Source organism: Coregonus lavaretus (assembly GCF_964263955.1).
Source record: "Coregonus lavaretus genome assembly, contig: HAP1_SCAFFOLD_233, whole genome shotgun sequence".
In the NCBI taxonomy this organism is placed as follows: Eukaryota; Metazoa; Chordata; class Actinopteri; order Salmoniformes; family Salmonidae; genus Coregonus; species Coregonus lavaretus.
In genome coordinates, this window is record NW_028166362.1 from 651409 (window position 1) to 712348 (window position 60940).

The 60940-nt window shown below is 40.9% G+C and overlaps 2 protein-coding genes across 2 annotated transcripts; both read left to right on the forward strand.

Moving 5' to 3' along the window:
- Positions 1-13817: 13817 nt before the first annotated feature.
- LOC311114830 (NXPE family member 3-like) lies at positions 13818-17453 on the forward strand. Its single transcript, XM_084190061.1, has 4 exons — positions 13818-13981; positions 14446-15278; positions 15610-15677; positions 16542-17453. Exons 1-4 carry the CDS (start codon positions 13919-13921, stop codon positions 17279-17281), a joined length of 1704 nt encoding a protein of 567 aa, XP_084046187.1. The 5' UTR covers positions 13818-13918; the 3' UTR covers positions 17282-17453.
- Positions 17454-23606: 6153 nt separating this feature from the next.
- On the forward strand, positions 23607-27538 carry LOC311114828 (NLR family CARD domain-containing protein 3-like; the record flags this gene model as incomplete). The annotated part of the gene is made up of 6 exons (XM_084190060.1): positions 23607-23620; positions 23990-24156; positions 24583-25520; positions 25900-26642; positions 26936-27027; positions 27522-27538. The coding sequence occupies 6 exons, from the start codon at positions 23607-23609 to the stop codon at positions 27536-27538; spliced, it is 1971 nt and encodes a 656-aa protein (XP_084046186.1).
- Between the last annotated feature and the right edge of the window lie 33402 nt (positions 27539-60940).

The following is a 60940-nucleotide window of genomic DNA, read 5'->3' on the forward strand; positions in this document are numbered from 1 at the left end:
TCCATAGATACAGAACAAAAAGACTTAACTAGTGGGTCGCGTCTATAGATACAGAACAAAAAGACTGAACGACTGGGTCGCGTCTATAGATACAGAACAGAAAGACTGAACGACTGGGTCGCGTCCATAGATACAGAACAAAAAGACTTAACTAGTGGGTCGCGTCTATAGATACAGAACAAAAAGACTGAAGGACTGGGTCGCGTCTATAGATACAGAACAAAAAGACTGAACGACTGGGTCGCGTCCATAGATACAGAACAAAAAGACTGAACGACTGGGTCACGTCTATAGATACAGAACAAAAAGACTGAACGACTGGGTCGCGTCCATAGATACAGAACAGAAAGACTGAACGACTGGGTCGCGTCCATAGATACAGAAAAGAAAGACTGAACGACTGGGGTCACGTCCATAGATACAGAACAAAAAGACTGAACGACTGGGTCGCGGTCATAGATACAGAACAGAAAGACTGAACGACTGGGTCGCGTCTATAGATACAGAACAGAAAGACTGAACGACTGGGTCGCGTCCATAGATACAGAACAAAAAGACTTAACTAGTGGGTCGCGTCTATAGATACAGAACAAAAAGACTGAACGACTGGGTCGCGTCTATAGATACAGAACAAAAAGACTGAAGGACTGGGTCGCGTCTATAGATACAGAACAAAAAGACTGAACGACTGGGTCGCGTCCATAGATACAGAACAAAAAGACTGAACGACTGGGTCACGTCTATAGATACAGAACAAAAAGACTGAACGACTGGGTCGCGTCCATAGATACAGAACAAAAAGACTGAACGACTGGGTCACGTCTATAGATACAGAACAAAAAGACTGACCGACTGGGTCGCGTCTCTGGCAACCGAACCGATAGAACGAACGCCCAGCCGGCTTGGGTAGCAACCCTAGATTTGTGTCGGGACTATATCTTGTGGAAGGATGAAATAGTAAGAAATAAATTCATCAAAATAAAGTTTTAAATGAAAATATGTTAATCATTATTTGAATATGTTGGTAAGCCGTTGAATACAAGTGATAATACCTTCGAAGCCGGTGTTTGGAGGATATATTGGCAGTTTGCCTAATAAAACCCGTACCAATATATCTTCCAAACACCGGCTTCTCAGGCATTATCACTTAAATACAGTACAGTGGGTATACAGTTGATTTACATAAATATATCTAAGAGAGATGAACAGAGTGCTAATGCAGTATAGTGCAGTTATTTAGTGTACAGTTCAGAGATGGCTTGATGTGGTGAGCAGCATAGAGTGTATAGTCCTTTAGTCTCTATGGACCAGATGGTAGTGTACAGTTCAGAGATGGCTTGATGTGGTGTGCAGCATAGAGTGTATAGTCCTTTAGTCTCTATGGACCAGATGGTAGTGTACAGTTCAGAGATGGCTTGATGTGGTGTGCAGCGTAGAGTGTATAGTCCTTTAGTCTCTATGGGCCAGATGGCCAGTTGGTGAGGCCTACAGCATGGGGAAGGAAACTGTTCAGATGGGGGTCTATAACATCCAATTACATCAGTTTACAGCAGCTGACAGTTGCAACGTCATTGCTAATAATGCAAACTGCCTTGGTTTAGATAAAGACATGTTCTGTACAGATGTAGGATCTTAATTGAATCACCTTGTTGCAGTAGAACTAACACTTTTCGTGTATTGGAGGGTTAAAAAGGCTTCTGAAGTTTGTAATTTCCACTTTTCCACCTTTCCCTTTTGAAAAATGACCATTCATTATAATCCACATAATAATTCAAATGTCGAGTTGCTTCAGGATTATTTTCCTGCTGTAGCAAATGGGCTCAAATTAAGATCCTACATCTGTAGCAATATACCTGTCTTTAATGTACATGGCTATATTAGGAGGACATGATTCTCTTTAGACCATTGTTTCTTGACCATTTGACATATTTTATTTACTGTTGTTTAGGCTGGTTGAATGAGTTCCCTATGAGAGGCTACTTCATCTGCAAGAAAACAGGCGGCCGCACCAGTTTCCTCATATGAAATTAAAAGTAAGTGTGTAGCCTACGCAGTTACACAATGGATGTTGAAACTGTGGGACACATTTCTAGGCAACATTAGAAGCCGGATAAATGTGTTGATTTGAAGGAAAGATGGGCAGACTGGTAGGTCTGGGCTGCATACAAACTCTTATAATGTTATAAAGTTAGGTCGCCGTCAGACATTCAATAGACAGAGTCCGCTTGAGATACAGAATCATTTATGGTCCTTTATCCAGTGGTGTAGTGCTATTTATTTAGGTGAGGGAGCGCCAAAATAAATGTAAACAACGTCATCATTTGCTCAATCAAAGTTTGCACCGACAGATGTAGCCTATTGAATAGCCAGCCTAACATTACAGGGCTTGGATCCGCTGAATACACAACTAAGTAGGGACTAAATAAACATTCCTTTACAAAGCTAACAGACTGAATTTCAACATCCACCCTCCGCAAAGACAATGTATTCCTCTTTCCATTGTGTATTTCTGAGTCTGTATAGTTTCTGACACTGACTCCAACTGAGGTTCCCAATGTGAGGGGTTTGGAAATAGTATATGAGGAAAATCTGTTTCATAATCAAAATGATCTAATAACTTCAATCTTCTATGATAGAAGTGTAGATCCCTCCGGAGCTCCCCGCAGTCCACCTGTTTAGGAGTTGGTATGAAAGTCATTCCTTTTCTAGAACCTCACTCTCGGCTTGGTTGAGCCCAATGGGACATTGCTGGTCAAGGCCTCAAATCGGTCGTGAAGTAGTATGGACATATTGATGGAACAAGGTCACTAAACTGGTGGTTAGACAGGGTAGATCCAAGAGCAGGCCTCTGCTGTCATCTAGAGGGCGTTTCTCTATACTTCTTGACACATGGAGACTCAATGGAGGCACAGTGCAAATGCTCAAAGTAAGGCCCAAACAATTGTTTGTCAGGCTGGGATCTATAAAGCAGTATGTTCTTCAATTAGATGCCAACTAATATTCATACAGGGACAATAGGTGGGGCAGGAGGAAGAATGGTGTTCCTGATTTTCAGAGGAATTCCCCTTTTTTCTTTGTAGCTTCAGATTGAGATTGTTGTTATTCTCCAACATGTTTTTCTTCAGTGAGCCACTCTGGATTCTCCAAGGGGAAAACTCCCTCTATTGACCACTAGAGAGTTGGAGCTCCATGCTTTTGCTGGGAATTGTCCACTGTTGGTATACATTTATTTGGTCCCCAAAATACCAAAATAAAAAAGGTGTATTTGTCTAGTTAGCATCCATGTGGCTCATTTAAAAGTTTCTAAAAATATTTTAAAAGTACATTTCAAAAATGCGCTCCTGACGTTTCACCACAATAGGCTTCTTCAGACAATGGACAGAAAGTAGCCAAACAAAGCCAAAGGAGAGTGATGAGCAGCAGCAGCATCATCAAACCAGCGAGGCCGCCGGCAAACCCAACAGTGATGATGCTGCCGAGCTCCAGTTAGCTCCGTGTGCAGAGCCTACCCACCCTTCCACAAGCACCGCCAGGATAATGGCTCCACAGCCCCCTCCACCTCCGACTGTTCCTGACTATCTTGGAACAGAGGTGCCAGCCCAGATTAGCCTAGAATCCTACCGTAGCCGCAGGTTTTCTGTCCAAAAACCTTCATTTAATAGCAACTGGTTCATAAGAAGAGAGTGTCTGGAATACTCGCTTACTGAAGATGCTGCATTGCTGAAAGTTCTGCGTGGGGTCCATCTATTGGGAGATGGCTAACTAGTCTGTATTTTCCACTGATTCATATGGATGCCAGGTCACACATTGCCTGTAAAAGTGGGTAAAAACAGAAAAGCATATAACTGTAGCTATGTGGTCTTTACTTGGGTGTGTTTCAGCAGGGTGAGTTCAGAGAGATGCTTCCAAGTCAGTATTTTTCAGAACTCATAAAATCCTTTACACAATCTGATGGGATGAATGTTCAACCCCATTTAAATGACCATAAAGTCTATATAGCACCTTTAAGTTAAGATGTCACAGATCTGTTCATGGCAAAGCAGTTCAATTAATGATATTAATTTATTCTTAAAGAATATAACTTATAAATCATGAGCCACATCTTGAGGAGTCACCTGTGACAGTATTCATAAAGAGTAGGAGTACTGATCTGGGATCAGTTTTTCCTTTTAGATCATAATGAAACAGATTAAATGGACAGGGGGGACCTGATCCTAGATCAGCACTCCTCCTCTGGGAAACTGCATGTATGAAACCGAACACATAGTCGTAGTCTAGTTACAGCAGGTGTTTACTGCCATCTAGTTGAAGATACCAATAAAACACTTGATTATCAGGAAGGGGAGACGGTTGAGCTGAAACAGAAAGTAAACTTGTTATTTTGTACAGCAGGGGTGTCAAACGTCCGGCCCGCGGGCCGGATTAGGCCCGCAAACGGGTTTAATCCGGCCCGCGAGATGATTTTGTAAAGTATAAAAATGAGCTGCAATTTTTCAATAAAATAAACTGCTGTTCCAATTGAGTCCACTGGATGGCGCAATAGCAATTGTGTTAAGCAAGCAAACTGTTTATACCGGGGCAGAGCAAATAGGTCAAGCAAGTGCAGCCAGTCCGGATGAGCTACTTTGTTTTGCCCGCGATATTTATTACGGCTTCTACTTTTAACATTATGTGCTTTGGCACCCTCATTGCCCCAATATGTCTCTGTCAAAAAAGAGAAAAGTGGACGCAGAGTGCAGAGTGTTCAAAGAAAAATTGTCATCCTTCTATTTATTCACAGAATTGAATGGGAAAGCTGTATGTTTGGTGTGTTCACAGCATGTTGCAGTGCTGAAAGAATATAACCTTCGTCGCCACTATGTGAGTCTTCATGCCGACAAATATGACAACTTTCAAGGACAGAGGAGAAGAGAGAAGGTGAATGAACTGTTGGCGGGTCTGAAGAAACAGCAGTCTGTGTTTACTCACAGCCGAGACATCAGTGACGCTGCAGTGAAAGCTAGCTACCTCATTGCTAATGAAATCGCAGTGGCTTGAAAAATTTGAAAAACAGTGAATTTGTAAAAAGCAGTGAATTTGTAAAAACATGCATGATGAAGGCAGTGGAGATTGTGTGCCCTGAAAAGCACCAGGCTTTTGCAAATATCAGCCTGACAAGAAACACAGTTGCAGACAGGATTTCCGATCTTTCAGTGGATTTGGACAGCCAGTTGAAGCAAAAAGTGAAGTAATTTATTGCGTTTTCGGTTGCAATTGATGATAGCACGGACATTACAGATGTTGCACAACTGGCCATTTTCATCCGCAAAGTTGATGACACATTGACCGTCACCGAGGAGTTCGTGGAGTTGGTGCCGATGACAGATACAACGACAGCAGCTGATATTTTCACTGCACTTGTCAGCGCGCTGGACAGGGTCGGAGTGGACTGGTCCCGCGCTGTCAGCCTGGCTACAGATGGTGCGCCCTCAATGATTGGGAAAAAAGCAGGCGTTGTGACAAAGTTCAGAGAGAAAGTGCAATCTGCAAATGGAGGACGTGGTTTTTGGACTTTTCACTGTATTTTGCACCAGGAGGCTTTGTGTTGCAAGTCATTAACGATGGATAACGTCATGAAGGTGGTTATTATTTTTATTATATTATTATTATATTATTATATTATATTATTATTATATTATTATTATTATATTATCCAAACTGTTAATTTCATCCGATCCAGAAGCCTGAATCAACGTCAGTTTGACAGCCTTCTCAGAGAGAAAGACCACATCTATGGCCTGCCATACCACACTGAGGTAAGATGGTTAAGCCGAGGTGCTGTGCTGAGGCGTTTCTTTGATTTACGAGAAGAAATTGAACAGTTCATGGAAGAAAAGGGCAAACCAGTGTTAGAATTTCATTCCGCAGAATGGATGCAGGACCTTGCATTTATGGTGGATGTTACAGAGCACCTGAATAACTTGAACAAACAGCTGCAAGGGTGCAACAAAGTTGCCACGCAGTATTATGACAGCATACGTTCTTTCAAGTTGAAGCTGTCATTGTGGGAGACGCAACTCGCCGGTGGTGATGCAGCTCACTTCCCCTGTCTGAAAAATGTGTGCGCGACCCAACATGTGGCAGACATGAAGCGGTTCAAATATAAAATAACGGGACTGTTAAGGGAGTTTTAGCAACACTTTCAGATTTTTGGTGAACTGGAGAAAGACTTCAACGTTTTTTGTTCGCCATTAACCGTGAATCCCTCTGATCTGCCCGTCAGCATCCAACTTGAAATAATATACTTGCAGTGTGACTCGGATTTGAAGGGCAAATTTGCCGCAGCTGGCTTGGACACATTTTATCAGAACCTCTTGCCAGGTTACCCCAACTTGACAGCCCTCGCTGCAAAACTGTTGTGCATGTTTGGAACCACATATCTTTGTGAGCAAGTTCTCTGTAATGAGCATAAATAAAACAAAGCTGCGCTCAAGGCTCACGCACAAGCACTTGAATCACATCCTGAAGTTGGCTGCCACTCAGGATGTGACGCCTGATATTGATGCGCTGGTGAAAGCTAAAAGATGCCAGGTATCAGGAGTCAAATAAACTATGCAACCCCACTTAAAGTGCTGCATGAGACACCCTGATATAGTTCTGTGATCTGTGATATACTTCTGTGAATCACTGAGGCATTGTGTGTTTGTGTGTTGTTTGTCCTCAGAATTTCAAATAGCTTGAGGTGTTTTATGATTAATAGTGATGTTGTGCTTTTGGACATACTGTCCTCAGGCTCCAGCTTTATGTTTATATGTTTTTATGTTGATGTGCTATTGTTTTTAATTGTTTTTATTTTATTTGTATATTTAACCTATTCTTGACTCTGTGGTTCTTGCACTTGTTTGGGGAACAGGATTTCATTATTTGTATCTACATTTCTGCCTGAGAAATGACACCCTGATATAGTTCTGTGATCTGTGAAACAGTTCTGTGAATCACTGAGGCATTGTTTGTTTGTGTGTTCTTTTTCTTTAGAATTTTCAAATAAACTTGAGGTGTTTTATGATTAATAGTGATGTTGTGCTTGTACTATTTTGGACACACTGTCCTCAGGCTCCAGCTTTATGTTTTATGTTGATAGTATTAAAACAAGTTATATATACCATGATTTTACCGGTCCGGCCCACTTGGGAATAGATTTTCCTCCATGTGGCCCCTGAGCTAAAATGAGTTTGACACCCCTGTTGTACAGGATCCATTTTGAGACAACAGGGCAGAAAACACGATATGGAGAGAACTAAAAAAATAAAGTGAGTATTTCTAAGTATTTCTGAACAATAATCTATTCTAATGGACAGAGTAAGAGAATGAATACCTGGAATGAGATAGTACTAGTTAGTAGAACTGCTGCTTGAGTTTAGTTGCTGACAGACAGCAGTTTTCAAAGTGTTATCACATGTTATCGGTCAAACGTCTGGTAAAGATGGTGGAGGAGCTTTTAAATGATAGGGTTTTATGTTTATCTCAGGGTTTCTCAATCCTTTTGTTCTTGCCCAGCATTTACACACCTGATTCAACTAATCATCAGATATTTGAAGACAGTTTAATATTTGAGGCATACAAATGAACATTCTCAAATTTAAACCTTTTGGATTTGTAGGCCTGTTTACAATTATTATAGGCCTACAGTAATTCACATTTTGGATGGAAAAAAGCACAGCTAAACCTGGTGGACATTTAATTTAATGACCAATGGAATGCTCTAAAACATTCAAACTCTGCTCAACCGGGGAGCAGGTCAATGCAAAACTAATTTACCCAGTCACCGCTATAACTTTATTTCCTTATTTGAAATTGAAAGTGACTTTGTAGCCTACGCAGTTACAAAATGTCTGTTCAAACTGTGGCGCATATGGAACATTAGAACAGTGGTGGAAAAAGTAAAAATACCTTAATAGAAAATGACTCAAGTAAAAGTGAAAGTCACCCAGTAAAATACTACTTGAGTAAAAGTCTAAAAGTATTTGATTTTAAATATACTTAAGTATCAAAAGTAAATGTAATTGCTAAAGTAAAGTAGGAATAATTAAAATTACAATTACTTATATGAAGCAAACCAGACGGCACAATTTTCCTGTTATTTTCATTTACGGATAGCCAGGGTCACATTCCAACACTCAGACATCATTTTAAAAAAGCATTTGTGACCAGGGATGACCAGCGATGTTCTCTTGATAAGTGTGAATTGGACCATTTTCTGAATGTAACAAGTACTTTTGGGTGTCAGGGAAAATGTATGGAGTAAAAAGTACATCATTTTCTTTATGAATGTAGTGAAGTAAAAGTAAAAGTTGTTAAAAATATTAATAGTAAAGTACAGATACCCCCAAAAAACGACCTAAGTAGTACTTTAAAGTATTTTTACTTAAGTACTTTACACCACTGCATTAGAAGACGGATAAATGTGTTGATTTTGATAGAAAGACGGGCAGATTCTGCTAGGTAGGCTACAAACTATTATAAAGTTAGGTCGTCATCACAGTAGGTTTGAGCTACAGTATGATGACTTACCAACCTGATGGTCTCCGTTGGAAATGTTGTGGAAAATGTTGTACACTCAGTGTATTAAAATATGTAACATAAACAACAAATGATATGCTCAGATACACAAAATACATCTGGTTTCAGATCTAGAAGATTCTCCTCTTCAATAGTAATATCATCAATTCTGACCAGTAACTTACCTGGGGTCAAAGGTCCCTGATTTATCACTAAAATGTATAGGATGATCCATAGAGATGTCACTCTTCATGGACAGATGACTGGGTACTGGAGAGACTGATCTCAGAGTTTGGTTGGAGATTCTGGAAAACATAATAAATCACCATGAAACTACATTTTAAAATATATCAAAATTATATTTCAATAGATAAAATACATTACATAAAGCATTAAAATATATGCCATTACATAAATCAACAAACATGCAGTTCTAATTAAAAATAAAAATAGTTATATAGATATATATATATATATAGAGGTGAAAGCATTGGAAATGCTTTTGGCGGTTAATCTGCTTCTGTTTTGTGGGTGGCACTGTGTGCTGTTTTCAATGGATGGGTCCTGGCCTCTCGGGGCCTTAGGGATACGGAGGGACGTGGGTGGGATGCTGATCACTGGGATGACTGCTCAACTTGGGATGGGGAGGGGCTTTAACGGGGGAATTAGTGGAGAACAATTGAAGGGTTACTCCGTAGCAGTGCAAATATCACGGTACAGCTATATGGACACTCAATCATTACGCTATTTTTTTATTGGTAAATTTACAAACATATATAATGATAAATAGACTTGAAACTTGTATCTCATTATGGTGTATGATGAAATAAGTATAGCCAGTTATAATTGTAATGGCTTAGCTGATAATAACAAAAGAAGAACAATATTTACATGGCTCAAAGAGAAAGAATATAATATCTATTGTATACAGGAAACTCATTCAACAATTCGAGATGAAGTAGCGTGGAAAAAAGAATGGGGGGGGGGGGGAATATACTTCTCCCATGGGCAAAGAAATTCAAAAGGGGTGATGATATTAATTAATAGTAATTTCGATCCGAATGTGCAAATTGTACAAATAGATACACAAGGTAGATGGATTATTTTAAATATGTTATTGGACCATAAACAGATATGGCTCATTAACCTTTACGGACCAAATAATGATGATCCACAATTCTTTGACTATATATAATAAATTATCAAGCCTGCAAGCAACTCAAGACAATATTATTATGGTGGGGGATTATAATACTGTTTTAAATAGCTCAATGGACCGTAAAGGAAATCACACCACAAACAATCACCCACATGCTCTTAAGGAAATTGTGAATGTCATGGATACATTAGAACTAGTAGATATATGGAGGCTTAAATATACTGATCTAGTGAGATATACATGGCGGAGACTGAATCAAGCTAGTCGTCTTGACTTCTTTCTTATCTCATTCTCGTTGGCACCAAAAGTAAAAAAAGTGTTGATAGGGGACAGAATGCGGTCGGACCATCATATAATAGGCATATACATTACTCTTACTGAATTTCCACGTGGGCGAGGATATTGGAAATTTAATCAAAGCCTATTGGATGATAATTTATTTATAATTAGAACAAAGGAATTTATAACTTTATTTTTCCAACATAACATAGGTACAGCGAATCCCCTTATTGTATGGGACACCTTTAAATGTGCCTTTAGAGGCCATGCAATTCAGTACTCATCTCGAAAACAAAAGCAATTTAGGTCAAAAGAGTTTATACTAAGAAAGGAAATAGAAAGTCTAACAGAACAGATAGATGGCAATAAAAACTGTAACATAGAGGCTCAGAATAAATTAGAGGAAAAACAAAAAGAAATGGAGAAACTTATTCAAGAAAGATCAAGTGTAATATATTATAAAAATAAAGCAAACTGGATGGAATATGGGGAAAAATGCACAAAATTATTTTTTAATCTTCAACATAGGAATGCTACCAAAAAGAACTTAATGAAACTGGTTACAATTGACGCAGTCACCCATAATTCACCAAATGATATTTTGAAGGAAGAAACAAAGTACTTTAAGCATATGTTTTCTTTTCAGTCGCCTCCATCTCCTCTAACTGAAGCTAATTGTAGAGATTTTTTTTCTATTGATAATGTCAAATTAACAGCCACACAGAAAGACTCATGTGAAGGTGAAATTACAGAGGAGGAACTTCTGGATGCAATTAAAGACTTTAAGTCTGGGAAAACTCCAGGGTTGGATGGCATACCAGTCGAGGTATACCAAACCTTTTTTGATATACTAAGAGGACCGTTATTAGCATGTTTTAACCACTCCTATGTAAATGGTAGATTATCTGACACTCAAGAAGAAGGTCTGATCTCATTATTACTGAAACAGGATACAAGTGGAAAATATAAAGATCCAGTCCATTTACAAAATTGGAGGCCCCTTACACTTCAGTGTTGTGATGCAAAAATCCTAGCAAAATGTATAGCGCATAGAATTAATAAGGTATTGTCGGATATTATTCATTCTAATCAGACAGGTTTTTTACATGGAAGATACATTGGAGATAATATAAGGCAAGTATTGGAAACAATAGAACACTATGGAAAATATGGGAAACCAGGCCTGCTATTCATAGCACACTTCGAAAAGGCATTTGATAAAGTTCGACTGGGGTTTATATATAAATGCCTGGAGCATTTCAATTTTGGAGTATCTCTTATAAAATGGGTCAAAATCATGTATAGTAAAAAAAAAAAGTAAATAATGGCTATTTCTCAGAAAGTTTTAAACTGTCAAGAGGAGTGAAACAAGGTTGTCCACTATCGGCATATCTATTTATTGTGGCCATCGAGATGTTAGCTATTAAAATCAGATCCAATAATAATATCAGAGGATTAGAAATACAGGGCTTAAAAACAAAGGTGTCATTGTACGCTGATGATTCATGTTTTCTTTTAAATCCACAACTAGAATCCCTCCACAGCCTCATAGTGGATCTAGATACATTTTCTAACCTCTCTGGATTACAACCAAATTATGACAAATGTACTATATTACGTATTGGATCACTAAAAAATAAAATTTTTACATTACCATGTATTTTACCAATAAAATGGTCTGATGGTGATGTGGATATACTCGGAATACCTATCCCAAAGGAAATAAATGATCTCACTTCAATACATTTTAATAGAAAGTTAGCAAAAATAGATAAGATCTTAATACCATGGAAAGGAAAATACCTGTCAATTTGTGGAAAAATCACCCTGATTAACTCTTTAGTATTATCCCAGTTTACCTATTTGCTTATGGTCTTGCCTACGCCTAGCGAACAGTTTTTTAAATTGTATGAGAAAAAAATATTCAATTTTATTTGGAACGGCAAGCCAGACAAAATTAAAATAGCATATTTATATAATGAATATGAATTCGGAGGACAGAAATTATTAAATATTAAAGCATTAGACCTATCACTAAAAGCTTCAGTCATACAAAAGTTATACTTAAATCCGAACTGGTTCTCAAGCAAATTAGTAAGATTGTCTCACCCAATGTTCAAGAAAGGCCTTTTTCCCTTTATTCAGATTACAACCTCTCACTTTCAGTTATTTGAAAAGGAAATCATCTCCCAAATGTCACTATTTCTAAAACAAGCCATAGAAAGTTGGTTGCAATTTCAATTTAATCCTCCAGAAACAACAGAACAAATAATGCAACAAATATTGTGGTTAAATTCAGATATACTAATTGACAAAAAACCTTTATTTTTTGACAGAATGTTTAAAAAAGGTATAATCTTCGTAAATGATATCATCGGTAGGACTGGTGGAGTTATGACGCACATGCAGCTAACAAAAACATATGGAAATGTCTGCTCTACCCAAAATTACAACCAAATAATTGCAGCCTTACCGCAAAAGTGGAAGAGGAAAGTGGAAGGGGGAGAAAGTAAGGAACTTGTCTGTCGGCCTTGCATTAAAGAACATAATTGGTTAAAGAAAACTGTGATAAATAAAAAAGTATATCAGTTTCACTTAAGGACCAAAGGATTGACAGCCGTCCCATATAGATTGCAAAATAGTTGGGAAGAGATCTTTGACGTACCGATCCCATGGCATAGTGGTTATGAACTGACATGCAAAACGACACCGGATTCAAAAATTTGAATCTTTCAATTTCAATTATTATATAAAATTCTTGCTACCAATAGAATGTTATTTATATGGGGGATACAATCTTCCCAGCTCTGCAGATTTTGCTGTGAAGAGACAGAATCATTAGATCATTTGTTTTGGTTCTGTCCATTTGTAGCTTGTTTTTGGACACAGGTCCAGGAATGGCTAAAGGATTGCAATATTTACCTGGAACTAACCTTGCAGATAGCATTACTGGGTGATCTGAAAAGTCATAGTCAATCAATCAATAATATAATAATACTTTTAGCAAAAATGTTTATTTTTAATTCACAATCTGTAGAAGCAATGAGAATAGAAAGGTTCAGAACTTTTGTAAAACATCACAGTACGGTTGAAATATATATGGCAAATAGAAATCCTATATGGATGGTGTTAAGAGATAGATGGAATGTATTGAATAGAGTTGAAGGATGGGACTAATAACAAATAACAACAAATAATAACAAAGATAGCTAATAATGTAAGCATACTGTGTCCATAATAAGTATATAGGTTGTATGTTGGGAGCTTTTGGGAAAGAGCACAGTTAGAAAGTTATGGCATATAGAAGCAAACCGGATGGACATCATGAAAATGATCGGAGAGGTTGAGAGTAGAAGAAGTTCAGGAGCAAAAAAATAAATATATATATATAAAATAGAATTATTGTAAAATTAACTCTGTCCATAAGGTGTAGATAGTAGGTATAGACCGGAAGTAGAGGGCTGGGCATTGTTGTTCACTAATTTACTCCAAGTAGGGAAAGGATGGTGGGGTTGAAAAGTAATAAAGGGGAGTATATATATAAAAAAAAGATTTAAAAAAACATGGGGGATTGGAAGTGATGCAGACAATTACATTGATAGAAGATACAATCGATCTGCAATATTAAGCTGATCCATTAAAAAAAATAAAAAATAAAAATACAAAAAACAAAAAAACAAAACAAAAGGAAAACAAAAAAAAAGAACCCTTAAGAGAATGAAAACATATTTCCAGTAGTATTGTTAGTTAGTCAATACTGGGGCCCTGCACAAAAAATGTCACAGGAACTCATAAAAAGTAAAACTGTCCAAAATTAAGTTATGTATATGGCTCTAATTTTGACATTTTCCTGTCCATCATATTCAAGATTTGGAGAGCTGCCTTTCCTGTCTGTTCAAACTTTGATAATCTTTTACCTTCTGATTTACCAACAGATTGAGAATGGGAAGACTGCGGCTACAGATATTGTTTATGGTGGTAACGATCACCATTTTGTTTTTGTCAGTAAGTTCTAAAGCACTTTTTATATTCTTGATCTTATAAATGATTATAAGACATATAAATACAAGTACTGTAAGATGCTTGAAATCATTAAAAAGCTTAGGCTCCATTAAGGTCTAATCTAATTTAAAATGCCATTTTAATTTGCCTTTGTTCAGTCAGATTACTTTTTATTGCTCAGGTTTTGGTCAAAATAATGATTCATGGAATTATTAGTTATTGATCATTCAAAGAGTTACTTGTTAACTTGACAGCCTGTTCCCCAGCTTTACACTGCTACATTCAATGTTTCTCCAAGATGAAATTATACACCGGGAGGCAATTTAGCAGTGGCGGTATTTTGTCCACAAGAGGATCGTTGAGCATGCAGTTCAACATTTGCATCTTTTGGACAAACATCAAATATAGCAGAGTTCATGAGATCATATTTTAAATGTAATAAGGGCTACCATGTCTTTCTATTTCAGGTGTGTCGAGACAACCATTGCCAATTGAATATTCTTTCACATTACCTTAAAGTCAACCACACTACCTTTACCACTGACACTCCATATGTTACCACTCATACCCCATATATTACCATTCAAACTCCACATGTTGATATTTGTAATGGAATCACCAACAGGACATTTACGCCAACCAATGACTCCTTAATAAGTACAGAGGAATGGGAATCTCTGGTCACAAAGCTACAATGGTCATTACCGCCTGTTGACCTCTTATCCACAGATGAGGCCACAAACCCCACTAAGTGCTCATTCTCTGTTGTCAACCCCAATTCAAACCACACAGTTGGAGGGTTTATAGATGTCATTTTGATAGCTAGAGATACTAAAAACAGGATCAAAACCTATGGAGGGGACTTTTTTCAGGCCAAGTTGTTTAACGCAGAACTTAAGGCCAGTACTTATGGAGCTGTAACAGACCACTTTAATGGCACCTACACTGCCCGCCTGGCCCTGCTTTGGCCCGGACCTGCCAAGGTGTCCATCCGCCTAGTGCACTCCAGTGAGGCCGTGCAGGTACTGTGCAGGCAAAGGGAACAGGACCCAGATAAGGTCTACTTCCAAGGCTACTTTGAGGAGGGTGGCAAGCAGGAAACAACGATGTGCAATGCCCAGAGAAGTCCTAGGCTGGTGGGGAACAGCTCGCAGTGTTGCTGTGAGTACAGAGAGCCAGTCACCGGAGAGTCCTGGTTCTGTCGTCGGCCATCTTCCCTGCCCTGCCATGCTTTGACCTACCACAGCATGGGTGGTTACCAGGCAGTACTCTCCAAGTTGGAGACAACTCTTCTTAAGAGGTAGATATCTTTCAATCGGGTGTCAAATATGCAGCTTGGGGGTCATTGTTTACCCACCATCTGATTTAATGTAGCCCCTCTTGTTATCCAAACACAATCCTATCCTATTATTTGAAAATATTTTATGTTGGGGAAAGAGGAACTCACATAACATTGGTGAAATGACAATTCATGCTGTTCAGGAAAATAAAGTAAATTGCTGTAGACCCAATGTTAGCAGATATGTGTACAAACCATGACTGCACTGCATCCTGTTCCATCACTTAATGGTAGTGTCTCCAAATTATTGATTGTTGTTCTTCACACTAAAATAATATTTCATTTTTTGCAGATTCACAAACATTATTGTACCATATGATAATTCAGTTGTACATGTCCAGCAACAGGGCAATGAAACCCGTAAGTCCCTACAACATATTCCCCCTTCCCCTCCTGTTACTGTAATACCATTACACAGAATACAGCAGTACCTTGGGTTACTGTAATACCATTACACAGAATACAGCAGTTCCTTGGGTTACTGTAATACCATTACACAGAATACAGCAGTACCTTGGGTTATTGTAATACCATTACACAGAATACAGCAGTACCTTGGGTTACTGTAATACCATTACACAGAATACAACAGTTCCTTGGGTTACTGTAATACCATTACACAGAATACAGCAGTACCTTGGGTTACTGTAATACCATTACACAGAATACAGCAGTTCCTTGGGTTATTGTAATACCACTACACAGAATACAGCAGTATCTTGCATTACTGTAATACCATTACACAGAATACAGCAGTTCCTTGGGTTATTGTAATACCACTACACAGAATACAGCAGTACCTTGCATTACTGTAATACCATTACACAGAATACAGCTGTTCCTTGGGTTATTGTAATACCAATACACAGAATACAGCAGTACCTTGCTACCTACATAAGTCACAATCTTTAAACAAGTCATATCCTTTGTTATCTGGTTTAAACCTGGCTTGTTATCAACTTGCAAACTGGTGTCATTATCACAAATCAGCGTCCTCTACCTCGACTAACCTGTATCCCCGTACATTGACTCGGTACCCCCTGTATATTTGATTTTTTACTTTATTTTATTTAGTAAATATTTTCTTAACTTTTTCATGCATTGTTGGTTAAGGGCTTGTAAGTAAGCATTTCACGGTATTCGGCGCGTGAAAATAACATTTTATTTCATGCTAGCAATGCAGATTCGGCTCAGATGATCTAACAATGATTTTTCTCTCTCTAGGTCCAAACACAAAATGCAGTCCTGGTTTGCACACCCCAGTACCGTCTGGATTCTACCTCCAGGATCGCTGGACGTCCATGGTGTGTGACTCAAAATCATTTCCCTCAGCTAAACTGATATCTAGATGCCTGAAGGACAAACAGATCCTTATGATGGGTGACTCCACTCTCCGTCAATGGTTGGAGTACCTGGAGAACACTGTGCCAACACTGAAACGCCTGAACCTTCACACATCAAGCAAATCGGGCCCCTTTGAGGCAGTCGACACCCAGTCCAACACCCGTATCATCTGGCGGGCCCATGGGATACCTATACGGACGAGCAAGACCCCCTGGGCTGACCTCCACTACATCGCCAGGGAGGTGGAGGGTCTGGCAGGGGGTGCACACTCTGTAGTCGTCTTCACCATCTGGGCTCATTTCACCACGTACCCACTGGCTGTGTATGCACACCGTCTGGTCGTCATCCGTAGGGCTGTGGCGTCGCTGCTAAGACGATCTCCCACTACTCTGGTAGTGATCAAATCAGCCAACACGGGCTACAAGGATGTGTACGGCAGCGACTGGCTCTCCTGGCAGCTCGACGTGGCTCTAAGGGAAATATTCAGGGCCTTGCCCGTGGTCCTCATTGACGTTTGGCAGATGACCTCCTGCCACTATTCTCCGGATAACATTCACCCGCCCCCCGTGGTGATCCAAAATGAAGTGGACCTCTTCCTGTCCTTTGTTTGTCCGCAGTGAGAAAAGAGAAGCATTCAAAAGGGATTGCCTGTAAAATCAACTGCATAGAACATGGTGGTTGTCAAACTATTGCCTGCTTTCAGCTCTGCACTGATTCTTCTGTCATGCATAAAATATAGTTAAGCAATGATTCATTTAAAGAACTTGTGGGCTGTTTTAGAGCAAATTGTCTTTTTTTTTTATGCATTAATTAACAACAGTCTATGACAGGGGTGTCAAACGTACGGCCCGCGGGCCGGATCAGGCCCGCAAACGGGTTTAATCCGGCCTGCGAGATGATTTTTAAAAAATGAAGAAAAATAAAAAATAAAAAAAATATTGTAAAGTATAAAAATACGCTGCAATTCTTCAATAAAATAAACTGCTGTTCCAATTGCGTCCACTGGATGGCGCAATAGCAATTGTGTTAAGCAAGCAAACTGTTTATACCGGGGCAGAGCAAGTAGGTCAAGCACGTGCAGCCAATGAGCTACTTTGTTTTGCCCGCGATATTTATTACGGCTTCTACTTTTAACATTATGTGCTTTGGCACCCTCATTGCCCCAATATGTCTCTGTCAAAAAAGAGAAAAGTGGACGCAGAGTGCAGAGTGTTCCAAGAAAAATTGTCATCCTATTTAATCACGTAATTGAATGGGAAAGCTGTATGTTTGGTGTGTTCAGAGCATGTTGCAGTGCTGAAAGAATATAACCTTCGTCGCCACTATGTGAGTCTTCATGCCGACAAATATGACAACTTTAAAGGACAGCGGAGATGAGAGAAGGTGAATGAACTGTTGGCGGGTCTGAAGAAACAGCAGTCTGTGTTTACTCACAGCCGAGACATCAGTGACGCTGCAGTGAAAGCTAGCTACCTCATTGCTAATGAAATCGCAGTGGCTTCAAAACCATTTAGTGAGGGTGAATTTGTAAAAACATGCATGATGAAGGCAGCGGAGATTGTGTGCCCTGAAAAGCGGCAGGCTTTTGCAAATATCAGCCTGACAAGAAACACAGTTGCAGACAGGATTTCCGATCTTTCAGTGGATTTGGACAGCCAGTTGAAGCAAAAAGTAAAGTCATTTATTGCGTTTTCGGTTGCAATTGATGAAAGTACGGACATTACAGATGTTGCACAACTGGCCATTTTCATCCGCGGAGTTGATGACACATTGACCGTCACCAAGGAGTTCGTGGAGTTGGTGCCGATGACAGATACAACGACAGCAGCTGATATTTTTACCGCACTCGTCGGCGCGCTGGACAGGGTCGGAGTGGACTGGTCCCGCGCTGTCAGCCTGGCTACAGATGGTGCGCCCTCAATGATCGGGATAAAAGCAGCCGTTGTGACAAAGTTCAGAGAGAAAGTGCAATCTGCAAATGGAGGACGTGATTTTTTGACTTTTCACTGTATTTTGCACCAGGAGGCTTTGTGTTGCAAGTCATTAAAGATGGATAACGTCATGAAGGTGGTCATCCAAACTGTTAATTTCATCCGATCCAGAAGCCTGAATCACTGTCAGTTTGACAGCCTTCTCAGAGAGAAAGACCACATCTATGGCCTGCCATACCACACTGAGGTAAGATGGTTAAGCCGAGGTGCTGTGCTGAGGCGTTTCTTTGATTTACGAGAAGAAATTGAACAGTTCATGGAAGAAAAGGGCAAACCAGTGTTAGAATTTCATTCCGCAGAATGGATGCAGGACCTTGCATTTATGGTGGATGTTACAGAGCACCTGAATATCTTGAACAAACAGCTGCAAGGGCGCAACAAAGTTGTCACGCAGAATTATGACAGCATACGTTCTTTCAAGTTGAAGCTGTCATTGTGGGAGACGCAACTTGCCGGTGGTGATGCAGCTCACTTCCCCTGTCTGAAAAATGTGTGCGCGACCCAACATGTGGCAGACATGAAGCGGTTCAAAGATAAAATAACGGGACTGTTACGGGAGTTTGAGCAACGCTTTCAGATTTATGTTTATATCTTTTTATGTTGATGTGCTATTGTTTTTAATTGATTTTATTTTATTTGTATATTTAACATATTCTTGACTCTGTGGTTCTTGCACTTGTTTGGGGAACAGGATTTCATTATTTTTATCTACATTTCTGCCTGAGAAATGACACCCTGATATAGTTCTGTGATCTGTGATATACTTCTGTGAATCACTGAGGCAAAGTGTGTTTGTGTGTTCTTCGTCCTCAGAACTTTCAAATAACTTGAGGTGTTTTATGATTAACAGTGATGTTGTGCTTTTGGACACTGTCCTCAGGCTCCAGCTTTATGTTTATATGTTTTTATGTTGATGTGCTATTGTTTTTAATTGATTTTATTTTATTTGTATATTTAACCTATTCTTGACTCTGTGGTTCTTGCACTTGTTTGGGGAACAGGATTTCATTATTTTTATCTACATTTCTGCCTGAGAAATGACACCCTGATATAGTTCTGTGATCTGTGAAACAGTTCTGTTAATCACTGAGGCATTGTGTGTTTGTGTGTTCTTTTTCTTTCTAATTTTCAAATAAACTTGACGTGTTTTATGATTAATAGTGATGTTGTGCTTGTACTATTTTGGACACACTGTCCTCAGGCTCCAGCTTTATGTTGTGTGTTGATCGTATTAAAACAAAGAAAACAATCTGAAGTTGTTGTTTTTAAGTTATATATACCATGATTTTTCCGGTCCGGCCCACTTGGGAATAGATTTTCCTCCATGTGGCTCCTGAGCTAAAATGAGTTTGACACCCCTGGTTTAGTTTATTGTGTGGCTCTGCTCATGTCCGCGTTCTGGAACTGTCCGCGTCCCATACAGAACTGTCCGCGTCCCCGTACAGAACTGTCCGCGTTCCCGTACAGAACTGTCCGCGTCCACGAAAGGGTTTGGCGCCAAGCATATTGTCCAGTTGCGCGCAGAGTGGTCTGAGGTGATGTTGGGGAATAACGACGGAGTTCGATACAGTGTTGAGACGCCGAAATTTATTGTTCAATTAGCTTTTTTTGCGTAATGGTCAGTGACAGTATGAGTGTAGCCAGATCCTTTTCACTCGTAGCCAGATCCTTTTCACTCGCTATCCTTGTTTCATCTTGTGGTTCACCGGATTCGTCATCATCCTCGAGGGACAGACGAACGACCTGCTAGCTAGCCAAGCTAGTCGGTACAGCTAGCTAAGCTAGCTACTCTACCAGCAGCATCCTAGTTATCCTAGCTACCACTACATCATCACCGGCTGCCTGCATTTCTTGTGGACCGATGGAGCTCCCGGGTTGTTTCTTCCACCTGTTAAATACGGTGGAGGGCTTCTCCCTCTCTCGTTGACAGATGCTGGCTACCTACCATCCCTCTGTCCGGTTCTCCTCTCTTCACTAGATGGACGGTAACTTTAGTGTTTAACCCCTCTGTGTCCAAGGACTGAACTTTTTGAATATTATTTTCGGGGCGCCTCAAGTAAAATTTTTTACAACGTTTATTTCTGATAAAATTAGTTCATTGCATCCGCCATGGAGCCCAGTTACATAATATTACCTTCTGTCCCTGGTTATGAAGTAATCGCGAAAAAAACAGGCCTTATGTTTGGGCATTTTTCACCCTGCCAGCTCCTATTAGTTCTACTGTTTGTTTACCTCAGGTAACTTATTATTATTAACAAGGTTACGGTTACTTGGTGAGCGCGCTCAATGTTAACCTGAGTATTTGTTTTAAGAAAAAAGTGTACAATCTAAACAAAACGCATGTCCCTGTCCTCTTTTTCAAGATGTGGCAGATTTAAACAGCCAGAAGACATTTTTTAAATTAAGAAATAACCATTTTTCTGATTACTTGTTGTTTCTAAATGGCTGCTGGGTAATTTGATATGCATCGAAATCTTCGTTCATAGGCATCAAATTGAGCGAATGCTGCGCAGGTTCACTGAGTTGCAAACCAAATGGGTATAATGGGGTGATTGTTGTCTAATTGGGTGGTCTAGCTAATGGATTTGTAGATCTGACACAGTTGCTACCTCAGATTATGAGCCTAGCAAGTGTCATATAGCTCAGTTGGTACAGCATGGCGCTTGCAACGCCAGGGTTGTGGGTTCGTTTCCCACGGGGGGCCAGTATGAAAATGTATGCACTCACTAACTGTAAGTCGCTCTGGATAAGAGCGTCTGCTAAATATGTAAAATGTAAATGTAAAAAATGTCATGAATGAGTTATGTAGTACCCACAGATGGCCAAAGGGAGGCGCAAGAGTGCTATAAACACATACAGTTTTTTGCCATAAAAACCCTAAACCTAACAATCAATCAAATGTATTTATAAAGCCCTTTTTACACCAGCAGATGTCACAAAGTGCTATACAGAAACTCTTACCCTACTTATAACCTATTATAGTCGTAACCCCTAATTCTAGGGTAGGGTAGCCTAGAACACTTTTAGAAACTATTTTAGTAATAATATTATCTTAGTAAATACAATTATAGTATTAAATAGCGTTTTGATTATTTTGTTGTTATTTTATTATATGTATAATAACAAGACTGAACACTTGATAAATAAGACACATTTGTTTTATTTTTCAAATGTGGTTTGAATTGGGTGACCTAGTAACCTCTGTGTGAAAGTCCAGCAATTGGCGTGGGGCAGGTTTGAGACTGATCTAATACACTTTATTTCTCAGCTCCCTCACCAATGTATGTACGCGAATTAATAACTTTTAATAGCTGAATATTTCCAATAGATGGCAGCATAACACCACGAAGCATCAGTTATAGGCTACAAGCAGCAATATGATTGACATAAAATAGCATGCAACCAAATTCTAAATGTCCCATGATTTTCTAAAATGGTCACTCATTACTTTAATTAGCTATATATCTCGTATTAGGCCTGTGATGCTTTTGGAAGAGCAATAAAAATAGTGACTATAGCAGGTGTTGAACCCCTGGTAAATAATCACTAGTCAGATGCTCCAACCTCAACTCTAATATACATGCATTTTTAAATATCTAATATTGCGATTAAACAACCTCGGAATAGAAAAGACAAGAGTGCGTCTTCCAGACCACCAATAAATTACATAATGCAACCCTCGCGGTTAGCAAATGTACCTCAACATGCCCCTCGCTTGTGCTAGAAGGCAGAGTGCTCGCTGCTGGTTGATGAATCTGACAATGAATGTACTAGGAAAATACATTTTTCTCGACCAGAGGTGACTAAATTAATGTTCAGGCTTATTGATAATCATTATAGTAATGAAGTATGATTTCAAAACATGAGTATAAAAACAGGTAATAATAAACATGAATCATCATTATATTATTTCACAGTAATCTGTTAAATGCTTTTTCAGTCGTTCCTCTTGCGTTAACAGTGTGGAAAGGGACAGTAAAAAGCGTGTGCAGGAGTTTTCCTGTGAGGGGGAGTGGTGGTGTATCCAGGGAGAAAACTAAACTAATCTTCTGAAATGTCATTCATGGTCTTATGCTGCCATCTATTGGAATTATTTAGCAACTGCAGTAGTACTGAATAAAGTATATCCTTACTAAAGTAGTAATTACTCAGAATTGCAAAATATGACATTTTCTAGTTCATTTTACCACTTACAACCATAAAATAACCATTTATAGTATAACAAACAATGAAACTGACATAAACCAAAAACACCATACATTTAGTTAACTATATATATTTAAAAAACTATTTATTTAGATGGGTGACATTATCTGCCAAAGTAATACCACTGTAGATAAAGAAGAGCTCTCCAGTAGGTGAACCAAAACATTCAAAGACCATTTTCTCAAAATTGAGGTTACAAGTTTATCATCTTTCAAAGCAGAATTACTTTCCCATTGTTCCTAAACAGTAGTGTATGATATACCTTTTTCTAGCTGAGTCTCTACTTTTATCCAATGTAAAAAAAAATAAAAAATAAACATTTCAAATTTTACTACATAACATCAAATCGAGCCGGTCGACCACATTTGACTGTGTAAAACCTAGCAGTACTACTTATTTCTCTGAGAGTGAGGCAGATATATAGCATTTTGCAAAAAAAACATGATTATTTGTCTCTCTGAAATGAAACCATCAAGTGATAGATTTTAAACAAATACATGTCTTTCATTGAACAATCACATGCCATGATTAGATAGTGAAAAAACACACCAATCTCTTTCATAATTTCTTTAAACAATAAAATCTAATTCACCAACATTTCTGAAAATGGATATATAGCGTTTTTGAATGAAACTCTTGTTTCCCCATCTGAGCTCAGAGTAGATGAGAGATGTAATGTTTGTCTCTGTTGTGTTGAAGCCCAATCAAGCAGGAGAGACCAGCCTCCCCTGTACCCAGCTGTGTGTCCATGAAGAGTGACCGGTCTATGAGTCGTCCTATAGACTTTAGAGAGGGAGACTGTTCTACTGAACAAAGGTAAGAAGAACTCATGGGTCATGGTCAGTGAGTTAAACAACACTGTCTCTAGTCATTTCTCCTCTCCCATTTTACCATTTCTTTTTGTTGTTTTCATAATCCATAGGCTAATACTTTTTTCAATGTTCATAGTCCTAAAACAATATTAAACAAACAAAACATTCCCTCCCTGTGTGTGTGTGTGTGTGTGTGAGTGTGTGTGTGTGTGTGTGTGTGTGTGTGTGTGTGTGTGTGTGTGTGTGTGTGTGTGTGTGTGTATGTGTGTGTGTGTGTACTCCCTGGATGAGGAGATGTAATCTCATCTTTTGTCCACAGAAACCAACAGGAGATATCAGAGTCAGAGATTCTCAGTGGTCAGTCTTCCCAGAGTCATCAAACAGATGAGAAGCAGGAGAGCAGTGCCAGAGAGGGGGCTCTGAAGATCACACTGCACGTCCTGAGGAAAATGAACCAGAAGGAGCTTGCTGACACACTGGAGAAAAGTAAGAGCTGTCTGCCTCATGTTGAATGCTGTTTTAGAACATTTAAAAGCTGTAGCTAAAGTACAGCTAAAGTAGCTGTGTAACTAAATGATATTGTAGCAGCCTTAACACAACACCTAGTGACCTCATCAAGTAGCAGAAGAATGTGTTGTGTTGTGTTGAGAGAGAGAGAGAGAGAGAGAGAGAGAGAGAGAGAGAGAGAGAGAGAGAGAGAGAGAGAGAGAGAGAGAGAGAGAGAGAGAGAATACCAATAATAATATAATCAGTCACACCAGTCTGTAATGCATTATGAAAACATTTACAGATTTATACAGTCAGTTAAGAGAATAAATGATTATAATTAAAACTTTATAAGACAGTCTTACAATACTGTAGGCATTAAAACAGATGTAATATTAATATCCTCTGTGTTATTTCTTCATTCAGAAGAGCTTGCTGTGATTTGCCAACGTGAACTCAAATCTAATCTAAAGAAGAAGTTTCAATGTGTATTTGAGGGGATCGCTAAACAAGGAAACCCAACACTTCTCAATAAGATCTACACAGAGCTCTACATCACAGAGGGTGGAACAGGAGAGGTCAATAATGAACATGAGCTGAGACAGATTGAGACAACAACCAGGAAACAAGCAAGACCAGAGACTGCAATCAAATGTAACGACATCTTCAAACCCTTAACTGGACAAGAAAAACTTATCAGAACTGTGCTGACAAAGGGAGTCGCTGGCATTGGAAAAACAGTCTCTGTGCAGAAGTTCATTCTGGACTGGGCTGAAGGAAAAGCAAATCAGGATGTCCAATTTGTATTTTCATTCCCTTTTCGGGAGCTGAATTTGATGAAAAAGGAAAAACACACTTTGATTGAACTTCTCAATCACTTCTCAATGGAAACCAAAGAATCAAGAATCTCCAACTACGACAAGTACAAAATTCTGTTCATCTTTGATGGTCTGGATGAGTGCCGACTGCCCCTAGCCTTCCAGAAGAACAAGATCTGTTGTGACGTCACAGAGTCAACCTCAGTGGATGTTCTGCTGACAAATCTCATCAAGGGAAATCTGCTTCCCTCTGCTCTCCTCTGGATAACTACCCGACCTGCAGCAGCCAATAAGATCCCTTCAGGGTGTGTTGACCAGGTGACAGAGGTACGAGGGTTCAATGACCCACAGAAGGAGGAGTACTTCAGGAAGAGATTCAGTGATGAGGACCTGGCCAGCAGAATCATCTCACACATAAAGACATCAAGGAGCCTCCACATCATGTGCCACATTCCAGTCTTCTGTTGGATTTCTGCAACAGTCCTTGAGCACATGTTGAGTACAGACAAGACAGAAGAGATGCCAAAGACTCTGACTGAGATGTACTCACACCTTGTGTACTCCTGAGTGGCGCAGTGGTCTAAGGCATTGCATCGCAGTGCAACTGTGCCACTAGAGATCCTGGTTCGAATCCAGGCTCTGTCGCAGCCGGCCGCGACCGGGAGACTCATTGGCGGTGCACAATTGGCCCAGCGTTGTCTAGGGTAGGGGAGGGAATGGCCGGCAGGGATGTAGCTCAGTTGATAGAGCATGGCGTTTGCAACGCCAGGGTTGTGGGTTCGATTCCCACGGGGGGCCAGTATTAAAAAATATATATGTATTCACTAACTGTAAGTCGCTCTGGATAAGAGCGTCTGCTAAATGACTAAAATGTAAATGTAAATGTAAGAATGAAAAGTATCTTGGGAAAGAAGAGACAGGTCCACACTGGAATAAAGAGAGCGTTCTGTCACTGGGAAAACTGGCTTTTCAACAGCTTGTGAAGGGCAATCTGATTTTCTATGAAGAAGACCTGAAAGAGGCTGGCATTGATGTCAATGAAGCCTCAGTGTACTCAGGATTGTGCACACAGCTCTTTAAAGAGGAATGTGTGCTCTACCAGGACAAGTTGTACTGCTTCGTGCATCTGAGCATTCAGGAGTTTCTGGCTGCTGTATATGTGTTCCTCTCATTCATCAACAACAATGATAATCTAATGGAAGTTACTGAAGTTACTGTCTACAAGAGTGCTGTGGATAAAGCCTTACAAAGTGAGACAGGAAACCTGGACCTGTTCCTCCGCTTCCTTCTGGGCCTCTCACTGGAGTCCAATCAGAAGCACTTACGAGGTCTACTGACAAAGACAAGAAGCAGCTCACAGAGCCATAGAGAAACAGTCAAGTACATCAAGGAGAAGATCAGGAAGAATCCCTCTCCAGAGAGGTGCATCAATCTGTTCCACTGTCTGAATGAACTGAATGACCATTCTCTAGTGGAGGAGATCCAAAGCTACCTGAGCTCAGGAAGTCTCTCAGAAGCCAAACTGTCACCTGCACAGTGGTCAGCTCTGGTCTTTGTGTTGCTGACTTCAGAAAAGGAGCTGGATGTGTTTGACCTGAAGAAATACTCCAGATCAGAGGAAGGTCTTCTGAGGCTGCTGCTAGTGGTCAAAGCCTCCAGAGCTGCTCTGTGAGTACATACAATGACATTTAAGTACTAATCATCAGGAAGAAATATTCAGTTTAGAGAAATATATGTATTATAATATGTATATAATATATAATATTAAATAGAAAAACGTACTGAATCAGTGCATTGGTGTTCACATTAGTATAACAATATGACCATACAATTCTAGGAGACGGAAGATGAATCTATATGTTGTTTAAGAGAATAAACCAAATGCATCTGCCATTGTCCTTCTACACTACTGGTGTTAAATTAACAGTGTGTTTGTGAAATCATGATGATCTCTCTGTCAGGCTGTCAGGCTGTGGAGTCACAGAGAAAGGCTGTGCTTCTCTGGTCTCAGCTCTGAAGTCAAACCCCTCACACCTGAGAGAGCTGGATCTGAGTAACAATGACCTGAAGGATTCAGGAGTGAAGCTGCTCTCTGCTGGACTGGGGAATTTCCACTGTAAACTGGAGACTCTGAGGTCAGTATTCCTGTAGTTGGTCAACAAGTGATAACTGTTCACCAGATCCACATGTGTTTACCAGGCACACATAGTCCACACCATATGTGTTTGGACAGTGAAGCTTACAGTTTTACATTTGGTGCTATGCTCCAGCATTTTGGATTTGAGATAGAATGTTTCATATAAGGCAACAGTACAGAATGTCACCTTTTATTTGATGTTAATGGTGAGAGGTTACTATGTTTTGTTGTAGCCTCTGTAACTTTCTCACTCATTATTATTCATGATTCATTCATGATATTTCTCAATCTTGGCATCATCAGGATTACTTTAGTAGTGTTTAGAAACATGTTATCTACTCACTTAGACAGAAAATGACTAAACTCCAAAGAATAGCAGTGTGGTTTTAATATGATTTGACTCTTTGCAGGCTGTAAGGCTGTCTAGTCAATGAGGAAGGCTGTGCTTCTCTGGTCTCAGCTCTGAAGTCAAACCCCTCACACCTGAGAGAGCTGGATCTGAGTAACAATGACCTGAAGTATTCAGGAGTGAAGCTGCTCTCTGCTGGACTGGGGAATCCCCACTGTAAACTGGAGACTCTGAGGTCAGTATTCCTGTATCACTCAATAAACACACACACACTGGACACACACTGGACACACACACACACTGGACACACACACACACACTGGACACACACACACACACACACATACACACACTGGACACACACACACACACACACACACACACACACACACACACACACACACACACACACACAAACACAAACACACACTGGACACACGCACCTGACACACACACACACACACAAAGATTAATTTAGTAGTGTTTAGAAATATGTTATCTACTGTTAATAATGATACATTAATTCATTTATATACAGTACCAGTCAAAAGTTCGGACACACCTACTCATTCAAGGTTTTTTCTTTATTTTTACAAAATTTTATATTGTAAAATAATAGTGGAGACATCAAAACTATGAAATAACACATATGGAATCATGTAGTAACCAAAAAAGTGTTAAACAAATGAAAATATATTTTATATTTGACATTTTTCAAATAGCCACCCTTTGTCTTGATGACAGCTTTGCACACTCTTGGCATTCTCTCAACCAGCTTCACCTGGAATGTTTTTCCAACAGTCTTGAAGGAGTTCCCACATATGCTGAGCACTTGTTGGCTGCTTTTCCTTCACTCTGCCGTCCAACTCATCCCAAACCATCTCAATTGGGTTGAGGTCGGGTGATTGTGGAGGCCAGGTCATCTGATGCAGCACTCCATCACTCTCCTTCTTGGTAAAATAGCCCTTACATAGCCTGGAGGTGTGTTGGGTCATTGTCCTGTTGAAAAACAAATGATAGTCCCACTAAGCCCAATCCAGATGGGATGGCGTATCGCTGCAGAATGCTGTGGTAGCCATGCTGGTTAAGTCTGCCTTGAATTCTAAATAAATCACAGACAGTGTCACCAGCAAAGCACCCCCACACCATAACACCTCCTCCTCCATGCTTTATGGTGGGAACTACACATGCCGAGATCATCCGTTCACCCACACCGCTTCTCACAAAGACACGGCGGTTGGAACCAAAAATCTCCAATTTGGACTCCAGACCAAAGGACAAATGTCCACCTGTGTAATGTCATTGCCCGTGTTTGTTGGCCCAAGCAAGTCTCTTCTTCTTATTGGGGTCCTTTAGTAGTGATTTATTTGAGGCAATTCGACCATGAAGGCCTGATTCACACAGTCACCTCTGAACAGTTGATGTTGACCTGTGTCTGTGACTTGAACTCTGTGATGCATTTATTTGGGCTGCAATTTCTGAGGCTGGTAACTCTAATGAACGTATCCTCTGCAGCAGAGGTAACTCAGGGTCTTCCATTCCTGTGGCGGTCCTCATGAGAGCCAGTTTCATCATAGCGCTTGATGTTTTTTGCGACTGCATTTGAAGAAACTTTAAAAGTTCTTGAAATGTTCCTTATTGAATGACCATCATGTCTTAAAGTAATGATGGACTGTGGTTTCTCTTTGCTTATTTGAGCTGTTCTTGACATAATATGGACTTGGTCTTTTACCAAATAGGGCTACCTTCTGTATACCCCCCCTACCTTGTCACAGCACAACTGATTGGCTCAAACACATTAAGAAGGAAAGAAATTCCACAAATTAACTTTTAAGAAGGCACACCTGTTAATTGAAATGCATTCCAGGTGACTACCTCATGAAGCTGGTTGAGAGAATGGCAAGAGTGTGCAAAGCTGTCATCAAGGCAAAGGGTGGCTATTTGAAGAATCTACAAAATAAAATATAGAAAATTTGTTTAACACTTTTTTAGTTACTACATGATTCCATATGTGTTATTTCATAGTTTTGATGTCTTCACTATTATTCTACAATGTAAAAAAATGTTTTTAAAACACTAAACAAAAATTTGAATGAGTAGGTGTGTTCAAACTTTTGACTGGTACTGTATATATACATTTATGAATAGATATGGCAGGTTTCAGGACTCTGATGTATCTGAAAATGTAAAAAATATATATTTTCACCACCAAAGAATGTCAGTGCGGTTTTAATATGATTTTACTCTTTGTCAGGCTGTCAGGCTGTCTAGTCACAGAGGAAGGCTGTGCTTCTCTGGTCTCAGCTCTGAGGTCAAACCCCTCACACCTGAGAGAGCTGGATCTGAGTAACAATGACCTGAAGGATTCAGGAGTGAAGTTGCTCTCTGCTGGACTGGGGAATCCCCACTGTAAACTGGAGACTCTGAGGTCAGTATTCCTGTAGTTGGTCAACAAGTGATAACTGTTCACCAGATCCACATGTGTTTACCAGGCACACATAGTCCACACCATATGTGTTTGGACAGTGAAGCTTACAGTTACAAATTTGGTGCTATGCTCCAGCATTTTGGATTTGAGATATAATGTTTCATATTAGGCAACAGTACAGAATGTCTCCTTTTATTTAAAGGTATTCATAAATATATATTTTTTACCGTTTAGAATTGAAAGCACGTATCTAGTTCGCCGTTTTTAAGTCGTAATTATTTGGACAAATTCCATTAGTCAAAAGTTTAGTGTTTGGTCCCATATTCCTTACCTGCAGTGATTACATCAAGCTTCTGATTCAACAAACTTGTTGAATGCATTTGCAGTTTGTCTTGGTTGTGTTTTGGATGATGTTTTTCCCAATAGAAACTGAATGGTGAATAATGTCCTGTCATTTTGGAGTCACTTCACTTGTATTGTCAGTAAGAATAGAAGATGTTTCTGAACACTTCTACATTCATGTGGATGCTACTATGATTATGAATAATCAAGAATGAATCCTGAATGATGATGAATGAGAAAGTTAAAGAGGAACAAGGATCATACCCCCTGTGTTATTGGTAATGGTGAGAGGTTAGCATGTTTTGTTGTAGCCTCTGTAACTTTCTCACTCATTATTATTCATGATTCATTCATGATTTTTCTTAATCATGTCATCATCAGGATTAATTTAGTAGTGTTTAGAAACATGTTATCTACTCACTTAGACAGAAAATTACTCCAGTCATCATCCACTATTCAGTTACTATCGGACAAAACATAACCCAAAACACAACCAAAACAAACTGCAAATGCAACCAACGAGTTTGGGACCAAATACTAAACTTTTGACTACTTTAATACACTATAAGTGAATTGGTCAAAATACTTATGACTTCTTCAAATAGGGGGACTAGATACATAAAGTGCTTTAATTTTTCTAAACGGTGAAACAGATATATATGAAAATACTTTTCAAATAAAAGGTGACATTATATACTGTCACCTCATATGAAACATTTGATCTCAAATCCAACATGCTGGAGTATAGAGCCACATTTAAAATGTTAGCTTCACTGTCAAAATAGATATGGTGTGGACTGTATACTCAATACAATCTAAATATGATACCTCACTGTCTGTCTTTTGACTGATACTGCTTTTTAAACTGCTCTGGTCAGTCTACTCAAATATTTGTACTATACATGTTTCTCTCTGCAAGCAATATTATGATAATTTCTAAAAATGATACATTAATTTATGAATAGATATGGCAGGTTTCAGGACACTGATTTATCTTAATATGTAGAAAAAATATACTGCTGCTATTTTGACCACCAAAGAATAGCAGTGTGGTTTTAATATGATTTGACTCTTTAAAGGCTGTCAGGCTGTCTAGTCACAGAGGAAGGCTGTGCTTCTCTGGTCTCAGCTCTGAAGTCAAACCCCTCACACCTGAGAGAGCTGGATCTGAGCTACAATCACCCAGGAGACTCAGGAGTCAGACTGCTCTCTGCTGGACTGGAGGATCCACACTGCAGACTGGAGAAACTCAAGTATGTAGAGGGTTTATGTCAATGTTCATATCAGACATGTTGGAGTTATCAGGCTAGTTAAGACAAACATTCTGACCACCACTTGGACTAAGTTATATAAAGACTGTGTGTGTTTGTGTGTGTGTGTGTGTTTCCTGTGTGTGTGTGTGTTTCCTGTGTGTGTGTGTGTGTCCTGTGTGTGTATGTGTCCAGTGTGTGTGTGTGTGTCCAGTGTGTGTGTCCAGTGTGTGTATGTACAGTATGTGTGTGTGTGTGTGTGTGTGTGTGTGTGTGTGTGTGTGTGCACGTGTATCAGTACACACACACACACTGTACACACACACACACTGGACAAACACACACACACACACTGGATACACACACACACACACTGGATACACACACACACACACTGGACACACACACACACACACACACACTGGACACACAAACACACACACACCGGGCACACACACACACACACAGGACACACACACACACACAAACTGGACAAACACACACACACTGGACAAACACACACACACTGGACACACACACACTCACACTGGACACACACACACACACTGGACAAACACACACACACTGGACAAACACACACTGGACACACACACACTGGACACACACACACACACACACATAAACACACACTAGAGACACACACACACACTGGACACACAAACACTCACACTGGACACACACACTTACACTGGACACACACACACACACACACTGGACACACACATACTGGACACACAAACTGGACACACACACACACAAACACACACTGGACACACAAACAAAAAGGAAACAAACACACACACTGGACACACACACACACACACTTGACACACACACACACACTGGACACACACACACACTGGACACACACACACACACACACACACACACACACACACACACTGGACACACACACACAATGGACTCACACACACAAACACACACTGGACACACACACACACTGGACACACACACACACACTGGACACACACACACACACTGGACACACACACACACACTGGACACACACACACACTGGACAAACACACACACTGGACAAACACACACATACTGGACACACACATACTGGACACACACACACACAAACTGGACACACACACACACACACACTGGACACACACACACACTGGACACACACACACAAACTGGACACACACACACACACACACTGGACACACACACATACTGGACACACACACACACACTGGACACACACACACACACACACACTGGACAAACACACACATACTGGACACACACAGACACACTGGGCACACACACACTGGACAAACACACACACACACACTGGACAAACACACACATACTGGACACACACACACACACACACACACACTGGACACACATACACTGGACACACACACACACTGGACACACATATACACTGGACACACACACACAAAAAGGAAACACACACACTGGACACACACACACACACACAAAAAAACACACACACACACAGTGGACACACACACAGAGTAGACACACACACACACACTCACACTGGACACACACGTACACAAAAAGGAAACAAACACACTGGACACACACACACACACACTGGACACAGACACACACACACACACACTGGTATATGCTGACTGTGTGTGTGTGTGTGTGTGTGTGTGTGTGTGTGTGTGTGTGTGTGTGTGTGTGTGTGTGTGTGTGTGTGTGTGTGTGTGAGTTCAGTTGTATCCCTCAATGACTGTCTGTTCTTCTGCTTACCGCTACAGTGTGGAACATGGTGGAGAGAACACAATGAAACCTGGACTTAGAAAATGTGAGTGTTGACTGCTGTGAAGAATATGACCAAGAATAAGTCTTAATCTCAAAGTCAAAGTCAAAGACCACCATCATTACTTACTTGGTCATATTAAATATCAGCTGTAGTTCTACAGAAGCACAAATCAGGGATACCAAAGTTTACAAAGAGTTGCTTTGACAATGTGTGTGTCTGTGGCGTGTTCTGAACACACACACACACACACACACACACACACACACACACACACACACACACACACACACACACACACACTGGGTACACACATACACACACACACACACTGGGCACACACACACACACAGACACACACTGAACACACACACACACACACACACACACACACACACACTGGACACACACACATGCTAGACACACAAACACTGGACACACAAACTCACACTGGACACACACACACACACTGGACACACACACAGACACTGGACACACACAATGGAGACACACACACTGGACACACACACACACCGGACACAAACTGGACACACACAATGGAGACACACACACACACACACACAGACACACACTGGACACACACACACACACACACACACTGGACTCACACACATGCTGGACACACAAACACTGGACACACACACACACACACACAAACTGGACACACACACACACACTGGACACACAGAGGAGACACACACACACTGGACACACACACACACTCTGGATACATACACACACTGGACACACACTCACACATCTTCCAAACAGATACCTCATTCGAGCACTAAGTGTCCAACAAACACAGACATCACTTCAAAACCTGATAAACTCCAATGAACAAATAGACATGCAGGGCACCAGTCTAGTGAGGACCAGTGGTTGCTAGGCAGTTTCTGGATCCCAGGTTCCAGAACAGCTTCTATCCCAGTTCTATCTGCCTGTTAAATCAAGCAACCTAAACTGTTTCCATCAGACTTTTAGAACATCACTGAATTTTTTTTTTCCTTTTATGATATTTTACCACTTTGCATGTTTTATTGATGTTCTTATGATATATTTTACTGTTTGTGTGTACGTACCACAGGAGGTTGGTGGGACCGTAGTTGGGGAGGACAGGCTTGTAATGGCTGGAGCGGATTGAGTGGAATGGTATCAGATACATTAAATACATGGTTTCCATGGTTTCCATGTGTTTGATGCCATTTAATTGTCTCAGTTCCAGCCATTATTATGAGCCGTCCTCCCCTCAGCAGCCTCCACTGGTATGCACTGTCCTATATGAGCTCCAACAAGGAATTCCAATGTATGTATTACTTTTAATACCTGCAAATGGCAAATAAACTACTTGAACTCCTTATGAGTGTCTGCAGCCGACTAGGCTGTTACCGTCTGACAAGATGCCATCTGACATTACAGGAATATTCTGCAAATGTTGATGAATCCACCCAAAGCAACATGCAGTCTTTCCACTAGACTCCCATGAAGTCATAGTGGGACGTTATGAGTTGACGTTAAGGTAACATACTCAGAACAGACTGCACTTTGTTGATCCTGTTTTAGATGTTACATTTACATTTACATCATTTAGCAGACGCTCTTATCCAGAGCGACTTACAAATTGGTGCATTCAACTTATGATAGCCAGTGGGATAACCACTGGGGGGGGGGGGGGGGGGGGGGGGGTAGAAGGATTACTTTTATACTATTCCAGGTATTCCTTAAAGAAGTGGGGTTTCAAGTGTCTCCGGAAGGTGGTGAGTGACTCCGCTGTCCTGGCGTTGTGAGGGAGCTTGTTCCACCGTTGGGGTGCCAGAACAGCGAATAGCTTTGACTGGGCTGAGCGGGAACTGTGCTTCCGTAGAGGTAGGGGGGCTAGCAGGCCAGAGGTGGATGAACGTAGTGCCCTCGTTTGGGTGTAGGGTCTGATCAGAGCCTGAAGGTAAGGAGGTGCCGTTCCCCTCACAGCTCCGTAGGCAAGCACCATGGTCTTGTAGTAGATGCGAGCCTCAACTGGAAGTCAGTGGAGTGTGCGGAGGAGCGGGGTGACGAGAGAACTTGGGAAGGTTGAACACCAGACGGGCTGCAGCGTTCTGGATAAGTTGTAGATGTATCCTGTGTTTAAACATTGAAACTCTTACAATAACACTTAAAATACCAATGGGATCATTATTTGTATGTCTTTTATGTTGGAAAACTAATTGTATATGGACATATGCTCCATAATTGTACTATTATACATGGATATATTGTACTTTTCATAATAAAACATACTTTAAACAAGAAAAAGCACGTTAATTGTGAAAACAATTTCGTTATCGATTTTACATTGTCCTCTCCCAGTCGCAGGTTGACGTTTTGTCATGAATCTTGCCCTGGAGGCAGAACTGCACGATTTCCTCTAGATATGCCAGCTGCATAGTCAAAATTGGCTATATCGTAAACATTTGTGGAAAATAATGTTGTTTTATGGTCTTAATTTAAGGTAAAGATTAGCAGTGAGGTTAAGGTTAGCATTAAAATCAGATATTATTACTTTATACCTGTGCCAGCTAGTGACCACTTTGCAGAACTGCCTCCAGGGCAAGATTCATGACAATAAATGCCAACCTGCCTCCCAGTCATCCCCTCCCTATCTCTACAAGGCTGCAGAACATGCAAGCTAGTGATGCGGGGGTTGTCTCATAACCCACAGTCCCCAGGCGGGTGGGTGGCAGGCAGGTTCAATACAGAGAAAACAATAGACTACATAAGAAAAATCCATCAATGGATCATTATTGTGCAATTTACACTAAGTGGACAAAACATTAACGACGCCTGCTCTTTCCATGACAGACGGAGCAGGTGAATCCAGGTGAAAGCTATGATCCCTTATTGATGTCACTTGTAGATGAAGGGGACGGGACAGGTTAAAGAAGGATGTTTAAGCCTGGAGACAATTGAGACATGGATTTTGTGTGTGTGTGCCATTCAGAGGGTGAATGGGAAAGACAAAATATTGAAGTGCCTTTGAACGGGGTATGGTAGTAGGTGCCAGGCACACCGGTTTGTGTCAAGAACTGCAACGTTGCTGGTTTTTTCATGTTCATGGTACACCACACAAAGGACATCCAGCCAACTTGACACAAGAATTGGCGTCAACATGGGCCAGCATCCCTGTGGAACACTTTCAACACCTTGTAGAGTCCATGTCCCGATGAATTGAGGCTGTTCTGAGGGCAAAAGTGGGGAGGTAACTCAATATTAGGAAGGTGTTTGATATAACGTCTTTTGATACAGCATTTATTAATGTCTTTAAAGTCATCAGCTGTAGGTGAGAGAGAGGAGAAGGACACGCCATGTGTTGTGTCGTTCACGGATGGGGGCCAGAAGGTCGGCGTGCCAAGATAGATTAGGGGCCACTGTTGCTAATCTTAGAAAGAGTACGTGATGGAATGGCCTGGCTAGGGTGCCACACGATACTATGTACGGGGATCCTTTTGTAGGAGATGAGTGACACTCAATAATGGTTGGCAACTGTGGGATGGAAGTAGCTCGGATATAAACTGAGAGATTTTCTATGGAAGTCATTCAGATGACAAGAGACTACACCCGTACCGCTTGTCATTGAATCCAGTACTGTAACCATTAAATAACAATGAATCAACTCTCCATCTAAGTGGTCGACTACTCTCTTACATCCTGAAGTACGAGATACCAGAGAAACTCGTCATAACAGATTGGAGTCTAAACGAACAGGATGCAGTTTACAGCCGAACTAACAGGGAAGCAGACTTTCATTTTTTTAATAGGTTAAATTCTGCTTATCTGTGGTAAAGCTTAGCTGTAACGAACGTTTAAAATTCAATATTTTGTTGAGGGGAACAGATGAGTGGTATTCAAGTACGTAAACAGATGTAAGGAGAAGTAGCAAATAAGACAATAACATGGTGCTGTGATTCAACAACAAATGCTCAGAGCGATCATGTTGAATCATGGCACCAATGACAAAATAGGCAAACTACATTTTAATACACTCCTGAGTGGCACAGTGGTCTAAGGCACTGCATCGCAGTGCTAACTGTGCCACTAGAGATCCTGGTTCAAATCCAGGCTCTGTCGCAGCCAGCTGCGACCGGGAGACTCATGGGCGGCGCACAATTGGCCCAGGGTAGAGGAGGGAATGGCCTAAAACCTCAGCTAATAGAGCATGGCGTTTGCAACGCCAGGGTTGTGGGTTCGATTCCCACGGGGGGCCAGTGTAAAAAAAAAAAAAATTCATTAACTGTAAGTCGCTCTGGATAAGAGCGTCTACTAAAATGTAAATGTAATAAAGATCAAGTTGGGGATTTGATTCAAGTATTTAATTACTAATATTGGATGAACTAATAAAAGTAATGGATAGCCAACTTAGTAGACTGATATCTGGAAAAACAGTCTCCATTAAGAGTTAATCAGAGCTTCATTTTACCTCGAAGAGAGAGAAAGGAAACAACGAAATTATTACAGACAAATCCGCATTTAAAACAAGTATCTTTTAAAAGTAGTGAAAATCAGACAATGTGCAAATGGATGTTAAGTAAATGAGGATTTTTCTATGTGGAACTGTATCTTAGTGATTTATCAGCATGGACAGATAATGACTATCCTCAAGCTGGTAGTTTTAAAAGGGTTAAATTACAAGTAGAGCGAAAGTATATAATTGATAATACAGCCATAAGCTACCCGAAATGGGATTTAAATGACATGAAAGAGGTGTATAAATCATGGGATTTAATGAGTGCACAATGGATTGTAAATATCATTAGAAAGGAGGAAAAGTAAGTTAAGAAATGAGGTAATTTGGCAAAGGAGCAACATAATCTACCTTATGAAAAGAGTCAGTCCACAAGGGGCTATAAAAGGATCTGACAGTATGAAAGGAATTTATCCACAGTTAGCGAACTCTATTCAGCCTCCAGCTTCTAGTACAGGGGAAGACGTAGAAGAGGATAGTGACAATATGATTGGTTATATCCACAGTTAGCGAACTCTATTCAGCCTCCAGCTTCTAGTACAGGGGAAGACGTAGAAGAGGATAGTGACATATATGATTGGTTATTTATAGAATCTTATGGGGGTTAGGCAAAAAAAAAATAATTCCTAAAATCAGGTAAAAATATATGTTTCCTAAAGCTAAAACAGATAACTTTGAGATCAAACGGTGGTGCGAGGAATGCAGGCCATTGTGGTTCCAAAGGTTTGGTAGAGCTTTAGACACGGCAGAAAGAAGGTTTAGAGGTCATACAGGACGAATAAACACTGAAAAATGTAGATATACTAGAGAGTGGGTGATGATATTTACAATAATCAAAGCAAAAAAAAATAAAAAATCGATTTAAACAATAGATTAGCAAATAAAATGATGTAATTTTTCGTTGAAGCAGGGGAAGGATAATAATGGAGGAAGAGGAAGGTCCAATGGTAATTCCAGAGGAGGAAGAAGGAGCTTTAACAGAGACAGGGATACTAGCAATTATTGTAAACACTGGGGACATTGGGTTGGAGACTGTAACGTTAGAATACAGGATGAGGAGAGACGAAGATATGGAGATAGAGAGAGGGGAAATTGGACTCCTGCCCAACCGCACCCTAATTCCCAGAATACACCTAGAGAGGAGAAGGCCGGGTAATCTATTATGGGGACAATGACATACAACACCGATAAGCAGGGAGGAGGTTAAACACATGATCAATGCACCACAACACCGATAAGCAGGGAGGAGGTTAAACACATGATCAATGCACCACAACACCGATAAGCAGGGAGGAGGTTAAACACATGATCAATGCACCACAACACCGATAAGCAGGGAGGAGGTTAAACACATGATCAATGCACCACAACACCGATAAGCAGGGAGGAGGTTAAACACATGATCAATGCACCACAACACCGATAAGCAGGGAGGAGGTTAAACACATGATCAATGCACCACAATTGCATATTTCGGTTAGCCCATTACAAATACCACAGTTAAGTTTATGTGTATCTGGTAAAATAATTCCATTTCTAATAGATACAGGGGCAACTATGTCATGTTTAAGGCAACCAGATTGAAGGTGTCCTTTAAGTAATCAGAAAGTCCAGTCTATTGGAATTAGTGGAACTGTGCAATTGATCCTATATCTCTCCCATTACAAATTGATCCTATATCTCTCCCATTACTAATTGATCCTATATCTCTCCCATTACAAATTGATCCTATATCTCTCCCATTACTAATTGATCCTATATCTCTCCCATTACAAATTGATCCTATATCTCTCCCATTACAAATTGATCCTATATCTCTCCCATTACAAATTGATCCTATATCTCTCCCATTACTAATTGATCCTATATCTCTCCCATTACAAATTGATCCTATATCTCTCCCATTACTAATTGATCCTATATCTCTCCCATTACTAATTGATCCTATATCTCTCCCATTACAAATTGATCCTATATCTCTCCCATTACTAATTGATCCTATATCTCTCCCATTACAAATTGATCCTATATCTCTCCCATTACAAATTGATCCTATATCTCTCCCATTACAAATTGATCCTATATCTCTCCCATTACAAATTGATCCTATATCTCTCCCATTACAAATTGATCCTATATCTCTCCCATTACAAATTGATCCTATATCTCTCCCATTACAAATTGATCCTATATCTCTCCCATTACAAATTGATCCTATATCTCTCCCATTACTAATTGATCCTATATCTCTCCCATTACAAATTGATCCTATATCTCTCCCATTACAAATTGATCCTATATCTCTCCCATTACAAATTGATCCTATATCTCTCCCATTACAAATTGATTTTGGAGGATATTATTTTTCAACATTCATGTATAGGAAGTGCTACAACTCCTATGGCGTTAATGGGAAGAGACCTTTTAAGTTAACTCAATGCCACCATTTTTTGTTCACCAGATGGCATCGAGGTACATGGAACAACATAGGCTATTTTATGAACAAAGAGCAGGAAGTCGTTTTAATCTGAAAGAGTGCATAATAAATTCTATGAATGTGTATGATGATTTGATAGAAGTTTGGATAATAAGCTTTGACATAACATTATATTGTGGTTCCGTACATCAATGCCAGTCATATAATATCAAGGAGTGGTATGGAGAGCGTGAGGTTATTTTAGAGTGTAGTGGAAAAGTATATATGTTTTAATGAGAGGCTTGACTTTGACGGAGTTTCCTGAAGGTTAGAGAATTGGTGAGGATCCAATGACAGGAAGGTCAGTGTCCTGGAAACTACAGTCTGGTTGTTTGGGTTCCGCTGGGAGTTTGTTTGAGGAAGTTGATTCGTGTCGATTAAGAATCGTAAAAAAAAAACACGAAAGGATTGTTTGATGTGAGTACCTAGGAGTTTCTAACGTTCTATATGGAGTATGTGACGATGTGAAAATAGGATGAATTTTATGTGTGTGTAATCGATTACTAGAGAGGTGATAAAGTGATCATTTGAATAATATGTATGTATTAACTTGCTCACCCTAACGTAGACGTTTAGCAACGTGATTGGTTCAAATTGAAAGACACAATTATTTAACAGGAATAGCGAGACAATTTCGAGGTATTCATTTTTTTGCGTTGCCTAATGCTTTGCTAGATTAAACGATAGAGAACGGTGACGTAATGTCAATCAATAAATTGGATATTAATACAATGGATACAAATTCAATATATGCTGATCAACTATTAAGTCGCTCTAAATGATGTAAATGTAAATGTAAATCAACTACAGCAGGTGTTTGGTTTGATACTTGTAGCCTACTCAGAAAGGACAGTTACCTAGATCTGCTGACTTCTAATAATGGTGGATTGGTGGATTCATAAGAGCTGTGGCTATGATCTTAGTTGATAACAGGGGATACTAATAGGATAGTGACGAAGCACAGGGAGGATGTTTTCTTAATGGGAAGTGAAGCAAGGGGACAAAGAGAATTAAAATACTATTAAAAAACAGCAGGGATAAAAAAAGCTGTTGGAAAGAAGCAGAGAATGAAAGATAACATTGACTGAGGAATATAGAAACTTTTAGCTGAGGTAACTACAGAAATATTACTGACCCAATATCCTAACAGATAAACTGAACCCAAACATGAAGCTACTACAGCAATCTAGGATTGTTAAAGTTGTAAAGTAAGTTTTTAAAACCCTACGATAGAGGTAAAGGCAGAACGCTGTTTGAGAATGGTTTTTATTTGTTGTTTGGAGAGTTTCTAGGTGTTGATCTGTGGGTGTTAGCAACTGGGGTTGGCTGAACGTGAGAGAGCTGTAAGTGTCATAATGGGTTAAGTTTGGTGTACCCGGATCACTGGTTGCTGTGGAAAGGGAGGAGGTAAAAGGGTGGTGAGTGTTAACAGTGAGAAATGGCTAGCTAGTTAGTGGTGTTAACTAGTAGCGTTTAGATTGGTGACGTAACTTGCTCTGCGACCTTGAAGTAGTTGTTTGCCTCGCTCTGCAAGGTCGCGCCTTTTGTTTGAATGACTGCTGTTAATGTGTGCAGAGGGTCCCTGGTTCAAGACCATGTAGGGAAGGAAGCAAAACTGTCACATTGATGCTGTTGACCTAGATCACTGGGTGAATTGATAAGATTATACGAAAGAGATTGTCCTACCAACCCATGGCGGCTAGGATAACGTGGTAGATTAAGTGGCATCCCTGTGAATAGATGTTTTATTTGTTTTGACTATAACTTAACAATAATTTGTCACCTGCTAAAAGACAGCGATAGAGGATAATAGAGATTGTAGAGGGTTTTCTGTGTTAAAAGGAAAGTAGGTTAATTGAGAGATGAGAAATGTCGAATTGGATTGTTTGAGTTGACTAATATTAAAATAATGCTGTCTAGTTATATGAATGCAAATATGTTATTAGGTAGTAGTGGTTTGTGGATAGAATTGACTGATGCCATGATTTAGTCCGCGGGTGAAAGAGAGTAGTGCTTGCTGTGCTATATCAGGATGTAAAGAATGCAAGGGTAATGTGGAGCAGATATCTGAATAGTTGAATATGGAACGTTCTTTGACAATTGTTTTATTATTATTATTACATTCTATAGTTTGTTTAACCATCAGTGAGTTATGCAGACAGCTAATTCATTCTAAAAAACGATAATCTGTTTCTGGTACGTTGAACAATGGGAGGTAGTTTTTACTATTATGCTGATGGAGAAGTACACATATTTTGTTAGTTCTGAATTTATTAAACAATAGGTTTATATTTCAATACATCACTGCAACAAGTTGAGCACATTAAATTACAGAAAAGGGGTTATAGATGTTCATCTTTTGAGAGATTTTATGTAATCTTCTTCTGGAGTAGTTATGAGGAATTAGATTGAAACAAACGATTATTGATGTGAGGTAGGACAGGGTATATCTGCATCATGTTTTGTGTGTAATTAATATTTTTGGATTGCTTATTATAATTGAATGTTAACGAAATATATACTTTCTCTTCCAGGAAAATTGGGGTTTCCTTATCTCTCATTGGGATGTTTCCAGTCTGTGGGCTAGGGGGAGCAGTTAGTAAAATGTGTCAGTCTTATAATTAGGTCATAAGAGGGAGCTACCAAATTAAATAAGGCCTGGCTAGTTTTGTTTATTGTTTTCCAATAGGGTTTTTCAAATAACCACACACAACCCACCTATTATAATGGTTATATAGGGTTTTTATTTTTATTTTAGGGGGTTTTAACGGGTCAAAGATGATAAGTCTTAAAGGAACACACACATGGAACTTTCTGAAGTTTTTTGTTTTATATGTGAGTTTTGGGTAAACACGTGATTTATTTTGAGAAGAAATGTAATGATGACTTACTGTACACTGGGGATGCAAAACATTTATGAAATGTTTTGACTTTGGTTAATGATTAGTTTATACTATAGAATGGAACACTTCTTTGAAGGGTTTGAATGACCTCTGAACTCTGTCTTGACTTTCTAGTGTGAATTGGTCACCCACACTGGAAATCCTAGAGGCATAGGATGAGGAATTCAAGGTAATGTATTATACAGAGTTGAGGGTAATTTATTATACTGATAATTATGAAGAATTGTATAATTTGGCAATAGTCATATCTATGATTCAGACCATAATAAGGTCAGAGTGAGAGAGCTAGTCCTGAATGAGGAACATTCAATGTACTCTAAACTGAAATAAAACGACATAGAATAATAATTAGTCCTCTCCCTCCTTGTATTAACATTAACTGATACATCTCTAGCTGTAATAACTGCCATGTTAGTAATCGTTTGTACAGATCTTAAAATCAATCCCCGAAAAATTTGAAAACAACACCCCATAACTATAGCTACAGTAAGTACTATTGCCACTAGAGGACATATAATACTTGCCATCCATGTTCCTATGGAATTACCACTAAAAAAAACTTTGAAAAGACTTCAACAGCATTCAAATTACCATATCCTCCTAATTTTAATATAATAGCATCCAATGCTAATGATTAACATCTCAGACCCAATTCTTAAAAACCCATGATTGTTAAAATATACAATGTTCAACTCCGCCTTTGTCCTCCTAATACACATGATATAACATACACATTATAACACTCTATTATCGCTCCCTGTTACATCATCACATCCCTAGACTATTCCTGCTTTAATAATTCAACCAAAATCACATCATATTAAAATATCATAACCCCATGATGATAACCAATTAAGTACTTGCCTATCAACATAGATATTTACCACTCTAAACATCCATATCAATATCACCCCATACTTCAAATCTATATCATTACTAATATGTTAATACTTTAACCCAATTAATCAACATGTTCATGATTTCATTCACAATCCTCACCTTAACTTCCATGTTTCAAACAGTATGAGTCAACAATGTCTATTCAATAAATCATATAAATGTATCCTAAGACATGACCTTAATGTATCACTGGTTAAACCCATAATATCTATAGAAAACCTTTCTATCCTTATACATACTAATAATTCACTTAAATCACTCATTAATCTTATAAATTATAACCAACCAAATTACTTAACTCAACCAAATGTAAAATGACAATTATTATTCACTTTATCCTTATCACTGAAAATGAAAACTCTCAACTTAATCACCCATTACAACTTTCAGAATGTATACTTATATTAACATACATTATAAACATTCATAATTCAATTATGACTTTCCTCATCCTGAAAATAAATACAGATCATTATCTCAATGCATTCTCAATACTATCACTTTAGCAGTGTATATACCTACTATCATCTCCAGATCGCCAGTTTCCTCGTAGCCATCTGTAGCATCGGTTGACCTGATACCTGTTCAATCTCCCCTCTATCCATACCTCCGTTGGTGTAGACTGGGTGATGATGCATGAACCTTCTTCCTTCACTAGTTCTCTGATCATGCAGAGTCCTTCTCCATTTATCACCGTCTCTCTGTGGAGTGTATCCTTCTATCAGCGTACCAATAGTCTCTGCTGCAAAAACACACAGACAAAACAAAACAATGCTCCGCCGAAGTGGTTCCATCTTCCTCCTCTGCGTTAGAAAAGTCCTACAATGGTACATATAGATCTAGGAATCTCTCTCTCTTACTTGCCCCTCCATCAAGGTAGCCATCAACCCCTATTACTAACCTTCCCACTTGGGTGTTGTCCATCAATGACTTCCTTAATCCTTTACCACCACATAGTCTCCAAGTTGCAAAAAATGTCCAGATTCTCCTGGTAGGTCTGTCAGAGAAGCCTTCACCTTTTCGTAAGATAGTATGCGAAACATTGTTAGTTGAGACACAGCATGCTACTTCATCCTGTCTTCTTATCAGTCCTGATAAGCCTTTTAGATTAGGAAGTGCACATCCTTGCAGCTTGTTGCAGTCCACTCCTGCCATAGATGTCACACCCTGGCTCTGGGACGCTATATGTTGAGCCAGGGTGTGTTCATTCTATGTGTTCTGTTTCTATGTTGGGAGTTCTAGTTTGTTTATTTCTATGTTGGCCTGAGTGACTCCCAATCGGAGGCAACGAGTGTCAGCTTGGCTGGTTGTCTCTGATTGGGAGCCATATTTAAACTGTCGGTTTTCCCTTAGTGTTTGTGGGATCTTGTTCGAGTTGGTTTGTGTTAGACCGTGAACTGTCACTTTATCGTTTTGTTTATTTTGTCGTATTTCGCTAAATAAAGAGTATGTTTGCCTGCAGCGCTGCGCCTTGGTCCTCCTCTCTTACCGACGATCGTGACAGAAGATCCCACCATACCAGGACCAAGCAGCATGTGCAGGAGCAGGCAGCCTGGACGTGGGAGCAGATCTTGGAAGGGCAGGGGTCCTGGACCTGGGAGGAAATCCAGGCCGGGATGGATCGCCGGCCATGGAAGGAGACGGTAGAGGCGCGACGGAGAGAGGAGCAACGGCGTAATCAGTGTCGTCGTCGGACGGACGAGAGGCAACCCCAAAACATTTTTAGGGGGGGGGCACACGGCATGGGCGACGGTGCAGCAGGAGGCAGCTACAGGGCGTAGTAGGAGGTTAGGTGAGGAGGCCACCAGGTTAAGGGGGCTATTGGCGCAGAGGGAGCAGGAGTTAGTGGTGCAGAGGGTAGAGTTACTGTAGGCGATAAGGGAGAGGGTGAGAATAGAGGCACGGCGAGAGGAACTAGGTAGGCAGCTGAGGGAGCGGAGGGTTATGACGAAACCCAGTCCCGCTCCTCACACCAAGCAAGTGGTGTGCATCACCAGTCCGGTCCGGCCCGTTCCTGCTCCCCGCACTAAGTTAATGGTGCGCGTCGCCAGCCCGGCCCAGCCTGTTCCTGTCCCTCGCACCAAGCCTACGGTGCGTGTCGCCAGCCCGGCCCGGCCTGTTCCTTCTACTCGCACCAAGCCTACGGTGCACGTCGCCAGCCCGGCCCGGCCTGTTCCGGCTACTCGCACCAAGACTACGGTGCACGTCGCCAGCCCGGCCCGGCCTGTTCCGGCTACTCGCACCAAGCCTACGGTGCGCGTCGCCAGCCCGGCCTGTTCCTGCCACTCGCACCAAGCCAGGGGTGCGAGACGTCAGCCTGGTAAGGCCTGTTCCTGCCACTCGCACCAAGCCAGGGGTGCGAGACGTCAGCCTGGTAAGGCCTGTTCCTGCCCCTCGCACCAAGCCTACGGTGCGCATCGCCAGCCCGGCCCGGCCTGTTCCTGCCACTCGCACCAAGCCTACGGTGCGCATCGCCAGCCCGGCCCGGCCTGTTCCTGCCCCTCGCACTAAGCCTACGGTGCGCATCGCCAGCCCGGCCCGGCCTGTTCCTGCCCCTCGCACCAAGCCTACGGTGTGCGTCGCCAGCCCGGCCCGGCCTGTTCCTGCCACTCGCACCAAGCCTACGGTGTGCGTCGCCAGCCCGGCCCGGCCTGTTCCTGCCACTCGCACCAAGCCTACGGTGCGCGTCGCCAGCCCGGCCCGGCCTGTTCCTGCCACTCGCACCAAGCCAGGGGTGCGAGTCGTCAGCCTGGTCCAGCCCGTTCCTGCTACTCGCACCAAGCCAGGGGTGCGAGTCGTCAGCCTGGTCCAGCCCGTTCCTGCTACTCGCACCAAGCCAGGGGTGCGAGTCGTCAGCCTGGTAAAGCCCGTTGCTGCTCCACGCACCAAGCCAGGGGTGCGAGTCGTCAGCCTGGTCCAGCCCGTTCCTGCTACTCGCACCAAGCCAGGGGTGCGAGTCGTCAGCCTGGTAAAGCCCGTTGCTGCTCCACGCACCAAGCCAGGGGTGCGAGTCGTCAGTCCGGTGAGGCCCGTTCCGGCTCCACGCACCAAGCCAGGGGTGTGCATCGTCAGCCCGGTCCGGCCCGTTGCTGCTCCACGCACCAAGCCAGGGGTGCGAGTCGTCAGTCCGGTGAGGCCCGTTCCGGCTCCACGCACCAAGCCAGGGGTGCGAGTCGTCAGCCTGGTAAGGCCCGTTCCTGCTCTACGCACCAAGCCAGGGGTGCATATCGTCAGCCCGGTCCGGACCGTTGATGCTCCACGCACCAAGCCAGGGGTGCGCGTCGTCAGTCCGGCACAACCCGTGCCTGGGTCACCGGTGCCTAATCAGGTACCGGTCAACTGCTCCACAACGGAGCTGAAGCTAACCGCTCCTGCTACGTCCAGTTCAGCTCCAGCCAGCGGGGCCAGACCGGACCAGGGGCGCTTTGGGGGGATTATTGGAGGGTGGTGGCCAAGCCCGGAGCCAGAACCGCCGCCGAGGAGGAATGCCCACCCAGCCCTCCCCTGTTTTGCTCTGGTTGAGGCGCGGTCGCAGTCCGCGCCTTTAGGGGGGGGGGGGGTACTGTCACACCCTGGCTCTGGGACTCTATATGTTGAGCCAGGGTGTGTTCATTCTATGTGTTCTGTTTCTATGTTGGGAGTTCTAGTTTGTTTATTTCTATGTTGGCCTGAGTGACTCCCAATCGGAGGCAACGAGTGTCAGCTTGGCTGGTTGTCTCTGATTGGGAGCCATATTTAAACTGTCGGTTTTCCCTTAGTGTTTGTGGGATCTTGTTCGAGTTGGTTTGTGTTAGACCGTGAACTGTCACGTTATCGTTTTGTTTATTTTGTCGTATTTCGCTAAATAAAGAGTATGTTTGCCTGCAACGCTGCGCCTTGGTCCTCCTCTCTTACCGACGATCGTGACAATAGAAAGACCCCCTCTACATTCTTCCTTCTACCACCAATACATTTTCCCTTAAAACATTTCATCTAACCCATAACACATTACTTACTACTGCTCATATACTTTAATACAATATGCAAATATACCAAAAAATCCTCATACCATCAATACTACCCCCTTTTTTGAACACGTGAGTCACAATGTGATTCATGCTTTCAAAAACAAAACACCAACATTGTTTATTAAACCCTAATAAAAATGAAATTAAAATGACAACATTTGATAATACTTTAACTTACTTCTATCCCGTAAAGTAATCCTAGATTAGTACAATTAAACTATCAACAGGTATCCCTCATCCAAGATAACTCCCTCTCTCTTTAGTTATTTTATGGTTCGATTCATATATATTATTACCAAATTATAAACTTCTTCACAATTATCCTTATCATAACTAACCCCCAATTCAGCATGCCTCTAGGATTTACAGTGCGGGTGATCAAGTCACACTATAAAGCCAGGACAGATTGCAGAGGTCATTGAAATCATTCAATGAAATGTTCCATCCCACAGTATACTAATCATTACCAATATTGAAAACATTTCATAAATGTTGTGTATCCCAAATGTACATTAAATCCTCATGACAGTTATTCTCATAAGAAATTATGTATACCTAAAGCTCAGTCAAAAAATAAAAAACTTCATAAAATGCTCCTTTAAGATGTATCACCTTTGACCTGTTGAAACTCCTAACACTCAAAATAACAACCCTTTATAACATCATACTAGGTGTGTTGTGTTTTTATTTGAAAAACCCATTTGAAAAAAAAAAAAAAAAAAAACATGGCCTTAATTTGGTAGCTCCCTATTACAACCTAAAAATAAGACTACTTAATTTTACTAACTGTTCCACCCTAGCCCTGGGCAATATTCCAATGAGATAAGGAAATCCCCTTGTTCCTGGAATAGAAATTATACATGTTGTTAACATTCAATTACAATCAATAATCCAAAAATAGTAAGTACAGTGAGGGAAAAAAGTATTTGATCCCCTGCTGATTTTGTACGTTTGCCCACTGACAAAGAAATGATCAGTCTATCATTTTAATGGTAGATTTATTTGAACAGTGAGAGACAGAATAACAACAACAAAATCCAGAAAAATGCATGTCAAAAATTTTATAAATTGATTTGCATTTTAATGAGGGAAATAAGTATTTGACCCCCTCTCAACCAGAAAGATCTCTGGCTCCCAGGTGTCTTTTATACAGGTAACGAGCTGAGATTAGGAGCACACTCTTAAAGGGAGTGCTCCTAATCTCAGTGTGTTACCTGTATAAAAGACACCTGTCCACAGAAGCAATCAATCAATCAGATTCCAAACTCTCCACCATGGCCAAGACCAAAGAGCTCTCCAAGGATGTCAGGGACAAGATTGTAGACCTACACAAGGCTGGAATGGGCTACAAGACCATCGCCAAGCAGCTTGATGAGAAGGTGAAAACAGTTGGTGCGACTATTCGCAAATTGAAGAAACACAAAATAACTCTTCCGAGTCGGCGAACGCTTCGGCGCGTTCAAATCGCGGGCCGGCTTTAGGACCGCGCAGCATCCAAACCAAGTGACGCAGAGGGCTGCCGTCGATTTCATGCAGAAATGGAGACCCGAAGCTACGTTTTGAGTGTTTGTTTCATGTAAATACACCAACTAAAACCAAAGTTATGATAATTTCAATTCCATGAAAAAAGTGCGTCAAAATATGCGCTCTTTTATGAGCGCTTTGCATTTATTATAATAACTTTGTCGTCTTTTGTGATAAAAAGGAACGGAAAAAAACGTGTGCTTGTGCTAACCCGGTTCTTCAGGATGCACACGAGTATATAAACATTCATTCCCATGACAACTAGCCATTGCGAAAGAACGAACGAGAGGAATTAGTTCAGTTCATGAGTAGTTTTGGAGAGTTTTTCACGAGTTAGTATTTCAATTGTTAGTATTTCAAGAGTTTTATTGTCAGCAGTATCGTTTTTGTGAAGCAATATGAGGCGCACACTTCACGTTGAACAAGCCGTCGACTTGTTATTCCAAATGAGCGATGAAGAAACTTTGGAAAGTTCGTCGTCAGACAATGAGAGTGGCCAGGATGACTTCGAGGACCCTGTGGTCCTCGAACGCCAGTGGTTATACCTACTTTTTATTGTAAATAGTTATTTATTGCTTGTATATATCACCAAAATACTTTTATATGTTCATATTTGCACCTTGTGGTTCAATTTGAAGCTTTTTAAATGCTTGGTTCACCATGTTTGAGGGTTTTACAATAAAAAAACCATCTTTTTTCTAAACGGACTTTGTGTTTTCTGTGTGTGTTTGGGTCCAGTGTGTTGAAATAGTATGTCAAAGTGAAAAACTTACTAACAGATCATATAGGTGAGGTTGTGCTGAAAAAAAAGATACCCAACATTGGTCTGGTAAACATTTCTTTATGTAGTATATCAGGGCAAAATTGAAGGTACCCAAAAACGGCCAAAAAAGCTCCAGACTCCGAAGAGTTAACTGTCAATCACAAATTCAGCAGGGGATCAAATACCTTTTTCCCTCACTCTATGTGTGTATGTATGTGTGTATATATATGTATAAATATTTATATGTGTATATGTATGTGTATGTGTATTATCTCCCGAGTGGCGCAGTGGTCTACTAGAGATCCTGGTTCAAATCCAGGCTCTGTCGTAGCCAGCCGCGACCGGGAGACCCATGGGGCAGCTCACAATTGGCCCAGCGTCGTCCAGGGTAGGGGAGGGAATGGCCGGCAGGGATGTAGCTCAGTTGGTAGAGCATGGCGTTTGCAACGCCAGGGTTGTGGGTTCTATTCCCACGGGGGGCCAGTATGGAGCAAAAAAATAAAATAATGTATGCACTCACTCACTCTGGATAAGAGCGTCTGCTAAATGACGTAAATGTAAATATATGTGGGTGTGTATATATAAAAACATGGGGGACTGGAAGTGATGCAGACAATTACATTGATGGAAGATACAATCTATCTGCAATATTAAACTGATCTACCCCCTTAAAAAAAACAAATAAATAAAATAATAATATTAATTACCTGAAAATTGTATGTCATCCAGTCTTAAAATGTCTGCAAAAATTAATATTGAAATATTGTTAAATATTTAAAAAACCATTGTTATACATTGAGTAAATTGTCATCCATTGAGAGAGGGATATAGAATAGTATACTAACGTGCTAGGTAATTATTTTCTACAACTGTGATGTAACTGAACATCCACTAGGTGGAGCCAGTGGTCCACTCTTGATTAGACACTTCACATAAAATAGAAATTTGTTTGGTAAAAACAGTAGGATAAATACATATGTAGGTATATATATATATATATATAATATTATACTAACATTCTAGATACACACACACACACACACACACAATCAACTGACTAGTAATTTTTTTATAACTGTGATATAACTGAACATCCACTAGGTAGAGCCAGTGGTCCACTGTTGAGTAGAGACTTGGTTTGGCATGCATGTTCATGGGTTCTGAGACACCTTGAGACATGTCACATAAAATTGACATTTGTTTGGTATAAACAGTAGGATATATACATATGTAGGTAGAGTCCATTCTCGTTTAAAAAAATCAATAACACATAATCTCATTCATTATATACTATATCATTTATACAATACATTATTAAAAACATTCATTTATACAACATAAATAATATATATATATATATATATGCATAGTTAGATATAGAAGCCTTCATCATATTGAAAATTCAACTCACCTTCAAAATGCTCCAAGAGGAATAAATGATTCAAGGAGTCTCTTTAAGATGTATGTCTTCAGGTCTTCTGGTCCTCTGGGTCTTTTTTTTTGGTTGACTGAGACATCCCACGGACGCTCTTTTATGGGGTCAAATGGATCTGTTTAGGTCAGCAGTAAAACGGGACATATTTAAGAATACAATTGTTTTTTTTGTTTTTAATTGACTGAGACTTCCACTGGACATTCCATCCTCGGACGCCTCCCGGACATTCCCGGACACCCCCCCCCCCTGAGAGCTATTTATAAAAGGTTAAAGTTTAAACAGGTTTAAAAAAGTAGTTTCAAAGACACTTGGGGGACCCAATGTGTACATTCAGTTCCCTTGTGTGTAAGGGACCCCCTAGATGAGCAAACTGTTGACCATTAAAATATGGATAGCTGAGAACTCTTTCTAAAAGGGTAAACAGGTTTACAAAACAGTTGTTTTAAAGAAACACCACACACGCTGACACACACACACACACACACAACCCAAAGAACCAGTGGCTCTTGTGGAGAGAGAGAGAGAGAGAGAGAGAGAGAGAGAGAGAGAGAGAGAGAGAGAGAGAGAGAGAGAGAGAGAGAGAGAGAGAGAGAGAGAGAGAGAGAGAGAGAGAGAGAGGAGGGACGGAGAAAGAGAGAGAGAGAGCTGTAATTCATTGAAGGTAAATACAATTTTCTTTCAAACCTTTTATTTTCTTCTAAAATGTTACTACATAAAATGGAAGCATGTATATACAAGTTATTAAAGTTCACTATACAATATTGAATATTAAACTATGACACTAATGTTTACTGCTAAACCTTTATATGGATCATAAACATTATTATTACACAATACTGCACCTTACTAAACAATACATGTTTAAATGTATAATTATTATAATAATCATAATTTTTCTCCTTTTCAGGGGCCTTTTGTAACCCGACACCCCCATCAGTCTCCAAATCCCCGTCTTCAAGCTGTGAGGGACTCAGACGTTGCCTCTTCCACCAGGCTCTCCATGGCCTTCAAGGTTTCGCATGTTTTCTTTTCGATGATAGATCAACCTTCTTGCCGATAAGCCCAAGTTTTGTCTTGAGAACAGAAGGGACCATCTTCGTAAATGTTCACGATGGTGGAAAAACTGTTGCACTTGTTTCATCATATCAAGCACCTTAAACCAATCTCGCCACTTGAAGCTAAAGACAGGCACAAAATAGTTGACCTCTGTGCAAGCGTTTGAAAATACATACGAACTAACAGATTTGGTGGCATTTGCGCTGTCGAATTCAGAACAACCTAAAATTGTCACTTTGGAGTCTGGACTCTACGCTACTGAAGAGATTCGTATGACTTTCAAATCATCTCGCCCGCAGACTTCCTCTTCCAGTGCGTACCCAGTCAGGGATGGTCCATTCAGGGCCTTTTAGATCTGACATAGAGCAAGTCTTATCTTAAGCCATTCCCTCATGCGAAACGCAGGAGAAAAACTGAAAAAGGTTGTTGAGACAGCTGTGTGTGAAAATCTTCACTGTTGAATCGTCCGGTTGGCCTCCACTCATATCAATCCCACCATTAAAACAATCAGGTGCATCACAAAGAATGGCATCGATGGTTTTGTCCTTGTGGCCCAGACATGAAGGACACAATACACCTAGAATTGGTCTATGAGAAGTGTTTTCTGGAGTTTTCTGTGGTTGATCTCTCTTGAGGTTTCTTGTCGCTCGTAGTGTTCACAGGACAAGTCTAACACTTACTTATACTCAGGCAGACCTACCCAGAAATTACTTTTTCATTCTACAAGGGGTCACAAGCTCACTACACAGCAGCTCCATAAGTTCACTAAAAAAATTCCCAACTGTTTCACATTTTTCAAACAGTTCAAACTTTAAGTTCAACTAGGTCAGTACACGACACATCAATCACCAGGCCATTACTTTTTATTTCAAACATGTTGTAGAGGGTTCTTTGCACAGTGCTGATATTCTCTTATTCTCAAACAAACTTTAAACTTTAGAAAATGACACAGACAACGGCTTCTGAGTATATATAAAATATCTTTAGTTATGCAATTGCAGGCAGAAGTTAATACAGAGTCAACAGGATGTGTGTAGCTCTTCATAAGTTCTGCAAATTGTCCAAAACAATCTCTGCTTTTCATCCAAGCACGCCCCTCCCTGGCAGATCAGGAGCCACCATGTTTTCTTCTTGTGGCTGTGTGGAAGCAACGAGAAATTGAAACAATCGAGGTCTACCTGTTCCTCCAGTTGATCTCTATCCCATGTCCTTGACTACACGCCCAGACCAGCTGCAGGGAGCTAGAGGGAACCATCCTTACCAAAAGCACAGCATTGGTAGTTAAGAAATGTCTCTACTATTGTTAATCATATTCATTGTTAACTATTAATATTTAACAAATCAGGTGAATATGTGCTCTTTCTCTCACAGCATAATAGATCATATATTCCCCATCAATGTGCTTTACTTCAAAGAAACAGCTGCACTATCAAGTTACATAAGCACACACCCTAAATAGTGAAGAGAACGTCCGGACAGTATGTCCTTAAAAGGTCATAAACACAGGACACAGGAAAACTCACCAATCACTTTTTGACAGCAACCGTCTACTATATTCTCTCTCACAGGAGTCTGTGAAACAAGACAGTTGGAGATTGAAACATTGTATGTGTATTCCCCTCCCCCAACTGCTCTGTTCACTCAGACAAACAAACCAGACTGCAGTTTCCCACGCAAGAATTGACTTAAAATCCTACATTACTTGATATCTTTCAGAAATACATAATTCCTCCCCCCCCCTCATAATTCCATAGGTCTATAGGAGTGTCCCAGGTTTTCATTACAACCATTTCTAGTGCATATTGTATATGGTTTCAATATCTTACTATCAGATTTGATAAATAACAGATTATAACATGACATTATGTTGGCTTGGCTGATAAAAAGGGTAGATTGAATTTCTCTTGGCAGTTGTGGCTCCCAGGTCTACAGCCAATCAAGGACTAGCTACCCATCCCCCACTGCTGCTCTCACCCCCCACCCCCCACCCCCCACCCCATCCCCTGACATGCTGGACTCTCAGGTTCTGTTCAATAAAGTGCAGCACAGCACAGGACAGTACAACTTTATTAGTCCATGTTACAGGGAACAAAGGGAATTTGTCTTTCTGAAGGGGGTTGGTCACAGATCTGCCAGTTCAGATCAAATCCCACGTTTTGTTGTCTGGCTCAGGACTCAAACCAGTGACCTTTCAGTTACTGGACTAATTCTCTAACTTCCACCTCCTAACACTTCTAGCATGGGCTTCCTAGGCAAAGTTCCTTTTACACTCTCCCATGTGTGTAGAAAACACGAGTCTGTCTCATGATCTGGTAATGAGGTAGTCCTGCCTTCAATTTCAAAATCAGTGTCACCCTCAGCTCAAGAGGGCATTACCTCTTGGTCTAATGGTCAAGACACTGTTTTTTCCCATGGGACACCTGGGTACAGATCCCGCCCATGAAATGTGCACACCTCTCCCAAGGCACCATTCCACTGCTTCCACCAATGTAGTGTTTTTTTGCAAACAGCAACGGTGTAATGCCCCTTTCGTCTCAAACCCGGGTCTCCCTGCCCGTAGGCAAACAAATATATTGTAGTGAATTCAGGGGGTCGCCCCAAACAGGTTTTGAACCTGGGTCCATCAACTGTCAAGCCAACACCTTAAGCGTGTTAGGTTCTAAATGAACCTAGTAAAACTCAGGGACGTTTAGTAAAGCTCAAACCAAGTTTATTCACCCATTGGTCATACAGCTGCATAAGACAAAGAACATATTCACACAAGCACTGGTATTTAACCCTTTCTCCTATGCTGAGCCCCTCCTTCCACATCTGAACAGCCAATACACCTCTGTTGCTATCCAGAAGATTAGTGATACATGTTCTTCCTCACTTCATCTAACCTGACCTCTGCCCAAATTGCTCACTCCTTCCCAACTCACGGCTGTCATGTTGACTTGTACCAGACTGTGTCTCTTCTCCTCCAATAGGATCCCTGATGACTAACAATAACATATCCTGACAGAATGGAAACGTTATACATTCCCCTCTCTCCCTCAGTGACATGAAGAAGTCTATTTCATGTTTAGAAGTCAGAACCCAACAAGCGCTACGCCAAGAGGACTGAACCTCTTGATGATATGGCTAGGTGTTGGATTAAGGTCGCTACATTACCCCCTTCCTTGGGGAGAGCATGCCCCCACACTTCTTTATAGCAAGTCTCTCACGTGTACATGCCTCTTTGATGGCCTCACAGGTACTATCCCACTTCTGACACCAATGTAACGAATTAAGGGATAGCTCCAACCGGGACTCGAACCCGGGTCCAGCGACTATCAAGCCAACAGCTTATCCATTCCACCAAGAGATCAGAAGGTGGTAATTGGTAGGTGTTGGGTTCAGCTTGCTACAGTATATACTTATATAGGGCAATGTGTGATCTGGGAGCGGCAGCACTACCACTAGTGCTCCTGACACAGCGTAACACAATCTTTACCTTCTGAACCTTAAAAACTGACCTAAAGTCAGATACATTTAGACAAACCACCATGTGAGCAGCAGGTGTAGGGTTAATGGAGTGAAGTGGGGGATGGGTAGGACCACCAGTATCAACTATATGTCTATGAATGCTTTACTATTAATGCAGTACTAAAACGGATGTATGCTCTTCATCAACACCATCTCACCTGTGAAACTAGATGTCAGCAATCAATCAACAAGACTAATGAAATGGAGCAAATGAAGACATTAGAACTGCTAAAGGTCAGATATTATATTCTGACACCAATTTCCTACTGGTAGATTTTGTACATGATCTGTCAATCCTGAGAGCAACGCTCTCTCTCCTCCTCTTCCCCCATCTCTCTTTGCTGGGGTGAAGTTTCCCCTAGATACAGATCTAGGATCAGCTTCCCCTCACCCAAACCTAACAAGGATCATTAGTGGGGGGAATTTAAACCTGATCCAAAGCCAGTGTCTATTTGGGAAACTTGTCCCCTCCCCCACAACTCTACATGTGGATGCGGCTTCCTCCATCTCACCATGTTCACAGAGAAAACGGCAGTGTATTTCAGCTGTAAGTATTTTGAAGTTATTAGCTATATTATTTGAATTGAATAGAACTAGCTTCATTATTATTCAACAATAACTGGGCCAATGTAGCCGTAGCAGCAGTGGTGGTTCTAGAACATTCCCAGTGGGAGGGGCCAGGCTGGGGCCAGTTATACTGTTAGAGGGGCCAGTTACATCACACATTATTGTTGTCATGTCGTTTTCTTCACTGCATTGCAGGCATCAATAGACAAATGACCATGTTTATAATCATTCAACTATGTATTATTTGCATTTACATTTTGACATTTGCATTACATATTCACTATCAGGTATATCAACTGTATTCTACGGTTTTTGTGGTTTCTTGCAAAAAGATCCGCAAATGCATCTGGATTTAACCCTCCCGTTGTCCTAGGGTCAAAATGACCCGCCACTGTGTTGAACCAACTTTATTTAATTTTTATATTTTTGGGATCATTTGTGAGAAGGAGGCAGTGATACTTTCTTTAAAGTATCACTGCCTCCTTCTCACAAATAATCCCCAAAATATAAAAATTAAATAAAGTTGGTTCAACACAGTGGCGGGTCATTTTGACCCTAGGACAATGGGAGGGTTAAGGCCTTTGCCTTCCTTGACTCAAACCTTAATACACCTAAATTGCTCCATCTCTCATCTGACATTGTGGATCTAAGATACGTTTTCACCAGCTTTAGTGCAGAAAAACTCTGTTCACAAGAAGCGGTACTAACAGGGATTGAAACAGCTATTCTGCACAGTTTAAAGAGCTGAAAGAAAACTTCTTTATAAGGCTGAATGAATAATGCTATCTCTACTACACTGGAGGGTCTCTGCATGCCACTCTGGATTTTCCTTAGTCAAATTCTTCTGAACTGATGTAGTTCATGCCCGAAGTCCTCAATATTTGATTCATACATTCTAGCAAATGGAAACAGGGACTTCTCTTTGAGAAATGCATCACTTTTGGGGTGTAGAGTTTGGACGCCATTCATTATGTCACAGTTTTTGCTAGAGAAATCGTCTGTTAAGCTCATTGAGCATCTGATCTAAGACAGGGTAGAAAAAGGTTGTACGAAAACTGTCTTTAATCTATTTCTGAATCTGACCTCTGACCTACTGTACTGAGTACACAGTCTCCATTAAATTGAGAGCTTAGCTTTTTTGATGGTTTTGCAGGGGGCTGTATTGCAGTATCACATTGCTCAGCTGTGTTCAACACTTCATTCCATAGGTCATCAGAAAATGACTCATCCCTGCAGTCATTCAGAGTTTGAACTAAGGCTTCAACTAAATCAACAGCCTTTGACAGGTCAAGTGATGAAGACTGTAGCATATCTGATAGAAATGTTGCTTCTCCAAAAACTTTATGGAGTGGAACAAGGAACACAATGAATTGTAAATCTATCTGTGCAAGCAGACCTCGTGCCTCAACAGATCTGTCACCGTTGTGTTCTTGGACTATGTCTTGCAGGACTCGCTTAACGGCAGGCAATCTATCCATAATAGTATGTAGAGCCATATATCGACATGCCCAGCGAGTGTCACTTAGTCTCTGAAGCTCTCTAGGTGCACCTGGGTACATCTCTCTTTGTACGCTAAGCCATTTTTGATGCACATATGACCCAGATGTGAAGGCATACAGTCTTTCTAGTAAGGAGAAGAACTGTCCTACCTCAGGGACAGCTTTGACTGTCTCCACTAAAACTAAGTGTAGACAGTGTGCACTGCAGTGGAGGTAAAAGGCTTTGCTTGTTCTTTAATGCGTTGCCTGGACGCCTGAATGCTTGCCACTCTTAACTGAAGCACCGTCATATGCTTGGCCTACTAGGTTGTTTTTGTATTCAAGACCATGACTTTCTAATATGTGTATGATTTAGTCAGTAAGCCATGCTGCATCTAGTGGATCAGCCAATTCAAAGTGGAGACAGCTCTCATGGACAGCTCCACTGAAATTATTAAAGATATATTAGAGTATTAGAGATAAATCTGCTCCTTTTTTTAACATATTTTGTTTTCCGTCTGCCATTATGCTGAAGACCTCACTGTCTTTCATTTCTTCTATCATCTCTGTTGGAACCATGTCTGCCAAACAACTCAGAACCTCATTCTGAATCCCTTTGCTTGTGTATTTTGCATTATGAATGGAAGTCAACCTTTTTTCCACAGTTGTGTCATGCTTAGCTATTGTTTCTAGGATTGCCATGAAGTTCCCTTTATTATCAGAATCTGCAGACTCATCGTGTCCTCTTTGTGCAATGTTTTGTGTGGCTGTAAGTAGTAGTACTTCTCCTATTGTTTTAATATAGTCCCCATTTTCTTGAACCTGTTTGTTGTGTTCCTTGTTTAGGGCATTTACCAGTGTTGCATTACTTTTTACAGCTTTCTGATAGTCTCTCCATGTAATCGTTGCTTGTTTGTGCCGCTCAGCCCTTGCATGAATTGCAAATCCCCCCGTTTTTGTAAATTGCTTTCTTCCAGTTGTTAAAACCCAATTTTGAATCCAATCCAGTCTCTGAGACAGGCGTAACAAAACCCAGAGTCTGATTTGTTTGAATATTGAAGCCAGGGGTGGATGTGGTACCAGGCCGCCTTGAAGCTCCTCCTCCTGTCCCCCATCAGAGTTCTTGGGTCCATGTTCATCACTGGCTGCACCGGTGGCTCCTCCTGGGATTGGCTGACATCACTCTCAGTCTCTCCAATGTTGTACATCTGACTATTATTTATTACCACTTCTACTACATCAGGAGGATCAGGAGGTCCTGTCCGCATCCTCTCTGCTGCCCGAGCAAAGGGAGAGCTCAAGAACGGAGATGCCTGAATGATGATCTTTCCGGATCTTTCTCCCATACTACACAAGAGGAGGATGGCTTTCTCCCCACTGAAGAGGCTTCTGCGGCAGGCTGGCTTGGCATACGGCCTGCTGCTACCCGACGACTTTGTGGATGGAAACCAAGAATGGTGAGCGCACATTTGACTCTGTGAAGACGGCTGAAACATACATGAGGAAAGAACTCCCTGACTTGTTCCCGTCTACTACATCAGGAGGAACTGTCTTTTGAACTTGGATACAGTCGATAGTGAACTGTTAGAACATGAGGATACAACCAAATGACTCATAGGATCGGCTGGCTGGCTGGCTAGATGGCTAGCGCCATAATGACAGGCCAGGTAAAGTTGGATCATAGCTAATGTTGACTGGCTGGCTGGCTAGATGGCTAGCACCATAATGACAGGCCAGGTAAAGTTGGATCATAGCTAATGTTGACTGGCTGGCTGGCTAGATGGCTAGCGCCATAATGACAGGCCAGGTAAAGTTGGATCATAGCTAATGTTGACTGGCTGGCTGGCTAGATGGCTAGCACCATAATGACAGGCCAGGTAAAGTTGGATCATAGCTAATGTTGACTGGCTGGCTGGCTAGATGGCTAGCGCCATAATGACAGGCCAGGTAAAGTTGGATCATAGCTAATGTTGACTGGCTGGCTGGCTAGATGGCTAGCACCATAATGACAGGCCAGGTAAAGTTGGATCATAGCTAATGTTGACTGGCTGGCTGGCTAGATGGCTAGCGCCATAATGACAGGCCAGGTAAAGTTGGATCATAGCTAATGTTGACTGGCTGGCTGGCTAGATGGCTAGCGCCATAATGACAGGCCAGGTAAAGTTGGATCATAGCTAATGTTGCCTGCGCTATTTAGCCAGCTCGCTAAGTTTACCAGGGTGTTACTATAGCTACAGCCACACTATGCCAGGTAGTTACATTTTCTTTCTGGATACTTTTATTTTACCCATAGAGGTCCAGTGGGGTTTGGTTAAATAGTGATGTGGCTTTTGACTGGGTTTCAAGCCTAACTATGTAGTTTATATTACATCAGGGAATTTTTAGCTACTATTACGTTTTCTGGCTTGTTTATTGTTAGAGATGTATGCTAGCGTTAGTGATACCGAGGCAGGGAGAAGCTACTCACTGGCTGGACACCTAATTGCCAGCTAGCTGATCGCTGTACAGTTGTGTGTGTGTGTGTGTGTACATG

Coding starts and splice junctions, on each gene's coding strand:
- LOC311114830 (XM_084190061.1), top strand. CDS start 13,919: ATGGGAAGACTGCGGCTACAGATATTGTTTATGGTGGTAACGATCACC. Junction 13,982..14,445: donor TCACCATTTTGTTTTTGTCA/GTAAGTTCTAAA, acceptor TTTCTATTTCAG/GTGTGTCGAGACAACCATTG. Junction 15,279..15,609: donor GAGACAACTCTTCTTAAGAG/GTAGATATCTTT, acceptor CATTTTTTGCAG/ATTCACAAACATTATTGTAC.